General features: G+C 45.4%; 3 protein-coding genes across 5 annotated transcripts in view; 2 read left to right on the top strand and 1 right to left on the bottom strand.

The window, feature by feature from the left end:
* RPN2 (ribophorin II) overlaps positions 1–13366 on the top strand; it is a 50220-nt gene extending 36854 nt beyond the window's left edge. The window contains exons 11-18 of one of the 2 annotated variants that reach the window (XM_012728360.1): positions 550–664; positions 2745–2939; positions 4145–4231; positions 5833–5928; positions 7196–7271; positions 8801–8930; positions 10405–10452; positions 13004–13366. In XM_012728360.1, coding sequence (XP_012583814.1) covers positions 550–664; positions 2745–2939; positions 4145–4231; positions 5833–5928; positions 7196–7271; positions 8801–8930; positions 10405–10452; positions 13004–13016 — 760 coding nt within the window. In that variant the 3' untranslated portion in view covers positions 13017–13366. The remainder of the gene's footprint in view (positions 1–549; positions 665–2744; positions 2940–4144; positions 4232–5832; positions 5929–7195; positions 7272–8800; positions 8931–10404; positions 10453–13003) is intronic. The other variant, XM_004687207.2, reaches the window with a different exon arrangement.
* An 8913-nt stretch (positions 13367–22279) lies between these two features.
* GHRH (growth hormone releasing hormone) lies at positions 22280–24604 on the bottom strand. Its single transcript, XM_012728095.1, has 3 exons — positions 24525–24604; positions 24101–24205; positions 22280–22427 (listed from the first exon to the last, which is right to left on the bottom strand). The coding sequence occupies exons 1-3, from the start codon at positions 24602–24604 to the stop codon at positions 22280–22282; spliced, it is 333 nt and encodes a 110-aa protein (XP_012583549.1).
* Positions 24605–45130: 20526 nt separating this feature from the next.
* On the top strand, positions 45131–68013 carry MANBAL (mannosidase, beta A, lysosomal-like). 2 transcript variants are annotated; one of them, XM_004687206.2, is made up of 3 exons: positions 45131–45170; positions 55080–55287; positions 67104–68013. In XM_004687206.2, exons 2-3 carry the CDS (start codon positions 55138–55140, stop codon positions 67209–67211), a joined length of 258 nt encoding a protein of 85 aa, XP_004687263.1. In that variant the 5' UTR covers positions 45131–45170; positions 55080–55137; the 3' UTR covers positions 67212–68013. The 2 variants fall into 2 exon arrangements, with proteins under 2 accessions (XP_004687263.1, XP_012583528.1); XM_012728074.1 differs by lacking the exon at positions 45131–45170 and adding an exon at positions 45525–45633.
* Positions 68014–70695: the final 2682 nt, after the last annotated feature.

The raw sequence follows: 70695 nt of genomic DNA, 5'->3' as shown, positions 1-70695 counted from the left end.
TTCTTTGAATATTATAAATAATTTAAAACCCAATTTCAGGCAGAAAGAAATGTAAATGGTGTCTAAGAGAAAAAAATAACAGTGTTGGAGAAAGTAAAAGCTCAAGTATCCTTTCCTTTGCATCTTCCACATGCTGTCTCTTGACCTTGCTCATATAGGCCGCTGACATCAGTCCTGAGACTTGGTCTCCTGTGGTCTGCCTCCACTCTACAGGGACACACATGAACCACACTGCTGCCTGATGCCATTGAGTTGATAGCTTTATGAACTTAGGTTCTTGAATTGAAAGCCTGGAGCCTCCACACATTGTATTTTCCCCAGGCCTGGATGAAAGTTTACTCTGTGCTTTCCTCACTTTTATCAGTCCAGTTTGCACCCAGGCTGCAGAGATTGTGCTCTTTTTCTCTCTCCACAATAGGGAAGCTAAAGTAGAGTGCAAGAGAGGAGAGGGAAGATAAGACAATGAAGTGATATTTGTATTTTCTTTGTCCTTGAAGCTCTACAGATACTCTCTGAAAACTTACTGTAAGACTGTCTTTTTCATTTCAGGGTGACCTACCCAGCCAAAGCCAAGGGCACATTCATCGCTGACAGCCACCAGAACTTTGCTTTGTTCTTCCAACTGGTAGACGTGAACACTGGTACTGAACTCACCCCTCACCAGGTCAGAATGAAGTCCAGACTGCTCTGTTTGCCTGAAACATTCATGAGTGTTAGTGTATATAATACTGACTGTAGAAGATTGCAGGTTCCCCATATGGCCCACTGTAATCCTCAACCTGGAACACATTCTTCTTTTTAAAAGATGGGCTGGTGTTGGACAATAAGTAGTTAAAAACAAGTTAGGCCTACTTGAAGCTTTTTTTCTTTCTGACCAAAAAAAACCAAACATGTTGAAGTAATTTGGAAAACAAGGAGAACCTAGGCAGTGGATCCAAAGCATTACTTTGTTTTGTGAGAATCTGAAGAATAGCCCTTTTAAACTTGTACCCGCTTCATACTGTGAAAGAGGCTTCACATTTATTTTCCTTGATTTCCCTGTTCTCAGAGCACTGCTGTCTCTCCTGTCCTGACAGATACCTCCCCCTCCGCTGTCACTCCCCTTGACTGGGGATACTGCTTTCAGCCCTGCGCCACCCACAGTTGTTTTATCCAAGGGGAAAGTCAGAAACTTTGTATGCTGAAAGACAGGAAAGAATGTGGGACCCAGTGGTCTGGTGTAGGTGCTTCATAGTGATACTTAGCAAGAGTCAGCAGATTTATATCCTGCTGAGAGGCAGCTTCAGGGCCCAGCACTGAGGTGAGAGGATTTACTTAGGTACCGTTTTGCTTTCTGATTCTTGCCCAGGCCCCAGAATAGCAGTCTCCACATCCACTTCTCTGCTCTCTCTCTCTTCTACCTGAAAACTCCTTGGCTAACTGATCTTAAGCACTTCTACCTCTTAGCATTCCCATCTCCTTCTCAAAATGACATTTGCTAACCAGACAGCAGAAGGAAAGAAAGAATACAGAGAGAAGAAATTATGAGACTAAATTGGGGTTGGGGTTATTAGCCAGGGCGAATTAGAGGAGAAGTAGAGTACTTTCTCCCTTACTATTAGTAGAAGGATAAACTGAATACTTGTCCCATATTCAAGTTTCTATTTTAGAAACAGTGGTTTAGAACCCAGCTGCCACCTGCACTTCCTGAGGCAAGAGGGGTATCCTAACTCCCATTTTTTGGTCAAGGTGCTTCACATCTCTGGGCCCCTTTCCTAAATACATACTTTGATGGTGGTTCTTTGTTATACAAGTGAGAGTCACAGAGGGGATTTATGTTATTTCCTGTGGATCCAGCACTGGCCATTTGATGGTGGCAACTCATTTAATGCTTGTACCTTATGATTTGTAAAATGGAGCCAACCTTACTGACCCTGTAGAATGCTTTATCTTGAAACACTCGAAAGAAAAGCTCTGAGAGGCCATTAAGTTTTGCTGCAGAAACCTTCATTTCATATGTCATTGGGAGGATAAGGTGATTAGCATCATGTCATTGTGTTGATAATATCAACTACCATTTGCTAATTAGTGAGTATATACCAGGCCCTGTGCTAAAATGCTTTGCATATGTTATTGTGAATCATCTCACTGATATACCACTGGTAGAAGTTAATCTTTCTATCTTAAAGGTGAAAAAAATTGATGCCCAAGGAGGTTAAGGAACCTGCTTAGCTAATAGGTTAGTGGAACCTAATGTATCTTCAGTGCCTGTTCTCCAACACCAGGCTACTCTACTCGATTAGAACTCTGCCTTGTTTTCAATCCCTAAGCTTCCTCTACTAAATCTTTAGCTGGAGGCACTAGGAAATTGAAAACGGGCCTCTTACAGTTCCACCTCATTTCCCTTCTTTTCACCCTCTGGTGAAGAAGTTAATTGGGCAGCAAAGTGGCCAAAAGGCTGGCAGGAAGGAGAAATTGAAGCAAGAGCAAAGGGCTTAAATCATGCACAAACGGGGCATTTCAGCCTCCAAGTAGTTAAGAATTGGCTGGACTCCTAAGTTTCTTTCCCCATCCCGACAAAAAGTTATCTCTTATCTCTGAGCTGGGAACCTGGGTGGGATGGCCACTCCTCATCGCCTAAAGCATGAAAACCCATGTTCTCATGGTGACAGAAGAGTAATAGTCTGCCGCCTCATTGATCTGCCTTTGGACCAGAGGGAGTTTTGAAACTGCCAGCTGAAAAGTTGTATTATTGTTCTCACCAGACATTCGTCCGACTTCATAACCAGAAGACTGGACAGGAAGTGGTGTTTGTTGCTGAGCCGGACAGCAAGAATGTTTACAAGTTTGAGCTGGACACCTCTGAGAGAAAGATCGAATTCGACTCTGCATCTGGCACCTACACTCTCTACTTGATCATTGGGGATGCCACTTTGAAGAATCCAATCCTTTGGAATGTGGTATGTTCCTCAGCACACTTTGATCCAGGCATCAGTGGCTGCACCATAGTCAAGCACAGGCAGCTCCCTTTCAGAGGCATGGGGTGCTTCACCTAGAGTACCTAGCCCTGCCTGTGTTCTCTTTCCCTTAGTGTTAGTAGAGGGATATACTGGTCTGGCCTGTAATAGAGCTGAGTAGTAATTGAGTGAATGAATGAGGTATAAATTTGCCCTAATGGCCTCTGGTAGTCTGGATTTCTATAAAAAATATTCTGGATGAGAATTTTCGTCTTTGAGCAAGGCACATGAGGGATACACAGATGTAGTAACAGTCCTGACTTTTGAGAAATGCAGCTTCACAGGAAGGATAGGATTTTGGATTCTGGTAACAATTCAGGATGGTATAGGATAGTGACTTATAAGATGTGCAAAATGTTAGGCAACTGATAATCAGCATTTATAAATATGTTATAGTTCACATGGTGCTTTTCACCTACATGTCTCATTTTTGATTGGGGTGATAAGAGAAAACTTCATCAATAGATTTGGTGTTTGAGCCTTAGAGTTGAAGAATTGCAAAGATTTATAAAGATAGTCTCTGGGTACTGTGGGATGATGGTTGGGGAGTGGCGCATAGGTGCTTTCAGTGAGGCCTGGGTGGGTCCATGGTACAGAAGCACCTGAATCTGGTCAAGCAGTGGCTGATGAGCTGCACAGGTACCGGAAGCAAAATTGCAAGCTTTGAATGGTGGCTGGTTTCCTCTGCAAGAGAAAGGGCCAGCTGCAGTTCTTGTGCTGCGTTCAAAGTTACTCTACCTTTCTGGTCTTTGGGCTGCTTCTTGTATCAGAGTCCATTTTTCTTTTTTTTTTTTTTCCATTTTTCTTTTTAATGTGACTAAATCATGTTCCCAGGGATACCAGGCAGTTTTTGATTGCAACCGTAACAGCCCAAGTTCCAGCTGGGATTTTTGTATTAAGCAGGTCTGTGGGACTCATCAGACCTGCAGAAAATTGGAACTCTTGCTATATAAAGCATTTTGAACAAATACTTTATTATTGAATTTTTTACTTCCTCAATTTGCGACTAATGGATCAGAAGTAATTGGACTGCTTGGAGCTCTACTCAGTTATGTCCTGAATGTGAGTCAGGGAATACTATACCATGATGATGAGTTTCACCCCCCTTCTCTGCCCTTAGCCTTTAAAGACTGTCCTTATTTTTTTAGGCTGATGTGATCATCAAGTTCCCAGAAGAAGATGCTCCGTCCACTGTCCTGTCCAAGAATCTTTTCACCCCTAAGCAGGAGATTCAGGTATATCCCATGAGTCTTCTTCACTAGACATGAAACTGTGAAATGGGCAAGTGAGAGGGGCAGGACATCCCAGGACCATGGCTCTAGTTCCTGTTTTAACATGTTTGTATATTTCATAGTTTGGTCCTCACTACTCTGTCAGTTTGGCAACACAAATACCAATCTCATTACAGCACTGAAAACACTGGCCCAGAGACCCAGTAACTAGCTCCCTGAAGCAGTTAGACACAGAGTTAGAACCCTAGTCTGTTTTGCCAAAACATCTAGGAGGCGCAGCCCCTCAGACCATTGCTTGACATCTGGCACCAGGTGGGTCTTAACTGCCATCTTCGCTCCTGCGGCAGTCTGGGCTAAAAGGTCCTACAGGTGGAAGCGCAACCAGGAAATCAGGGTGCTCTTTCCCTAGGCAAGCCTTTCATCTCTTTGGAGAGTCTCCTTTCTTGCACATGAATATTAGAATCCTGCCCAGCCCAGCCCAGCTGGATTATTGTGAGTTTCATAATAGGTAATGGAAAAGGAAAGAAAGAAGAGTTTCTGTGAGCATTTTATAAACTAGACACAATTTTTAAATTATTTGGGTACTACTTAGGAAATGGAGGTGGAGCCACCCCGTCATACCTTAGTAATGTGGAAACCTACATAGCAGCTAATGTTGGAATGTTTCAGAGAGGCCACTTAACCTCATTTCACTATTAAAAAAGGACAGGTGCCCAAGAGTAATAGGATTCTTTTAAAAAATCTTCCTGTTAATAGCATTATTTAAGAATGGAAGATTCAGTTAAATAGCTAAAGGTATAACTGTGATGATGAAGGGCACTGGTTGATCTATAGGGTAGAGTAGGTGACAGTGGCTGCTGCAGATGGGGTTAGAAGTCCCTTAGTGGCAGTGGCAGTGGAGAAGAGCTGAGAGCTGAAACTCTGGGGACAGAAGTCTCACATGGGCCTGAACTGCCTCATTGTGGACCTGGGAAGGCTGGACATTGGCCAGCAGGCGAGGGCCACAAGTTTACACATTGGAAGAAAGTCTAAAAAAATGTGAAATTTGTGTGAGTGTGTGTATCTTCTTAAATAATGCTATTACTGACAGTAGAAAGATTTTAAAAATGAATCCTATTACTCTTTGGCACCTGTCCTTTTTTAATTAAGTGGTCTCTAAAACACTCCAACTTACAAAGCAGAGTTGAATGTCCTGTTTCAGCTAGCCCTTGCAGTACCCTAACAAGCCCAGTGAGATGGTCACTACCCTCTCATCCCCAGTTTTCTAGCTAGAAACTGAGGCAAAGAATGGTGAAGCACCTTGTCTCTGGTTTGGATTCAAATAGAAATCTTTGGGGTGAATTATAGTTGGAGCCACCCCTAATGAATTCTGTTAAATTTTATAAGAGTGAGGTTATTATCAGTTAACTTAAATGGGATGACAACATATGACATTGTTACCCTAGCAACACAGAGCATTTTGGAATCCAGATTCCTGTCATTGCGAAGAGGCAGAAGGCTAAGTGGCAAGTCATTGCTAGGTGGTTTCCGCCTCTGGGAGGCATTTCAGCCCTTTCTGGGGAGGGCACATTCTAAAATATTCTTTGTGTGTCTTCTTTTGGCAGCACCTGTTCCGAGAGCCTGAGAAGAGGCCCCCTACAGTGGTGTCCAATACTTTCACTGCTCTCATCCTCTCGCCCTTGCTTCTGCTCTTTGCTCTGGTGAGTAGTTGTAATTAGCATGGGCAGTGTGTGTCTGGCACCAGCCTCAGCAGATGTTGCTATTCCAAAGGAGGCTTTGTGCTCTGACCCCAACACAGCTCCAGAGGGGTCTAGCAGCTGGGACCGGAACTGATGGTCAAAAAAATTTTAGAATAACTAAAATTCCCCACTATGAGGGAGCAGCCAAATAAATTGATCCATTAACTAGAGGCATGAGAAAGTACCTAGTAGCTATTACACATGATAAGTGTATAAATTGTGTTGCTCTTTAGGAGTGTTTAGATGAGGTCAAGTGTGAAAGAAATCAGGCCCAAAGCTGATAGCTGTATAAAAATGAGAGTATAGAGGCTGTACATTTCAGCACGGTTTGATGTATCAAACTAGAAACAGCGTGAAGTCCTCATAGGAGCAGTGTTTGATAAATTATGGCAGATCATTACTGTGGATTAGTATGTGGCTTATTAAGAGAAGAGGTAGATTTAAATGCTGATGTGACAAGATAATCTGCTTGAGTTTAAGAAGACAAAGGGTAGGTTAGTATGTTTTGGATGGAAAACTTTAAAAAGCCATTATCTACTAGCATTGGTTACCTCTAAGGAGAGGGTATTTTGAGTACTGAGGAAGAAATTTTTACCTTTTATACTATATTGTTCGTATTTTTAAAAATAAATTAACATGGTTTATTTTCTTTGTCTCTTAAAATAATAATTATGGATCAGTTGTTAATAAGTTTGGAGAATTTTGAAGAATAGTCATTAGATCTTACTTTGGGGAAGTTTCCTATTAAAAAAAAAAAATGACTGGTCAGCCTGAATCTGGACGGTACAACTCAAGTTTCCAGGATCCAGACCTTTGAGTGATCAGAACTTCAAAAGGCCTAGAATTTGCAGCAGAAGCATGCATCCTACCAGCTGCTCATGGGTTTGTCTTGGCAATGCTTAGGAGAGTCAGTTGGGATGTCAGTGCTGTCATCTGAAGTACTGTTCCTGCCCTGTCAGCTTCTTGGTCTCACCTGTTTAAAATAGAAGAGTTTGCTGTCATTAAAAATGATGTTCAGGTTTGAGTTACCAAAAACATTAAAGAAAACAGGGAACAGTCTCTCTTGTAGGACTTTGGGTGGCTATCACTTGGAAAAATCCCCTGACCTTCAGGTACGTGTGAACTTCTAAACCCGTAGGGCTGTTTATTGGATGAGCATCGACATGGTCTGTGTTGTCTTCCTTTCAAGTTCTAATGTCTTTTTAATTTATTTCTCTGCATCGTTCAGTGGATCCGGATTGGTGCCAATGTCTCCAACTTCACTTTTGCTCCTAGCACAATTATCTTTCACCTGGGACATGCTGGTAAGCGCCCCCGGCTGCTAATTCCATTTAACCTCTTCTGACATTTAGCCTGCCCACGCGAAAGCCCTGTTAAGTAGGCCCACAACCTATTAACTATAATGACTTAATAGCATAACATTTCCCTCTTCCTCCTGGCCTTTTAGGGCAGTTAATATGATGATAAACCTGTTTAGACCATCAGTTTAGAACAGCTGTCATTATATTGGGTTTCATTGTACTCGGCTACTGTTGGCAGGCCATTTACCCTCATTTAATAGCCCTGTTCATTTCCAGAGATTACTCACTTCTCCTATCTTTACATTGAGCCATCTTCCTGGATGAGAGCTTTAATGCAGTTTCCAAAGGTTACCTTTCCCCACCATATCGATCTTCACATTTGCTGGCGGCTGTGTCTGGACAGTAATAGCAAGCAGTCCCTTCCCTAGTCAGACACGCTGTCCTGCATTGTTCTCTTGAGAACTTAGGACCTAAACATAACAACACAGTAAATTCACAAATCACTTAAGCATTCCAGAGACTTTCGACACTATTGGATCAGTGATGCCTTGCACTGTGACCTCAGGATTCTTTTCTAATTTCTTTGGCTCTTTCAGGATTCCCCTCTGTGTGTCCATTGTGTGTGGATTCTGTAGGAGTCCATAGATAAATCTCTTGAAATTCTAAGCAAATGTGTTATTTGTATTTTTCTGGGAAAAGAGAGTCCTTATCTTTGATCAGCTTCACACAGTGGTCTGTGACCTCAAAAATGGTTAAGAACCCCTGCTGGAGTTCATCTGTCATCCTTCTGGGCAGAACTGACAGGATGACCTTTCTCTCCAGTCCAGTTACTGGATTTGAGTGATCGCCCTGCCGGGTCAGCTGAGAACAAAACCTGAATATAAATGTTTAGCGTCATGACTTTTCTTGCCAGGGTGCCTTTTGTTCACATTTTCTCATTCTGTTCTCATCACACCCCTGGTAGGGGTCACTGGGGCAGGAATTATGATCCCCATTTGACAGATGAGAAAATTTAGGCTCAGAAAAATTAAGTGACCTGGAAGGGCAGAGCCTGGACCAGAACGCAGGGCCCTTCTGTGCAGTTCTGAGCCCTTTTTTCCTCAACCTACCACCTTGTTTCCTTCCTAGTTACAGTGGCAAATAATCCAAAAAAATTTTTTAGTAGAAAAGATTTTTCATTTATATCCTACATGCTTTCATTCAGAATTTGAAAAAAAGTGAATCCCAACAATAACATGACAGCAACATTAAAGCAAAACCTAGATTAAAGAAAACAGATGTGAACTGGAACATGGAGCAAGTTAGTCAGAGCAGCCAGGCTCTGGTTTTTACCACTGGATTTCTTGGTAGCCAAAACTGGGAGGCAACCTATATTGAATTATGTTTTCTGGCATCACATAATAGGAATCAGACAAGCTAATCTAGAAAATAGACTTTTTCATGTGATCCGACACTCGCTGCTCTTAGTTCCTATGCCCCCAGCCATTGTCTTGGTTTCATTTAATGAGCTGTCCTGACACCTGTTCTTGTAGCTATGTTGGGGCTCATGTATGTCTACTGGACTCAGCTCAACATGTTCCAGACCTTGAAGTATCTGGCCATCTTGGGCAGTGTGACGTTTCTGGCTGGTAACCGGATGCTGGCCCACCAGGCAGTCAAGAGGTAAGGCTAGGGTGGTTCCGGATCCCAGAGAGGGATTAGAGATAGCTTTCCCAGCTGTTTGCCTAGCTCTTTGAACAAGACTATATGACAAAATGATTCATGTCCGTGGGGGCAAGTGATATACCTAAGTCCAGTCTGATGCAGAAGCCTTTTAAGTTAGAAAAGGGCCTTGTGATTAAATGTATTTAAACTACCATGGCCTTTGTCTCTCCACATTAGAGTGAGAATAGAGACCACTGTTTTGTGAAGATTAAAATGGATTATAACACGGCAGAGATTGTTGTTAATATGCTGGCCATATGAAAATTTTCTTCTCATGTTCTATTCTGCCTTCTTCTTGTGCTCAGGGCATTACTCCTCTGTAACCCCTAACAGACTCCTGCACCTTTTTCTCCTGTGCGTGAGGTCCATGCTGGTCCATGCTGGTCTCAGAAGCTTCTGCAGGTTTTGCAGCAGCCCCATCAGAGCACCGTTCTGTAGCCTGTACCACATGCCCAGATGTGACCAGAGCAACCATAAGTTCACACAAATGGTCAGATCTCTGTGGGATGGCAGCTTGCTGGCAGCTTGACTTCCCAACCTGGGTTACAGACAAATTTAAATGTCACATAGGTGTTTCTCATTGATTGGACTTTATTAGAACTTGGGTGATTTCAGCTGCATAAAGGTCACTAAGAAAAGGTCAGAATTGCTTTTACCTTTGGAAGTTAACATTTTCAGACGTGCCCTGCTTTTCCTTCTCCAGGACTTAGCTTTTTGAATCTAACTTAATAGTCTGTACTCCCATGTGGCTTTCCAAGTTGGTCAGATCAGAGAGGGGCTTTCTCAGACCATTAAGCGGGTGGGAGAGCAACAGGCCTCTTTCCTGCCCAGGTGTCCATCGTGAGCTTTCTGAGGGCCTCACCATGGAGACCTGGCTGCTCGTTGACTTCTTGATAGTAACCCAGGTTCTACCAGAGCTTCCCTTAGCGGCGCAGTGGCAGCTGGCTCATTGTCCTGCCCCTCTAGCAACCTTTACTGGATAGCTGTGCTGTGCATCCAAAAAAGCCCTGGGAACTCAGCTGTTTTTCCTCAACGGAGCCCTGTTTCTCACAGCAGCCAGTAGGCCTCAGGGATCCAGAAGGCAATACTCTGATGAGTTCTTTTTCCAGGAATTTGTTCACACAAGACAAAATCGGGGGAGGTGGGGGAAACGATTTGATTTTGGTGTTGCTTACCAGAAGTTCCTAATTTGGAATCCTCAAATTGTGGACATTTTCTAGGGAGAGCAACCATGGTTGTCACGCCGCTTCCTCCAGTCAGTCCCACACTGAAGGTTAAAGCACACTCTTTGTGAGTCCTGGAGTGAACTCTGCCACTGGGGAAGTCACTGGCCCTAAAGGAAGCTCTGGTTGAGTGTTTGTCATTTCCTTCCTCAGCTTTTTTCTCTTCTCACTGTCCTTTCTTGATTCTCAAATCCTCTTTCCTTTGGCAGGATCGCTGCAGAGCAGAGCAGTAGATTGGCAAAATATAGGACTCTACGGTAAAGATGAAGGGTGGACTCATCCCAGAAGCAGGGCCCCTCTCCCGTCTTGCCCGCCTCATGCATGTTAGCTGTTCTCTCTAGTTTCCAGCTTGCTCATCCCTCCCTACCACACCCACGCTAAAGCCTAATTCTCAAGCTGTTTTCCAGCTTCTTAGACCAGGCTGTGGCTGGGCTGGGGGCAAAAGCTAACGCTCCCCATGTTAGCCCAACCGATGGGGTAACTGCAGCAGAGCAGCTCTCCCTGGCTTTGTGCCACCTTCTGTCCTGCAGCATACTTTACTTATGAGCAGCAGCCCCCCTCTGTGTTCTCAGGAGGGCAGAGCTAAAGCTAAGACAGATCCAGACGTGAACGTCTTAAATGTTCCATTCAGAACATCTAAGTTCAGTAAATGATGATCCCGTGGCAAATCCTGGCACACCCTGTCACTGTTTCTAGGCTTTTTTGTAATACCTGCCTCTGGTTGGACCAAACAGTGTGGCTTGGTTAAGACTAAATTGTGCGGGACTGATGGCCACAGATTCAAGCCAACATCAGAACTGGGCTCCTGGAGTTAAGGATACAGCTCAAGGCTCTACCCTGGGAGACTAAAATGTCAAGTGACTAATCATGTTATTAGCCTAAATAGAGGCAAGAGGAAGGGAGGGAAGGGGAGAGAGTGTCTGATTTTTCACTGACGAGCTCCTCTAACCAGGGAGGAGCATTTTGTAGGAAGTAGCCACAGGTCTTCTGTCACAGTTGCTGGACTCCGCCACCGTAATGTGAAGCACCTATTGACTACATAAGCAAACGCGCGTGGCCGTGTTCCAGGCAAACCTGGTTTACAGAAACAGGTCGTGGGCTAGATCTGGCCTGTGGGTTGTAGTTTGCAGGCCCCTGAACCAGCTCAGTCTAGAGGAGGGAGCAGTTTGAATTTCATGTTGCAGTCCCTCTTGTCCTGTGTCTTGGAAATGGCTTTCTTTGCCAAAGCAATGAAACCGTCTAATTTTTAACCTTCAAAATAGTAACAGTCAACAAAGCACAGAGTGTGGAACCGTTCGTGTGTGTAAGCATAAGCTGGAATAGCTAGTCCTCACATGAAGAAACCAGCACTCTGGTTTTTATTTTGTCAGGTTTAATTTATATACAATACAATTCACCTTTTTGGTTTACATTTCTGTGACCCTTGACAAGCTTATAGTTGTATAAACAAGACAGACCAGCTCTCTCTCCCTGTGGAAGTCCCTGTGCCCTTTGTAGTGAGCCTCTCCTCCCTGCCCCACCCCCTGGCCGTATCCCTTGGGTTTTGTCCTAAAGTACAGTTTTTCTATCCAAGATAGGCTTTCAGGACTAATCTTTTCTGCTTAATGTTGAGCTCCTTAATTCTTTAAGGTAACTCTCGATTGATTTTTTTTCTTGATTTTTAGATATTCCATCTCCACTCTGCTACCCCTAAGTAGTATTACTTGAGGGAGGAAAAGTCACTTGATCATTTGGAAGTTTGGAACTTCGTGAGGACAGACATTGATTTGAGCAGGAATAAAAGAGGGCATAGTGGCCTGGCCACACTAGAGGCTCGTGGCCGACTTCACCTTTCCGCTGTTTCCAGTTCATACCCGTGCCATCCTCATTTTGCAGTGCATACATTTTACTGTACCTGGGAACCTCTGAATGTTGCCAGGGAATTCGGAGCACTCCCTGTGGCCCACAGGCTCAGTGCTGCGCCTGTGCTTGTCCGTGGGAAGTGTTGATTGATTGGTGTGGAGCCTGCCGTTCTGAAAGACGCTGTCAACATACATCAGCCTCACCTCCGGATGCAGCTGCCTGCTGAGGCTGACTGTCAGCACCTTTCTCGGCCCGCCAGAGCCACCCAGACCCTTGCTGCTGTCACCCTCCTGTTGCAGTGCCTGGCTAGATGGTCATTTTTGTTCTTGTGTTTTCCTGTCAGTTTTTCGAGTGTAGGGAAAGGCAGCCATCGGGAAAAAAGGAATAAAGAGATTGAGAAGTATTTATCCCCTCCTCAAGTTTTCTTGTAATCTGAGTCCCAGCTTTGAGAATTAATTTAGACAGAGTCTTACCACTTGGCCCAGTGTGACTGCAGCGCTGGAGTGCAGTGGGGTTTCTGCTCTTGAATGGTCAGAATGTTGTCTTCCTGCCACATGATGGTCATGTATTGGTGGGTGGGCCTGGAGCCTGGAGGATTGAAGATGAACAGTCTATAAGTCTTGCTCTCTGTTCATCTGGTTGAAATTGATGGTCTTTATGGCCTTGCACTGTGAGAGGTGTGCCTGGAATTACCTCATCTCATATTTTCACATACCACTTACTTATTTAGCCTCAGGTTTGTTTCATTTAGTTGACATTGTCATCAGCTTTAGTTTGAACTAGATGTCTCTTGTTCTTTTGTGAAACAGAAATGGGACATAAATCAGTAGAACTAATAGACAAATGATTATTCCCTTATGAATGGGACCTTGTAGTAGGTCTCTTTTGTCACCAGTTAGGAACTGTAACAGTGAATTGAAACCTTTATTAATTTTGTATTTGCCTCCATTTTTTTTTTTTTTTCAGAACAGCACATTAATTCCTGAAGAAGGAAGGAAATTCTGAAAGCTGAAATGAGTATCAAGAAAAGAAGTCAAAACAATTCACAGTTTAAAAAGAGGAATGAAAAAAGAACTTTATTTAAAGAGAAAAAAAAGTCAGAATTGTAGTTATACTTTGACTTGTTGTTTTTCTATTTCCCGAACATGGGGCAGGTAATTGTGAGTGCAGATAGTCTTTTTTTTTTTTTTTTTTTGGCATAGATACCCTAGCAAGATGCTGTGAATATTTCCAACTTAGCCAGATACTGAATTTAAAAAGTTGAACTGTGTATTAATCTGTTTTGGAATAAAGAGAATAATGGGAACAAAGGACTGATTGGACATTTGCTAGAGTGCTTTTAGAAGGACTTTGCTAAAATACCATTAACGCATGGGCCAGCGTATTTCTCCAGGTCTTTTTACAGTGGTTCTTCTAACCTTTCTTAATGGCACTAAGATTGTCTGGAACAGCGCGTCCTCCCTTCTTCTCCAGCAATGGCACCAGCTGTCTACACAGCAGCCCTGTTGGTATCTCAAGGCTTCCTTCTGCTCTTTCCTTGACAAATTGGGGCTTGACATGCCCTGGGGAAGGCCAGGGATGGTCATAAAGGAAGACTGACAACGTGAGTTATTCTAGGCTCTAACAAGGCACATACATCTCAAGAAAGTGTTTCCTTTCGAAATTACCCAGCATCACCGTTACATGGAATTATGTAACATCTTGGAAAGAAATAATATTGAATTGAATAGTTCAGTTAAACATATAGGTATAAGTTTCCCACAAACCTGTACTTACCATTTATTAGGATGAAGGACTTTGGGCAAATGATTTAACTTCTCTGAGCCTTTTTTTATTCCCTTGCTAAAAGAGAGATAATAGCACTTGCCTCATGTGACTAAAGGAGTTTAATGCACCAAAGTGCTAATGTCCTGTGGTTCATTGCTTCTAATTCTAGTAATTGAAACATGATCATTTAGATAACTTTTGAAGCACAGGTAATCTTAACAGTAGTTGTGGAACTTGAGGGTAACAGTTCCTTTAATCATATTGCTTTCCAGTTTAACTGGACTTTGGGATTTTAACTGGGATTCAGGCTAGTTCTGAATGGAATTTGTGCAGGTGAGAGGCGTATGTGGGTGAGAAGGAGACCGCACCTTTTCCAGAGGCTACCAGCTGAAACAGATATGGTTCACTTGATCCATAGTATTTTTTAAAAAGTTAAATTTGTTGCCAGCATTTATAAATCGAGACATTTCATATAAAAATCTAGGTTTGGGGATTTGGATTCTCTTGACGGAGAAGGTCAGCTGGCAGCATGGCGCCCCTATGCCTCCTTGGTGACTCAGCTGGAGCTGATCAGCAGCAGTGCCCTTTGCCCCTTGGGTGAGTCCTAGATTCTGGTTTACCATAACTCTACCCCTCACAGGTGTCAGGCCCATAGCGCATGGCTCATGGGCCCTTCTACATGCCAGCTGCACTCAGCTGACACTTGCCTGGCTCCTGTACACTTAGGACTATAGGAACCTTGCATATAATTAGCTTATCCCAGGCTACAGGGAAGAGATGATGATACCAGTTTCCTATTGCTCTTGGGTAACTCCTAGTGTCTCTACTTAGGTCTGCTGAAACCTCAGCAGCTCAGGGGGTGCCAGTGGGGGTTGAGGGTAGCCAGCATTGTGTGGGATAAGAGTAGAGAGAGCCACCGTGCTAGGACTTGCCCACCTATAACCATATCTTCTAGAAGATAGGCTGGATGAGGCTTGATGGACAGTGATGTAGAGGAGGAACCACAGGGCCTGAGAACAGAAGTACAATGACTAGAGAAAAGGAGGTCAAGAAACAGCTTCCTAGAGAAAGAGCCGTCAAGGCTAAGGGGTGCCAAGGCAGACTTGCAGGCCTGGAGGGCGCAGAATAGAGTGCAGCAGACATTGGCTGTGTGCCAGGCCCTCCTGTGTCTGAAGCTGTGGCCACGAGCAAGAAGATAGAGTTCCTGTCCTTGGGCCACGACAAGTTAGAGGGAGTGGGGGAATGAGAGCAGAGTGATTTTAAGTGTGAGACAGACTTCAAAGGGAGCAATTTTTACTATAGAGGATTGGAAAGGCTTAGCTGACACCTGAAGAAAAAGGAGCCTTTGCAGAACTGGGAAAGAGCACTCCAGGCAAAAAAAATATTTTGCAAAGGCTCTGAAGCAAGAGCTTGGCAATGTTTGAACTGAAAGTGGGCCAGTATAACTAGGGTGCAGTTAGCCGGGAAAATATTCCTAGAAGCCAGAACAAATTCGGCTTTTAAGGGCTGTGGTAAAGAGGATGGATTTTATTTTAGGATTAATGGCAAGTTTCAGGGAACTTGAATTTTGTGTTGGGACATAGCAGAGCCAGAAACTTACATCACCTGCTCTTTCTGGTCTTACCCACTGGGTGCAGCTTCTTGAAAGACACAGCTCTGAAACAGGACACCAGGGGAGGACCTGCTAGCCTGTCGGTCAGTGGGTCTGGAAAGGCCTACTGCCTCATTTATGAAATCCACAAGATTTTTGCTCAAATTATTCATCACGACAAAGATTCTTTGCTTGATCAGACTTTAGTCAGGCTCTCCTTCGGCCCACCTGTGTACTTCCTTATAAAATACAGTTTTTGCAAGAACCTGCTAGGTCAGTTTAATCCCAGTTTAATTTCCCCATTCCATCTACCTGATCATATTGATAACAGATGAGGTCCACCTACCTGTCTTCAGCAAAAATCCAATTAGGTGGGTTTAACCAAGATCCGCTACCCCTGATGTGTCCAGGTAAGTTTCCACACACCCATGCTGAATTTGGAATCAAGCCTATACCTTGGTCTCTTTCCTCCTACAGTAGTGGTTCTAAATAAGGATGGTTGATTTACCATCTTTGGGTTCTCTTTGCTATCACAGTAGTGCCTGTGCCTGGCTTTCTTCACTATGGAATACTAAGCACAGTATTTTTTTTTTTTAATGCATACAAGAACTGGGGTGTAGGCCAGAGGTGCAGGAGGTGAGAAGATTCACTAGAGACAGAGTGGGGATTAAGATACACTGCTAAGGGGAGCAGTGGGTGGGACAGGAGAGGTTTTCTGTGCCATGTGGGTCAGCTCCCTGGCCAGGCTCAGGCTACAGTGGCATGCTGGTAGCTTGGTAGCGCTGAGACTTGCCCTACGCCACCAGGGAGGCCCTGAGCATAGAGTCCAGGTGATCAGCTTTGAATTTTCTGATTAACCGTGTGTCCTTAGGCACCATTCTTTGGGTCTTAGTTTCCCATTAAATGAGGTCACATCAAAAACACATACAGGACCTCCCTGGTGGTGCAGGAGTTAAAGCCACAGTGCTGTCAAGTTGTCACTAGCCACTGCAACACGAGTTCAATCCCTGGCCAGGGAGATAACCCACGTGGTGCAGCAGACCTCTCCTGTCTCCCCACTGCTCCCCTCAGCAGTGTACTTCGTTGATCTGCCTTTACTGCTCCCCACTCTGTCTCTGGTGAATTCTCACCTTCTCCACCTCTGGCCTGTACCCAGGTGTTCTCCCCACTCTGGTGAATCCTCTCACCCCCCCCCCCCCACACACATCTCTGGCCTGTACCCCAGTTCTTATATGCATAAAATAAAAAAAACATACTAGTGTTCCTGGCATTTAGCGTTGACTCATTGTGCTGATATTATAATCACTTTTATTTCCTATATGTCCTTAGCAGGAGCCCAATAAACAGTTTGAACCAGGTCCATATTTGTTCTTTTAATTCAATTGATTCACATTTCCTAAGGGACCCGAAGATTTGAAACTGCATAAGAGGAACATTCTGGAATCACAAGTCAGGAATCAGTTCCAGTTTTGCTCCCTGGAGCTGTAGGACCCTGCAGAGTCATGTGATCCTCACCTCTGTGAGGCTAGCAGTCCTCTGCCAGGTCTGTGGGAGGGAGCAAATGAAGCAAAGGGTGGGAGGCCACCTTGTGAATTTAAATGAATGCAAGCATAAGGAATCATCATTAAAGTGACAAGTCCCCCATTGATTAGAGCATTTTAGGGAAAAGAGTAGTGCTGGATCTTAAGTGGGACCCCCAGGAGAATGGGGAGCTCCTAGCATCTCTGTGGGAAGGGGTCAAGTCTCAAGATGCTGTGTTGTAGTTAGTGGTGATAAAGCCCAGGAATTGTAGGCATCATGCTTTTTTCCTTTGTAATTGCATTCACCTCAAAACCCACAATAGAAACAGGTCCCAGTGATCATTATTTGAAAAACTAATTGGAGATTGAGCGCGCCCTCAGTTTTTGCTTTTGTCCAACAGGCCAAGGGAAGAGATGAGCAGGTGGGTTTGGGGGAGGGGACTGAGCCTGGGTGAGAGTGGGGGGCTAGCCAGGGCAGGCACTCTTCAGCCGTCTCCTCCTTTGTTCTCATTCCTTGGCTTGTTCTCCGCCTGCCTCTCGGTGAAGTGCACTGCCCTGCCGCCAGTGACCAGCCTTCCCCTTTGTCCCTGGTGCTGGTATTGTCTCCTTAGTGCAGCTGCCACAGTAGCCCCCTGCAGAGCCTTTCCCACGCTTCACATTCATACATGGAGGGGAAGCGGGGGGCTCCCAGGAAGAGCAGATGGCCTAAACCCTGTGAAGAACTTAGCTGGCTTTATAGTTGGGGTGTTGCTGGGAGGCCTGCCAGGCCCATGGGATCTGGGTGGGGTACCGTGTGCCAGACTGTAGAGAAGAGTGGGGTTGCCCATCTCTGAGTCCCCATCAACTGGTTCTTCTTTAATCAAAACAGATATCCCCTCATGCAGACTTTTCATGCTTGTTTTTTCAGATCGAATTTACTTTGGTAAAATGCAGATATCTTCCGTGTGCAGCTCAGTGAATCTCTACATCTAACTTCACTGGTACCACCATTACCCAAGTCAAAATACAGAGCATTTTCGCCCACCCAGGAAGTTCCGAGACTAATACGAGGCATGGGGAGGGTAAGGCGCATGGAGAGAAAAATGTGTCATCACTGACATAGGTACCTCAGGCCAGTGGCTTTACCAGAGTTCCTGAGGGAAGGGAGCCCATTTCTCCATTTTCCTCTTGAGACCAGTGGTGGGGGTCCTGGCTTTATGGGGTTGATCACCAGGGTAGCAGAGAAGCCAGGTATTGCCTAATCAGGGTTTTCTGGTTTTCACAACAAACAATAATCGATTAACTCAATAACAGTAAGATAAAGTGACAGACAAGGACTAGATTCCAGGGGCCCTGTAACAGCTTTAGTTCTCAGCTTCCCTTACGGCAGAATTCAAAAGAACCATCTATCAGCTCTGTCCAAGGGAAACACAGGCCACAGCACATCTACAAGTTGATTTAAAGTTTTCTAGTAACCAAAGTAACAACAGGTGAAATTAATTTTAATATGTTTTACCTAATCCAATATACCCAAAATATATTTTTTGTATGTAATCAGTATAAAACATTATTCAGATGTTTTGTGTTTTGCTTTTCATACCATTTTTGAGATCCAATTTTACACCTTAAGCACGTCTTGGTTCATACCAGCCACATTTCAAGTGTTGAGTGACATAACTGGAGGCCACCATTTTGAACAGCCAGGACTATGTAACTTCAGCCCTGGCTACTTTCCTCCCACCTCTCCGTCTGCTTATCAGACTTTTACCTCTGCCACTCTGCCCAGCTTGTTCTTGGCTTCCGTGGTCAGTTTTCCATTGACTTGACCCATCAGCATTTGCTATGGTCCCTAATGGAAACACTTTCTCCAGCTGGCATCTGCAATTCCCTCTAGCTCCTGCTGCTCTTTCTTAGGCTCCTTTGCTGGTTCCTAATCTTTCCTCCAAACTTTACAAATGTGGGTAACCTGGTGATTCCTTGGACCCTTTATTTCTTTGTTGGTGATCTGACCCACTCTCCTGACGTTAAAGGTCATTTGACTGGTGATGGCAGCTAAGCCAGACCGACAGCCCAGATGTCTCTCCTGGCTCCAGACCCTTAGACTCCACATTCTCACTTGGACCTTTCATAGACATCTTAGGTTCAACATGTCCAAACCCAGACTCCTAATTCTCTGCCCATCACCAAAGCTCCTAAATGGAAACTCCATCCTCCCTGTTGTTCAGGCCAAAAACTTGGTAGTAATTTTGACTGCTGTCCAATCCCCACACCCTATCCATCAGCAAACAAGTTTTGTCTTAAGAATGTATCCAGAATCTGACCCTTTCTCGAAGAGAATTTAAATGTAAGTCAGATCATGTCCATCTTCTGCTTAAACTCTGGTAGTTCCCATCTGACCAAGGGTAAGATCCCAAGTCCTGCCTGTGGCCTCCAAAGGTCCCCAGGAGCTGGCCTCCTCCCCCTCCCCCCTCCTTCCCTTCAACTCACACTGCTCCAGCTAGCTCCTCTGACCTCCTTGCTCTTCTTTTTCCTCACTCTTGCCTCAGGGCCACTCTGTTGGGTTTTCACTCTACCTGGAGCAAAGATATTACTAAGACCAACTCCCTCCCTTCCTTTAGGTTCCTACTCAAAAGTCTACTCATCAGTGAGGACTTACCCTGACCATTAGACAGCACATACATGCATTATAGAGAAAACGTCTCTAGCTCGCTGCATCTCATTTTCCTTTACCATTTGCTCCCATGTGACATTTTCTCTATTTACTGGTCTTTATTACTTTCCTCCACCAGGCTTTGTGTGCTTGTGACTATATTCCCCAGTCCTAGAACAGTGCCTGATTCATAGCAAGTGCTCTAAATATTTGCTGAATTAATAAACCGTATTGCTTATAGACCAGCATGTCACCAGTGGATGAAGAACAACTTTGGCCGAGAGAAGAGGAATACAGGTAAGAGTGTGATTCTGGCCAGACTACCTGAGTTTTGAATTCCAGCTCTCTCAATTGTCAGCCGTGGCCTGGGGATCCAGCTATAGTTTCAGTATCTCAGCTCCTTCTCTGTGAAACCAGAGGGGTGACACTAGGTGAGGAGCACAGGGTCACTGCTTGGTAAATGTTAGCGATTTTTTTTTTAATTATACCTTGTAACACCACTTTGGGAAATGTAACTATGTAAAATACATGAAAAAAAATCACACTGAAGATGAAATTGAAATGCAGATGAGTATGGGGATTTTTATTGTATTTATAAAGAAAAAGTAGGTCAGGAATTAAATAGGATTAACTGGGTACCATTGTGTTTTGGCTGCAGGTAATAGAAAACACCATTGGTCTTCATCCTTGGGAATCCTGTTGCAAAAGGAAAGAGCAAACTCAGTGGGGAAGTGAAGTAAGGGCGAGGTAGAGCAGGACACCTGGAGCTGGGTGAAGAATGCCAGGGCAGCACTGGCTGGCTGCGTGTGGGGAGAAGACAAGGGGGGAGGAGGGGCAGCTCTCCCGAGTGTCACAAAGCAGAAGTCCAGTCTCAGCTGACTCTGCCACCTGGGCTCCCACTGAGATCCACCCCCCCACCCCACCCCGCCAGTCACTGCCCCTTGAAGAAGCCGCCTCTAATCCCCAGACAGGGTTAGATGAGGTTATTATCTCTGGCGCCCACATTCACCACACCCCTTACATTTCTTACCATTTCTCACAGATTAAGTCATCCACTGCTCAGCTCTTGTTTACTCTGCCTGTGATGTCCACCAGAGCAGGGCCCCCAGCCCATCGTCAGGGCTCACAGGGAAGGAGGGTGGGTAAAGCCGAGCCTGTTACCTTCAGTGTGGCAGGTGCAAATGTGCCATCTGCCAAGGCCTTCTGCTTCACACTGCCAACGTATCAGAGCTCATTCTGATCTCACGTTTTCTCGGGTCCACCGGTACAGCCTGGTGGCTGCTGCAGCAGCTGCAGAGGGAGCAGACAAAGGCTGCAGCGGCCTCACCCTCCCTGCTGCTCTGTGACTAGTTCTCTGAAGCCTCTGGTTTTTAACCTGCAGGAACAAAACCTGCATTCTTTTAGGCTTGTCCTCCCCACTCCAGAAAGGCCTGATAGGGGCCATAAAGCAGAATGATGACCTAATCCCAGTTGAGAGAGACATAAGAGAGGCATTGTTTTTATAATTCTAGCCTTGGGGACCTCCGAGGTGATCAGCCTACTACCCTCCTTTCAAGAGGAGGAAACCAGAAGCTGACTGCAGAGCTGATTGCTGAACCAGGCCGAGGACCCACCCCACCCCCAGCTTGCATCTCGCCCCTCCTGCAGTCTGCCCATCAGCCTGCAGCTGCTGACAGGTCTGCAGGGCTGTGGTTGGTGAGATCTCTGGGCCCTTGGTATCTACTTAGGTTCGGAGGAAGGTGAGAGAGCATGTGGAAAGCTCTGTTGGGAACTGGATTTGCTAAATAGATGGGCCCAGAAGTGCCGGGTAGAGTCACGTCAGGAAATGCTTGTGCTCACGGTTTAAATTTCGACTCTAAACACAGCAATCTCTTCAGTCATGGCGTTTTGGGGAAACATTGTCTGTGAAATGGAACTCCATATGAAGAAGCTCTGGGGATGTAGAGCAGGTCTGGGGCCTGCTAGGGCCTGACTGAGAATGAGCTTCTGCTCCTTTGATTCAGTTTTCCACTTCTGTAAAATGGGAAATCTCATTCCTCATCTACTCTGGCTTCCAGGGAGAACGAAGTTCGGGGAGATGGAGCATGATGGTCACTCCCTCTCATGAGCGTTGGTCTACCAGGGTTCTGGAAGGGGTCAGCCTTTCTTTAGGTTGATAATTCTGTGAACCTGCAAAGCATACCTCAGATCATCCAAGGCAGAAGACCCTGCGGTATTTGTTGAAATACTGTTTCCTGAGCCCTGTCCTGAAGCTATTGAGCAAGTTACCTTTTTGGACATAGGTGCTAAGTCTGGCCTTTTTTTTTTTTTTTAAGTTTTATTTATGCATACTGAGCTGGGGTACAAGCCAGAGGTGCAGGGGCAGGGAAAGGATTCACCAGAGAGTGGGGAGCAGAACAGGCAGATCGACAAAATACACTGCTAAGGGGAGCAGTGGGTGGGTCAGGAGAGGGCTGCCATGCCATGTGGGCCACCTCTGGGGCCTGGGATTGAACTCGCACTGAAGCGGCTGCAGCCAGCTTGCCATGCTGTGTCCTAAACCATTGCACCACCAGGGAGGGCCCGTCTGGCCTTTTGTTACTCTACGGATCAGCAAAAGATAAGATGTAGTCTCTGTCACACAGTTTCTCCCCAGTTCTTGATGTGTGTAAATAGGGGCTCATTCCCTATTCTCTTGCCAGAGCCCCAGGCCTGTGGAAAAGTAACCTTTATCTAGCAATCCATGCAGTGGGAACTCAGACACGCACACGCACATGCACACACCTGTGTTTCTGCAGCAAGGCCATCAGGATGCTGTCCAATGTTCTCTGCTCTTGGACTGCCCACATGCTGTCCACATCGCGGCCAAGCCGTACCTTTGCAACTTGCTCCTGGTTTCCTTCTCTATTTGGTAAGAAAAAGAGAAACAGCTGAGATTGCTATGTTGGTAGGATGAAGAGAGGCGTGGAAAAGCCCAGGACAAAGGGAGCAGAGCAGGGTGTATCCCTAAGGCTATTCTAATGTCAGAAGTGGACTTTTCCACCCAACTGAATTAGACCCAGCAATGATGGGGAAGGAAATATATGTATAGTGAGGCGTACAGGCTGCAAAATATACATTTGCAAAATATCTCCTCATGGATTACTGATTCAGTACAAAGGGGAAAAAATTCCAGAGGAGAAGCCTGGTAGACACCATAAGAAACAGATGATGAAAGTAACCCTCCCCAACGCTGGGACAAACTGACATCAGGTACCTCCTTAACTGGATACAACACCACTTCTGGGGATGCATGCCCTAAATCTAATTTTGAGGAAGCATCAGGTAAATCGACTTTGAGGCGCATTCTTTAAACAATCGGCCATTACCAATCAAAGGTGTCAATGTCGTGAAAGAATGAAGAGTTATTTCATAGGAAAAGACACTAAAGAGACGTGACAAGTGATTATAACTCATGGGCCTGGACTGGATTCTGGACTGGGAAAAGAAAATTGTTATCAAGGACACTCTGGGACAACTGGTAAAATTAGAATGTGGATTCTGAGTACAAATTATACGGTGATTATGTAAGAGAATGATTTTTTTTAGGGATTAGGAGACACATGCAGAAGTACCTAGAAGTAAAGGGTCATGATGATTGCAATTTATTTTCAAATGACTCTGCAGAATAGTAGTAATAATATATACATGTTTATGTGTGAATACAGACCTATAGCTACAGATAGAGAGCAAGCAAGTATGATAAAATATTAGGGATCGTTGAATATAGTGAAAGGTATGTAGAAATAGATTAACATTCTTATACAGTTGGAATTTTTCAAAATAAAAAAAAAAAGATTAAAAAATGTGCAGGCTGTGAAGTCCGGTGGTCGTCACTGCCATCTCTGGTGGGTGCTTTCCAAACCATCAGAGGCTCTGTACCATGGGGGGACAGTACCTCTTTGTAGGCTTGTGAGAGCAGTCAAAAAGTGAAGAATAGGCCCTCCCTGGTGGCGCAGCGGGTTAAAGCATAGCACTGAGAATCTAAAGCCGCTTCCGCATGAGTTCGATTCCCGCCTGCCCCGGAGGTGACCACATGGCGTGGCAGACCTCTCCTGACCCGCCCGCTGCTCCCCTCAGCAGTGTACTTCGTCGATCTGCCTGTTCTGCTCCCCACTCTGTCTCTGGTGAAGCCTCTCACCGCCCCTGAGCCTCTGGCCTGTACCACAGTTCTGTATGAACAAATAAATAAATCTTTAAAAAAAAAAAAAAGTGAAGAATAATGGCTACCACTACCGAGTGCTCACTGTGTGCCAGCTCTGGGCTACGTCCATGGAATGACCCCTGTTCAGAGCCTTGGCTTCGGGCATAGAGTCCCAGGGGCATGTTTACAGCCATCGGTGTTGCCACTACTGGAGCCTGGCATGGGAGAAGCATGTACCATGTGGTCATTTAATAGAGGAAAGGGAGGTTTGATATCCGGGTCTTCCATGGCTAGTCCAGAAATGACAGCTGCTGTGCAAGGGAAGAGACCAAACGTGTTCCCTTCTAACGCTGATGCATTTGGAAGCACTAAAACAGGAAGAACTTCCACTTACCCCTGCTGCCTGCTCATGATGTCCTGGAGTAGCCTGCGGGCAGACAGTTGGCCCAGCACCTTCCGGTAATTGTTGGTGAAGATGGCATTTGCATACCTTGGCATCCTACGTGGAAGGAGTTAGAGGTCACAGAGCAGGTGGTAGGGCCAGGTGGGGTGTGGGGGAGGTATTGCTGTTTGCTGCATCACCTTGTTGCTCTTTGCCTGGCTCATCCCCAGGAAGGGGGGGACCCCAGAAGGATGACCTCTCTGGAACTTAGATGCCCCCTCCCAGAGATGGCAGTGGGGACTTCTGGAAGAGACAGCTGGGCTCCTGCTGATGGCTTGATTCTGCCTCCCCCCCCCACACACACATACTCAAGACGTCCCCATGGTACAAATGACTTTGGCACAGGAATCCAGGCCCAGCTGGCAGAACTACTTACCTGGGGGGCAGGGAGAGTGGGGAGCAGTGGGAGCCACTGCTAAGGGTGAGGATCACGAGAAAGAACACCCAGAGTAGCATCCTCCTCCCCAAGAGTGGCACCTGGAAAGTGACAGGAGGTGGGGGTCAGGAGGAGCCTAGCCATAGGAATAGACTTTGCTGGCTGCGTCCACCTATGGCCTGGGCTCCATGCAAGCCTTGGTCTTTGTCCTTGGGAAGCTGTAGTTTAGGAAAAAGAACTCAGACTCTGAAAGAAGAGACAAACCTTGACAGACCAGGGATCAAGTCTACCTTTGCCCATTACAAGCTCTGACTTGATTTTCTCCATCTGTAAAATGGACACGATAAAGTTGCCCTGCTGATCTTATAAGGTTGAATGGAAAATTAAGGATAATGATGAAATGTCTTCTTGTAGGGCCACAGGCAGCAAGTGTTGCATAGGAACTGGAGGATTTTCTGTGGGGGGGCTGAAAGGGAGAGTGTACACCTCAAGGAGGGATTGATGAATTCGGGGAGCCCTGGAGGCGTGGAGGGATTCAGGCCGCAGCAAGGGGTGGGTGAGCAGGCACTTTACCTTTGCCTCTGTCACCCCCAGCCTGTGTGGTACCTACTGAGTGGAGCAAACAGCACAGGATAAATCTGACTTCATAGCTGGGCTCTGCTGTGTGTCCCAGGACAGTAGCTTCACCTTTCTGAGCCTCAGTTTCCCCATTCATAAAATGGAGTCTTATTAACTATAGGTTTTGTGAACGGTAGATGAGAAGAGATAACTGAAGTATCTTGGCACATAGGGAATTCTCCAAAAATCTTTGCTTTGATTATCTAATGTTAGACCAACTCTGAGGGCAGGCTTGTCTGTTTTTATTTTGCAGAAAACTGGAAGGAAGGAATAGCTAGATAGAAGAAGGAATAGTTTAGATTTTGCCAGGAAGAGACCAGGGAACCTGAGGAGCGGGTGTGGTAGGCTCACACCAAGGATCACATAATTATCCTTAACTGGGGCTGCTGACACCTGCTCTAATATTAGGGGAAGAACAGTAAGCAGGAAGAAGAGCCCAGCTCCACCAGAGCTGCCAACAGAGATCTGCCTGGGGTGGAAATAGCTGCTGGACTGTGGGTCTTCTGGCTCCTCATCAGCAGGCTAGCACCCCATCGGGCACTGGTGGTCAGACCCATCCAGAGCCCCAGTTAGCCCCAAGATGCATGGATGGCCCCCATCCTTGTTTCCGCCCTGGTCCTGGGGGGAGTGATTTCCAGCAAGCAGAGCCAGCAAGAGTGGAATCCACTTTCCTTTTCTGGGCTCACTTGCCCTTGCAGGGCATCATACCCCTTGCCCCCAGGGAATGCTTTGGGACCCAGGGGAGCTTCCATGGGGACTGCTTAGCACAGCCCAAGTCCCACAAACCTCCAGAGCTCCCCAAAGTCATCAACTCCTTCTTAAGGTGTACCCTCTCCCTTCCCAACCCCCCAGAAAATCCTCCAGTTCCTATGCAAACACTTGCTGCCTGGGGATGACAGAGAGCTCACTGCCTCCAAGCCAGTCTGTTTTATTTGATAGGTGTTTTTCTCGCCACATCCTGCAAATACTTGTTAAGCTGCTTCTATTCTGGTAAGGACTGGGCCAGAGAAAGATGACAACATGGCATCTGCCCCTAGAGCTGCTGTGCCACCAGTTTCTGCACCTCTGTCCGTCCACATGGCAAGCCCTTGAGGTGCATTAGACCAAGGCTCTGCAAGTCCACTGTCCTCATCACACTATCTCACACTGACTCCACTTCAAGCAGCCTGATCCATGCCATGAGATTTCCTAGCAGGGAGATTTTTGGAGGCAAGGCTGGGCCCTTGACACAACCACTGCTTTTGCTATTTCCCAGCTGCAGCCTGGGTTTTCTATGCTGCTCATCTTTTAAAGACCTGGGCACATTTTGGCCACTCTTCATCTCTTTCCCCTACTCAGAAGCCCTGGGAGTGAAACTCAAATTCCTGCTCTTGGGTTAAGCTCTCCCTAGGCCTCATCACCTCCTGCCCCTTCCCTCAAGTAATTCCCCAAAGCCCCTCTGTGCTTTCCTGACCCACACAGCCCACTTTCACACTCGTTCTCCAGAGCAGGTAGCCCGAGCTGCATTTTACAGCCCAGGGTTGAGCCCAGAGAGAAGGGCTTTTTCCATGATGCTCCAGCAAATTCATTTTGGAGTGGGCCCTTCAGAACGGGCCCCCCAGTTCCCAGGCAGCAGACGTCCTCCCTGGACAATACCCTATTCATGGCGTTCCCTATGCATGGGGTGCTCCGGAACTCATCACCTGTAAGTGGTAAGCGATTCTAAAATAGAACTGAAAGCTTTTTCACTTTGTCTTTGGGTCTCTGGGGAAAGGAGAAAAGGGACAAACAGGAACACCTGCTTGGTTGGTGTATCCCTATGCACATCTACTGGTTTAAAGAGTTGAAAATAACGTGATAGGTGGGCAGACTGGAGGGGGAGCAAGGGGAAGTCATAGTAAATAGATAACCCATTTGGGATGAGACTGAGCACCTGTATCATCTGGTCAACCAAGTGGCACAACATTTGCCATAACCTTGTGACTCAGGGATGGGTCATAACCATTGCAATGTCTGGGCTGTGAGAACTTAATCCGTGAGGTCGCAAAATCCAACTTGGTGGATGGGGAGAAAGAGTCATCCAGCTTATGGAATGATAAAACTCAAGTTTGTGTCACCACAGACAAAAGAGCTGTTGACAGACATGGTCCACATGACCACGCAAAGGAGCTAGAATTCACCGAATTAAGTGTGGTGTAAATCCACCTCACCATCAGCTACTCTTCAGGGCTTCCCAAGTCATTTCAGGGCTTATTATCTATCATTACGAGTATCAATTAGCTTTCTGCTGTGCTTACAAACGAATTCTGTGATCAGATGTATTTGAAGTCATCTGGATTCCGGATAAGCAGGTATTTGATTTATGTCAGTTGGTATTTTTGCCAGCTTTGTGGCCAAGAATGATGTCGCCACAAAGGATTCACCCGCCTGTCAACTAACAAGAGGCTAGGTTTCAGGAGCCAAAATTAGCAAGGCCACTTTTGAATACCTGGGAAAAAATTTACCCTTCTTCAATGTTCTGCCTTGTAATTTAAGAGCCCTGAAGCATTAGCATCCTGCTTCGTTTATAAATTGTTTCACTAATAGTGTTTCACGTTGAAAGAGATTTAAGTTTTTAATGAAGAAGCATCTTAAATTGTCATTCAAAAGAATGATACCCCACCTCCTTCCAGAAAAGATTTGAGGCAGCTTATGGGAGAGGGGTAAGGGGCGGGGAGAAGATACCTCAGGATCATTAAAACAAGGATCAAGAGACAAGCATGGAGGTAATGGAGCGCTCCAAAGAGAGATAATTGTGTCGGAAACCTGGAGTAAGAAGCACAGCTGCAATTGAGCAAGAAGGCAAAATGTTATCAATTTCCAGGCAATTATGTTGAATTGGTTCTGAGCGATCAATGAGCGGTATTGATTTGCACAGTCACTTGGCTCCTTCCGATCCATAGCAGAATCCCACGGTCGACAGGAGACTCTCGCCAGCTTATGTCTTCCCCCGGAAGCCTGCCTGCACACCCTCCAAGGAGAATTGAGACCTCATCTGCCTCCAACAGACAGCTGTGGGCCCACCACTTTTCTATGGGCTGAGATCAAGCTCAAAATGGTGCCAACCATCAAAAGCACATTCCAGAGCCCTCAGGGGCCCAAATGTACTCACCAGTCCTTGGGCAAAGAGGGTGTTGTTGAACCTTTTGGTCTTGTTGTCTCTGAGTGGATCAGAAGGTCAGCTTTCCGGCCCCCATCCCACCAAGCCCGCAAGGCCACCCCTCTCACCTCTGATGTGGTGGCCTCTCTGCTGTAAGGCGTTGCTCCACTTCCGCAGACTCCGCTCGCTCTGGCGGCTGCGTGGCTCTCCCATCATTTATACCTTCATTTTCCTAAGCGTTGTGAGCGTCAGAGAATCAATTACCTACAAGTCAACCAAGGGACCATTTTTAGCAGCACGCTGACAGAACCTAATAGGGGAAATTTGCCCCTTGCAAATTAAGATGTGTACTGAGATTTCCCGCTGAAGGAATAGAGCTCAAAGTTACAACATTATTCCAAGAAGAACAGCGACTATAACCCAGCTATGCTAATCCTCGGAGGATTCCTAACAGGTAAAGATCAAGGATTCATTTACTCCCTTTTAGCAAAGTCCATATAATTTTGTTTTGTCCGTGTGCAACTTTATTTAACTTTTGGGTAGACAGTGCAGGTATATGTTTTTGCTGTCTTGTTCATCAATTCCCTTGTCTTCCAATTATCAAGACCTTCCTCTTTCCAATTTGTGCCTTCTGGGGAGGCAGGGTGGTGTAGGTGGTTAGCCAGGAGCATTTGCCAAGGCTGAATGGCCTCAGAGAAGTGTGAAGTGAGAAGAAAGAGATGGAGAACCTTGGGAGGAAAGTTGGGCTTCCAGATTTCTCCAGACAATAGGTAAAGATCCTCAAGAATGGCACAGAAGTGTGTGAGGCAATAGCTCTGGTGTCCACAAGGCTATATTGGACATGTGGAAAGCGCTCCCAGCTCCCTGTCCAGAGCTCTCTGTCCCTCCCGCATCTGTCAGTCAATACCTCTGTGACCCTCAGCTCATTACTTCCACCCTGTGGGCACCAGTTTCTGTACTTGAAAACAAGAATTGGCACAGAACAGCAGCTTTCAAACTTTTCAGAAAGTAACATAGCCTGACCCTTGGAAATCGTCTTTGGATGTGAAGCATATAAAACAGATTTTTAAATTGGGGCTACACCTATTTGAAGAGGAGAAAGCTGAGACTCAATCTATCTGCCCCTAGAACATCTCTGGGGGTCAGAGTTAGAAGCAGTGTTTTCTGAAGGAAACTTCTAGCAGTGATATTTTGTGATCTTGTTTCTCAGCCCACACTGTGCCAGATTCTTAGCACAAAGCAAATATTCCCCATGGTAGCCAGGACTGAGCGGTATGTCATCCTGCGGGCCTGGATATGAAATGGTCAGGTCAAGCCAGATCCCTAAGGATCTGAGATTCCCCAGGGAATGAGAGTGAGCTGAGAGGCCACAGCAGCAGAACAGATGGGCTCTGGTATAGTCAGGAGGTATGGGGTACCTCAGTGAATGCCAGGTGGGGGCCACATAGAGCTGGACCCCTGGAAGGACGCAGGGCCAGAGTGCAGCTGTAGGATACACAGCATAGGCTGGAGAAGGCCTGGGATTAGCATTCAACCCTAGCTGAAGCTCTGACTAAGGACTTCATCCCTCATCTCAGCTTCCTCACCTATAAAATGGGACTAATAAGGCTCAACTCATGAGGCTATTGAGTGAAGGTTAACTATAACAGGTCAAGGCCTGACATAGACTGTATCATAAATTACCCTGTACCATTATTGTTATAAATAATGAAAGGGGTAAAGAGAGGTTGTCCATTTACCCTAAGTCACAGAGTAGGATGGTGATATAGCCAACTGAAAGCGGTTTTCTGACTGCCAAATTCAGTGCCCATACCAAGCTAATGCTTTACTACCGAACTTTGCCTACCAATTTGTTTTCTACTTTTAATATTATTATTTTTAGATATTTAAAAATTCCATTGAAGTGGGCCCTCCCTGGTAGTGCAGTGGGTTAAAGCACAGCACTATGAAGCTGCACCTCCACTGCAGCACCAGTTCGATCCCCGGCCAGGGAGGTGACTCACATGGCACAGCAGATCCCCACTGTCTTACCTGCTGTTCCCTTCAGCAGTGTATTTCAATACATCTACCTGTTCTGCTCCCCACTCTGTCTCTGGTAAATCCTCTCACCGACCCCTGCACCTCTGGCCTGAACCCCAGTTCTATATGCATAAATAAATAAATAAATCTTTAAAAAATTTTTCATTGAAGTATAATTCACACACATGGTAAAAGTCACTTGTTTTCAGTCTATGGTTCAATGTGCTTTCATAAGTTGATAGTTGTTGATATGCTGTCACTTCAATTCTATGTAGGACATTTCTGCCATTTGCCATCAGTTCCACCCAATCACTGATATGATTTCTGACTATAGCTTTTCCTTTGCTAGAAAGTTCATGTAAGTTATAGGCCCTTATGTTATGTACTCTCAGGTATCAAGCTTCTTTCACACAGATTAGTGTTTTTGAGATTCATTCTGATTGAGCTTTGCATCAATCGTCTGTACATTTTTATTTGCTGAGTAGTATTCCATAATGTGGCTTTATGACAGTTTATCCGTTCGCCTTGATGGACATTTAGGTTGATTCCAGTTTGAGGCTATCATGAATAATGGCTGCTATTAATATTCGTGTGCAATGTAAATGTAGGCACTCATTGCTTTTGTGTGGGGACCCAGAAGTGGAATTGCTGGAACATATGATAAATGAACATTTCAAGTTTTAACTGTCAAACTGTTTTTCACAGCAGCATTCCCACCAGCGGTGAGGGAAAGCTCTGTCAATTCCTAAGTGGGGGTTTATTTCATCTTCCCACAAACACCTAGTCAGCATCTAAGGTCAACACAGAGCTTGCTGGATTAGCTGTCTTTTTTGAATGAGCTAAGGGAGCAGGGTGGGCTTCCTCCTCCCACCCACTTGGCCTTTTCTTGCATGTTAAGAGGAAAGCAGTGTGTAGAGACTTCAGAGCGCTTCAGAAGTACTTAAGAAGACAGATAGGTAGAAGCTGTGTATTTACCCGGGGGGAGGGGGTACATCCAGAGAGAGGGACACACTGTCAATACTCCAAGAATTAGAGTCACAGGAAAATTGGGTGAGCATCAGACTGGAGCAGAGAGAGAGGCCTGAGTTTGGGTGGCAGAGGGATTTGGATTTGAAGCTCTTCTCTGCCACTTGTAAGCTGTGTGCTTCTGGCCAAGGTATTTAACCTCTCTGAACCTCGGTTACCCCATCTTTCCAAAGGGGATTATTAAAACCTACCTCCCGAGGTTGTGAAGATCAGAAATATGCTTTTACAGTATCTGGTATGCTTGGCAGGTGTTACTGTCCTTAGGACAGGTTGCCAGCTGAGAAACTCTGGCAGGGTGGTGGCAGCTGGGAGCCATTTGGGTGACAGGCTTTCTTTGCAGTAAATTCTCAAACCCACTGAGGAAGAAGATGGAGGGAGGAAGCCAGACAGCCTGAGAATGAGGCCCGCCACCCCACCCCACCTTGTCCCTGGAATGGTGGTGGGAACACTGTGCTCCCACCAGCTAGCTTCCCAGGAGGGATTTTAACCCAGCCTTAATTAGCGTTAGAGGCTGGGGGCTTGAGCTGCATGGAAAAGAAAGCACCCCAGAGAAAGGCAGACTTTAAAGGGCCCCAAAGGCTGGGGCAAAGAGGCTCCAGGAAGACAGACAAGCAGCGCATTTGTGTTGCAGATTTCCAGTGTGTTGGAGCCAGCCATTCAGAGAGGGTGCTGCTGAGGGCGGTGGGCTTGGGGGTGGGGAGGGCAGAGGAAGTCGACAAAGGGGGCCTGTCTGAGGGCCTCAGACCCTGCTTTGTAAAAGCTGCTTTCATAGCCCTCCCTGGATGATGGCAGCTTTCCCAGCCCCAGGCCACTCGGCAAGGAAGGGGAGGCCCAGACCCCAGATTCTCAGAATTTCTTGACACCCTCCCACCCTCTTCCTCGCTCCCTGTTTTTTATGCGGTCAGGAGCAGCAGAGGTCCTCTCAGTGCACCTGACTGCTATGGCAGAGTAAGGGGATCGGTTGTCCCCATGTGGCCTCAGGCTAACTCACTTGACCCCCGTCCCTGAGACTCAGTTTCCTGTGCTGTAAAATGGAGACAGCGGGCCCCCATTTCTTCCTTCGCTATGGTCTTAGCCAAGCAAAAGTGATTGCGGTTGGATGGTGACTGAGATTTCACTTCTTTTGGGGACCTTCTACCCTTGGGAAGGTCCTTCAAAGAGTTTCTTTTCAGAGGTAAAGTTGTTATACTTAGCGAATCAATTGACTCTGCGTTGCTAGGTTGCTTGGAAATGTCACTCCTGTGAATACTGTAAACATTCACCCGGCTTGCTATTTTCAGAACTGCCCCAAGTTAACCATGCTGATTTTCTGGGTTGGTAGAGGAGCCAGTCTCTGGGAGCGGGGCTGATCCTTTATACATCCTTGCAGGGGAGGATCTGATCAATCTGCGAAGCCCCCTTGCATCCACCTCTCCACGAAGCATTCCCACCCACACCGAGCCTCCTTCCTGGCCTGTAGCTGACTGCCCCAGCTTTGTGATTTGTAATTGACATATATAAAGCTTTCTATTGAAGCGTGGTCCCTGGACCAGCAGAATTGGTATGATGTGGGGACTTGTTAGAAATGCAGACTCTCAGGTTCCATCCCAGACCAAATGAATCGGAGGCCAAAGCCTCTTTGTTCCAAGATTCTAAAGGCCTGGATTCTAAAGGCCTTTGTAGTTAGCTCTCTAACCCGGGAGGAGGGCCATGGCCACAGGCAGCCAGGAGATGTCGCTGTACCCCAGTCGTTGGTGATGTCTGCCTTGCTAGGCTTGCCAGAAGCCCCAGATGCAGGACTTTGTCCACAGCGAAATCCATACAGCACTGGGTCCAGTTGCATCTGTCAGGCCATCTGGGGCCCCTCCCCCTGATTTTTCTCTGCTCAGTTCCTGTGCTGGTTTCTCTGTTGTTTCCACTTAGTGGAGGCTAGGCGATTCCCACTTCAGCTTCTGCCCCAGGATCTCCCAGGAGAAAGCCAACAGGAGAAATTTCAGTTTATGGGAGCTTCCCCCAGCCTGACTCATCAGGGAAGAGCATGACCCAGTGAGGAGGCAGCAGCTGTTGGGAGGACTCTTCTCACTTGGAGTCTGAGTTGGAGGATCTTAGTGACACTAGGACCTTGCAGGCACAGCTAGAGGAAGTTCCTATTATTCGAGCATCTAAGACAAAACCCAAAGCCTACATACAGGTTCCCAGTCTCCCCTCCAAAATGGGTGACCAGTGTCAGGGGCTGGGTTACAGTGCACTTCCCCTCTGCAGTTACAATGCAGTTATAGGAACTCAGCTCTGGATGCAGAAAACCTGGGCTCTGGAGTCAGCCCAAAGAGCCTTCATTCTAGCCTGGAAGCAGTCCCTAGAGTTTCTCACCGGCGCTGAAGCTCCCAAGCTGGCCAGCCTCTGACTAGACCCCAACCTACGTTATCTGGTTCCTGCATACCCAGACCTCAGAGAATGAAGATTTGTTCCATGCCTAGCCCTACCTTGGGAGCTGGAACTCTGATAAACCCCAGAATCCATCCCTAATCCATGGCTGAGAGCTGGCATACAGCTAATTCCTGTTACCCTGGGTCAGCCCACTCACTGCCACCCAGCCCCTTATAGGAATCCAGGTGCCCTAGAAAGGAGCAGTAGGCTAGAGACAACTCTCCATTCTTGCTAAGTGTCAGTCATGTAACATGCATGGTCTCATTCAGGAACCTTGAGGATTAGGAATACACAACCATCTCATTTTATGGTGGAAGAAGCTGAGGCGTGAAGCCATTAGGTGGTTTGTCCAACCTCACACAGACAGTCAGCGGGGAAGTCAGCGGGCTGGATGGGGCACTGGTCTGCCTCCTGACAAAGTCACTGGCCTGAGGCAGAACTACCCCTGACAGCTCCTCACCACAAATATCATATTTCCCTTTGAGCAGCAGCAATGGGATCTCTGTGGACCCTGTCAGGTTGCAGTGAGGATTTCCTGGGGCTGATTGGGAGGTTGTGCTGGAAGACAGCACCATATTTTTTTATATGCTCTCGTCACAGTGACATGGTATTAGTGACATTTCTGATAAACCTCCGAATTCTGATCTGGTGATTTTACCAGCGAACCTGGTATCAAGGGCCCAAGATTCACCTCTGACCCAATTCTCACATCCTTCAGTTTAGAGATGGTGCCAGGGACACACAGAATATTAATCAAAGATGAAAGTTAAAACCTCATTTATTTGCATCATTCATTCAGGTTTTCACCCATCCTTTGATAATTCATCCATTTGACATCAAAATACTAATACCAGCCAGCGTGCTGTTTAGTGTCTAGAAGCTAAGAAATAGTAAGATAGGATTCAAATTAATTGATATTTATCAAGTGTTTGCTGTGTTCTATTCAGTACTGGGAGCTCCAAGTATTCTGTGGACTTGCTATAGTAGATATTTCATTCTAGCTAGGCAGGCAGGCAAGCAGATAATTACACGCAGACAGATCTACCGGGTCTATAATAGAGGTGTGTGTCAGGTGCCATAGGAACGGAGCAGGAAGGGGAATTCAGAAAAGGCTTTGCAGAGCAAATGACATTTAGCTGGGCTTGAAGAAAGAAGAAACATTAATACAGCAGGAACAGAAGCCACACATCTAAGGAAATTTCTGGCAGATAACCGTACATAGAGGTTCTGAAGCTGGCCCCAGAAAGTTAAGAGAACAGGAGATACCACATCAAGATAACAGCCACCATTGTCAGCCTCCCCGAGTGTGTCTCATCCACGAGTCTCTTCCAAGTGTCTCTACATATCTCCTCTGCGTCTTCCTCTAGCAGCACCAGGTGCAAGTCAGGCCCCAGAAACAAGAGCTTGACCCTTGAGCCCACCTGCCTTACCTCTGGTATAGCTTCCATTGGCTACTCAGCTTCTCCCCTCGGTCCCAGCAGCATGGACCTGGAGCCCCCGCGGCTGTATGGAGGTGGGGTGGGGAACACCATACTTCCCCTAACACTGGGATTTTGAACCTAAGCCTCTTTGGATCCAGCATCCATATTCTCTTTTCTGTTGGATCTCCAGGCAAATCCAATTGCCAGGACCAATGAACAGATTCACAGACTGCGGAAAGATGCAACAAGAAGAACTTGTAAGAGAAAGGCAGAGGAGAAGCATATTTTTCTTTACCCTTCCCTGCTATAATGTTTTGAGGCAAATCTCAGACTTCGTATCATCTCATCCAGAAATATTTCAGTTTTTAATCTCAAAAAGATAAAGGCTCTCTTTTAACACAGTGGCAATACTGTTGTAACACTGACAAAAATCTAGCAACAATTCCTATTCAGTGAACCTATTGAGGCAATTCGACAAGACATCAGAATGGAAACCCAGCTTGCTTAGCTTGAGCTGGTATTTTATTAAAGTCATGATAAGGAATTTAAACTTTCCCCAAATAATTACAGTGAAGGTGAACAGGGGATTGAAAACACAGGCGCTTTGAGAAGCTACTTGGTGCCCTGGAAAGGAAACATTATAAGGAAAGAAAAATTCTGGAAAGACTTTTGCAGAGTACGAAAGAATCTTCTTCCTGATTTTCCTTTTCATCACCCAAGGGCCTTTAGTCATCAATGTGAAATAGAAACCAGGGCTAAAATGAAATTAAATGGATAAAAATAACACAACGAGTGGTCACTGACTGCAGTGAGACAGATTTCCTGAACTCCCTTCCCATGGAGACTCCAGACTGCTCCCTGCACAGGAAAACTGTTACTCAGCTGGTTTTCAGAATGTCAGCTTCTTTGGAAGCTATATATTGTATATTAACTGGTTTACTAATTGAATCCTGTGCTTCCACTAGGCCTCAGGAAACCTCGAGTTTCTAGGCCCAGCACCCCTAGGAACTTGTTCTGTGATGGTGGACAAGTGATTCCAGCTCTTTGAGCTGATCTGTAAAAGGATGGAGGTCGACAATTTCAAAGTTCCCTCTAAGTCTGAATCCTCTAATACAGTGAATACTTTGCAAACTGGCTCTTCTCCACGGTTATCACGTTCCAAGTTACTGTCTGTCTGTAAAATGCTTGGGTAGCCCAGAAGAAGGGTGTGTGGAGATATCACCTATTTACCATGCAGGATCATGTTTTAAAATCACCCAGGGCTGCACTTGGCTGAAGCCCCAAAGGAAATCCATGGGTATTTCTGTGTGAGCTTGCAGAGAAACCCACCGTGGATGCAAAATACACGGAACTGCGCAGAACCATTTCCAGATGGAAGCGGCCGCCTGAGGCCCAGGAAGCAAAGTGCAGAAATAAGTTTAAATGACAACCCATGGTCTTTTATGGCAGGTAAAGGGTTGATGGATGGCACACAGGGAGTTGGCACTGAGCTGGAGCAAAAGCGAAGGGGCTGTGTGAAGCTGTTAGATTACATTGCCATGTGTTGCTGGGTTTCAGGGCCTTGGCCTGGGGTGCTGCACTGGAGGAGAGTGAAGAACTAAGGCTGGAGGGGAGCCAAAGGAAGACGCACAAGACTGTGGAATGGGATGGGGAGGGGAGAAACAAAACAGACTCCATCCTGGGCCAGAAGAGCAGCCCTTTCCAGAAACCCTGCCTCTGACCAGCCTCACCATCATGTAGGGGAGCAGCTCCAGCTGCTGTGATTTCTTTGTTTCAGTTCCTCTCCTATTTCTTCTGCTCTTTCCACAATAGGGCTTTTGCCTGAGCTGTGGCCTCTGACAGGAAGTCAACATTCTTTCTTTGGTCAACTTCTGCTCAGAACTTGGCCCAACCTGCTGTCTCCTGGGCCTAAGATAAATGCCTCCGTTTTTAGTTCCTGCCATCATTTTACACTTAAAAAAAAAAAAAAAATTGCACTCACCACTTACAATTTTCATATATTTATGTGATTCTTTCTAAATGTCTAATTCACTTACATAACCACAGCATAATTAAATTGTATGATTCTTTGAGTGACGTCTGTCTCCTTTTATTTAAACCTGGGCTCCAAGAGGTCGGAGGCCACTCTGGCTCAACATCCATGAGAGCATTGTGCTGACAGTGTCTCGCACATTGTTGGAGCTCTACAAAGTTTTTTTGAAAGTAGAAGACATCCCAAATTCAGGAGGTCTCTAATGTTGCATTCTATCCCACTAACTTCCTCACTCAGCCTGCTGCTGCGTGTGCTGCAGGGGCTGGGTGTTTGGATTTGTCTGCCTGTCTTATTTCCATGGGGAATCAGAACCCCACTGTGTTCAATTATAATGACAGAAGATTTGGCTTCTGGCATTTGCAAATCCACACCAGCCAGCGCTGGCCCTTGCTCCCACAGTCCTGACTGGCAGCTGCCTTTCCTCTGGCCCAGAGGCACCTGTGGACCACCACACCTGGTTAATTGATCCCACAAAAGAGTCTGGCAAAGCAAGCAGGAAAGTCAGCCAATCTTCCCGTGCAGTGACTTGCTAGGAGGTACTGGCCTCTGCTTGGGAATCTGCTTTCTGAGCCTAGTATCCCCAAGTGCCTTGGGCGCCCGTACAACCGCCATCAGGAAACTGTAGTGGTTTAGTTAACAGGAGCAGATGGAAGAGATGCATGTGCTCAGGGGCAGTGGGAGCTGGAGTCCATGGGTCACAGGAATCTGAGTTGGAGAAGTCTTTCAGATATTTAGAATGGTGCTTCTCCAGATAGGGACTCCAAAGCACAGTGTCCCCATCTCCTAGGGACTCATTGGAAATGCCATACCTGCTGAGTCTGAACTCTGGGCACAGACACAGCAATCTGTACTTCAGCCCTCCAGGTGACTTGGACACACGCCTGTTTTCAAGAGGGGAGCTCAAGTCCCAAGAAAGTCACCCTGATACTTCCTTTCACATGGTGCCACCTCTGTTTATTATTGCCCATCTACAGCTTCTGGTGGGTTTAAAAAAAAAAAGTTTTCGGGCCCTCCCTGGTGGCGCAGCGGGTTAAAGCACAGCACTGAGAATCTGAAGCCACTTCCGCATGAGTTCGATTCCCGCCTGCCTGGGAGGAGACCACATGGCGAGCCAGACCTCTCCTGACCCGCCCGCTGCTCCCCTCAGCAGTGTACTTCGTGGATCTGCCTGTTCTGCTCCCCACTCTGTCTCTGGTGAAGCCTCTCACCGCCCCTGAGCCTCTGGCCTGTACCCCAGTTCTGTATGCACAAATAAATAAATAAATCTTTAAAAAAAAAAAAAAGTTTTCAAATCATAAATAAGCTCATCACATTACCATGGCAACCTGGCAGGTGGCTAGAAAGAAGCAGGTAGCACAACTGCCTTAGGGTCTCAATGGCGCCGAAGTAATTGTGGATTTTCTCTCTGGTGGCCATCCTCTCTATGCACGGCCTCTTTGTCTCTCTTATCCGCTTCCTTTCTCTTCTTCTCTTCTTGGTTCTTATTCTTCCCTTGTCTCATGAGGAGCGACATGTGTCCTCATTGTTCTAGATTTCTGAAGGTGTTCAAATCTGACCTCTCCTTTGAAATGAACAATAAATAACACCACGAAGTGGTATGAGCAGGACTATTTGGCTGCATTCTTATTCCCATCAAAATAGTTTACAAGAGTCTTCTTGATTAATTTATCTTTTGAGGAAGTTATGTACACAGTGCAAAATTCAGAGTGGTACACACTAAAAATAAGCCTCCTCATCATGCCTGCTGTCATGTCCCCTCCTTGGGGGTGTGCTGGGGGTCCTATTGGTTGTTTCTTGGGCATCCTTGCTGACATAGTCTTTGCACATATAAATATATACCTTTACCTCTTCTCTCCTTTCTTATTTACACAAATACCAGCATTTCATATCATGCTCTGAAACTTGATATATCTTAAGAGTATTTCTCCAGTGTTTAGGGTTGCTAAATGCTTTTTAAATTTTTAAAAAATTATTTATGCATATAGAACTGGGGTATGGGCCAAAAGTGTGGGGGATGAGAGGATTCATCAGAGACAAAGTGGGGAGCAGAACAGGCAGATTGATGAAATACACTGCTGAGGGGAGCAGCGGGTGAGACAGGAGGGGTCTGCCACCACGCCATGGATCAAACTCATGCTGTGTGGCTATGGATGACTTCATACTATTGAGTCTTAATCCTTTGTACCACCAGGGAGGCCCCAAAAGCTATAATTTAGAGGGCAGGGATTTGAGGAAATTCCTAAAGCAAATGTTAGCATTCTCAGGCATTGCTTGGTACAGCAAGCAAGCAAGGAAGAGTTGACTGACCTCTAGTAACAGAAAATAGAGAGCCATTCAAAACCTTTATTTCTTTTCTTGCCCTACTGTCTTATCTAGTTCAATTAATCTCTGCAACCACTGCCTGATATGCAATTCAATCATCCTGTGAGGAAGTACCTGAAATCTGTCTTTTCTGCTAGATGATCATCTTTATTAGACCATGTTTTCCTCACCTCCGCGCCCTTACTATTCACTAAGCAATGCTACATAGTAGGTGCTCAGTAAGTACTTGTTGAATGAATGAATGGACCAGAAACTATGTGTGGTTAAGACAAAGGGCTTGGGTTTGAATCCTGACTCTAACACTTACTAGCTGTGTAATGCAAAACTCCTCACTCAGCTTCCTTATGCCTCAGGTTCCTCAGCTGTGAAATGAAAAAACTGGGTGGATCACGTGACTGCATGTAGATCAAGTATCCATCACAGGGTCCTGTGCATGGTGAGGGCTCAGTCATTTCTCCTAGATTCTTTTAGGGAAATTGTCATGGGAAATTCTGAGGGGGGGACTGAAAAATCTTCAACTAGAAGGTAATTTGAACTGGGTCTTGAAGTTTTAATCTTATGCGCTAGGGACAGAGCTCTTCACAGGGTTCACTCAACTACAGAATGGAGATGACGACACCCAGTTTCTATTTCTCTCTGGGGAGATGGTCTGGCTTAAAGTCTCTCAAGAGGAAAATATCACACAATTAGGAGGCACCATTATCATTCGGCTGGAAAAGTGCCTTCACAGGACAAGTGAACAAATCCCTGCCAAGTATGACTCTGCCTGTGCTGTGTGTAATTGAATCTTTAGTGTGGATTTAACCAAGGAGCCAACTGTGATGTTGGTTAGAGTCAAAGTTAATGGGGCACTTAATAAACATAGAGGTAATTAATACCATACAGATGCTGGATGTGTATGAAGTTTCGCCAAATCTGTTACAGGGCAGAGAGAGGGGCACCACTGAACCCCTAAACCTGCCTGCTCTAAATAGGTTCTGCCATCGGCTGCATCAAGACAAAATATATAAGACTTTAATGAAAAGGGACTTTAATACAGTGAATATACAATACAGAAAACAAAGAATATAACTTCTAAGTCAAACACCTGAAGTTACCCATCCCCTCGTGGACAAAAGTCCACCCAAAAGGGGTTGGTCTAAAACGAGGCCTGAAAGCCGCCACAAGACTAAAGCACCTCTGGCCGGGACCCATGGGAAAGGGTCTGAAATGGCAGACAAGTCTGGGAGGAAAAGAGCAAAATAAAAATCAAGATAAACACTGCCATAGTCACCTCCCCACAGGTCTCTCACCCACATCTCTTTCAACCAGCCCAGGGCCAAGCAATAAACACGGTTTCCTCACATGGCTCCCTTTGCTCCATGTGGCTTCCTCAGGTCTCCTTCTGGCTCTCCATCCTGCATCCTTCTTCTTCTCAGCTCCACCCTACCTCTGGATGGGGCAGGGAACCTGGAACTTCCCCTTTGCCTAGGGACCACCTTGTTACACTTCCATCAGAGAGATGAAGTTCTGGACTCTCTTGAGGGGACCTGAAAGTGTGAGCCCTGGGCCTTTGCTTCCTCTGTAATCTCCTGGAGACTGAACATCACCTACTCTGCCAAAGGGAGAGTCTGATGCTTTTCCTGAGTTCTTCTTCTTCTTTTTTTTGAGAAAAAAAAAGTATAGGCAAATTTATTGAATGCATGGCTAAGAGAAGCAGCAGGCAGGAGAGGAAAGGTATGCTTCTCTTCTCCAGTTCTTATGTCATTCTGCACATACCTCTTTCATAAAACTCAAACTATCCAATTGTATTTGTTTCTATGTCTGTCTAACCCTACAGTCCAAGATCTTGAGCCCAGTATTACCTGACAAGCAGTTGACACTCAATGAATGTCAGTTTATGAATAAAACATTTCAAGTTTCAGAACTGTGGGAGATCTTGGGTTTTAAGAAGTTAAGGAGTCTGGATTTTCCTGGGAGAGGTAGACCCTTGCGGTGTTGACATGTAATCCATCTTCTGGTGGAAATTCTGTTTGATGACCTCTTTAATGAACCCACCATTGGCACATGGGCCTCTCCTTGGTACAGAGCTTTGGCAGGTCCTTGAACACAGGATGAGGACCTGGTACTATGTGTTCAGAGACAGATGAGTGTGAAGTCCACACCTGCATCCATACCTTGTAGAAAGCAAGAAATGAACAGGCCTTGGACAATCAAAGTTGGTTATCTGTGGTGAGACTCCTGGAGGCCCAGAGAAACAGCTCAGATAATGATGTGCCACTGCTGCTTGGGCCCTGCAGACTCTAAGACAAAGGTGCCCCTGGACTTTCTAGCATGTAGAAGATGACCTGTTACCTGGAGGAGGTAGCCTCTTGCCTTGGTTCTTCATTCTGCCATGCTCAGTGTTCTTGGTATCACTTGGGGCCCAGCCCGAGGCAGGGAAGGAGCTGATGGAATACTGTAGAGCTGGGCTCAGCCAGTAGCCTCTAATACAGGTGGTCAAGATCCTTCTCTGAGTAACCTGCTCTGAACAAGGCCCCTGACTCGACTTACCACAGTATCTGACATGTGTGGCTGGCTTTTCTGCCTCCAGAGTCAGAATCTGGGGAGGGAGCTCTGACTGGTCTTGGTTAGATTGTTAAAATATGAAAGTGCTGAGTCCAGTAACGACTCCTGCGTGCCTGATTGTGGACACCTGGAATATGGTATGGGCATGTGTAAGTGGGCACACCTGGCATGGAGGTTGCGGCTATAAGGGTGATGTCACTCAAAGACAACTATGGCAGAATGGCTACAAGAATAGTGACGGTTGTGAGAGGAAGAGACCGTACCAGAAAAGTCCACAGGAAAGCACATATAGAAATTTGCAGGAGGCCCAGGTTGCTGTCTCTCTGTTGGCTTGTTTGCCCTGTGTACTATTAAAAAACCTGTGGGAATAATGCCAAGGGTTGTAAGTTTCTCTTTAAGTTGCCTGAACCAATGGTGAACCTATCCAGCCTGGGATGGTTGTAAAACAGGTGTCATGCTGGAACTGATAGGGCGTCTCTTCACAGTATTCTCTTGGTCAAAGAGCATATAGGACGAACAATATTTTTGGAGCTGTCATTAGAAAAATATAACCAGCTAGAAAGGATAAGCAGAGAAGCTCTTACTCAAAGGGTAGTAAGAACAAATCTGTCTTTTGAAGAGCCAGGAGAAGTGAGCATTTCAGGCAAGAGACCAAAAATGGCAAAGGGTCAGAGGTAGAAAGGAAGTTTTGCACCTCTAACTTCCTTTTCCCAAACACAAATACAGGAGCCACATCTACCTGCCTCCCTCACAAAGCCTTCTGGGATACCGCAGTCTTGGCTGATCCTTCTCTTCTAGGGAGCCCAAGCCTGGTGCTCATCTGGCATGCACAGGCTGGCCAAGTAGTGCAGTGGTTCCGCACCCAGTCTGTGACACCTTGGGGAAGTTGCTTTATTACTCCAGTCCTAGGTTTTTTCACTTGGAAACGGGAATCATACCTACTAATAGGGTTGCTGGGAGAGAATATGGGTACATGTAAAGTGCTTAGCACCTAGTGAACACTCAACAAATGGCAGCTGTGTGTAATTATTACAAACCAGTTCACCCTGTCCTATGTTCATCTGCTGTAGAATTATTTTTCAGAGCACAGACCTTGCCTTTTTCAACTTTTTGCTGTCATAGTGCAAGCGAGCGCCTCATACAGCTAGAAACAACATGCCATAGTGCTCCCCATCATGCCATGGTGCCAGTGGAGCCATATGGGACACAGAGGTGAGAAAGACTCAGTTGGAGCTCTCCAGAAATTTCCAGAGAATGAGATAGTAACTATGGCTGTATGGTGCTAGGTGCCTACACTAGGGTTCTTGTATATTTGAACTCAGAGAATAACAGCTTTCAAAGCACCTTCACATCCGTATTAGTTTTGTAGGGATTTCACAACATAATACCACAAACTAGGTGACTTAAACAATATAGAAATTAAAGATATTTATTTTCTCACCATTTTGGAGGCTAGGAATCTGTCAGTACATTCTGAGGACTGGAAGAGAGAATTTATTCTATGGGTCTCTCCTTGTTTCTAGGAGTTTGCAGGCAATCTTTGGTATTTCTTGACTTGTAAAAACATTACTCTGATCTCTTTGCTCTTTCTTGACCCTTAATGGGGAATTCATGTTTTGAGGACACTCAAGCACTTCCAGAAAGAGGTTCTCATGGATAGTAAGTGAAAACTCTTGTTAAAACCAACAACTTGTCACCAGCGTTGTGTGAGCCATCTTGAGAGTGGGTCCTCCAGCCCCAGTCACCTTCATGTGAGTGCTGCTCCAGTCAAAATCTTTACTATGGGCCCTCCCTGGTGGCGCAGCGGGTTAAAGCACTGCACTAAGAAGCTTAAGCCACTTCCGCATGAGTTCGATCCCTGCCTGCCCCGGAGGAGATCCACATGGCAAGGCAGACCTCTCCTGCCAGCCCGCTGCTCCCCTCAGCAGTGTACTTCGTCGATCTGCCTGTTCTGCTCCCAACTCTGTTTCTGGTGAATCCTCTCACCCTCCACATCTCTGGCCTGTACCCCAGTTCTGTATGAATAAGTAAATAAATCTTTAAAAAAAATTAAAAAAAAAAACTTTACTATGATCTCATGAGATACCATGAACCAAAAACACTCAGCAAAGTCACTCTTGAATTCCTGACCCACAGAAATTGTGAAGTAATGTGTTGTTGTTTTAAGTTCATAAATTTCAGGGTAATTTTTTAGGGGCACAGATAACTAATACAAAGAAGATCAAAGAGGAGGAGGTAAGTGTTGGAGATTGAAAAAAGAATGAGACTTAATTTTACCCGCATGGAGCTCACTCTTGGAGAACAAACAAATAATTATAATTTACTCAGCAGCCACTAATTCCATACTATGTGAGGTAATATGGAGAGTCTAAAGACGTAGCATTCATTTAACAAATATTTATGGAATTTCCACTCTCGATAATGTGCTATGAAACTAGAAAGACAATGATGAGTTGTCCCTACCCTTTCTGCGCTTACAGACTAAGAGCTAATGTCTGGCACCTTTATTAATCAATCACACAGAATACAGAAGTAATGTTACCTCTTTATTTTTAACTAATGCTTCATCGTATAACCTCCTGTTACATAGTCCGTCTTAGCCATTGTGAGAGGGGCTAACCAAATGCACGGACACCACACCAGGAATCCTGGAGGTTCCCTCTCCCAAACTAGACTGTAAGCACCATGAAGGCACAGACCGCTTCTGTCTGGTTCAGCACTGTAGCTCCAGAAATCAGCCCAAGGCATAGAACAGATGCTAAGCGAAAGCTCTGAACTCATCGTAATAATTTGCTTCTGTAAACGGTAAGAACGTGCTTGTCACTCCTCTGGATTTTAAGCTCAAAGCTCAAGTTTTTGCATAGAACTAAGGCTTCTACAAATACTTGCTGAGAAACGCTGAGTAATACAGGATCTTGGAGAATCGAGGGGTTCTGGCTGTCGCTTCCCCAGGGCTGTCCCTCCGCTTATATCCACAAAAAGCGGAGAAAGCTCCGAAAACACTCAGCGCCCACACGCAACCAAACTAGCAACGCGGGCGGAGCTAAGCGAGCTGGTTGCTCGGTAGCGTCACTTCCGGGATCCAGATTCGTGGGGAACCATTTCCGGGGTCGTGACGCGGTGCGGCGGCGCGGGAGGTGAGTGTGGCGCCGGCGGCCTGACCGGACCGCGGCGCAGGGCGGAGTCGCGGAGGTGGCGGGAACCGAGAGGGGCTTAGGCTCGAGCGCCGCGGCCCGGCTGGCCCCGGCTGGCCCCGGCTGGCCCCGGGTGTCGCCGCTGGTCTCCCGTAGGCAGTTACTTGCGGAGGGGAATTTGGGACTCCGGGAAGTGAGGGCCCTGCGTGGCGCCTTCCTGCGCTTCAGTCGGAGCCGGGGCCAGGAGCTGGTGCACATCAGTCCCTGAGCTGCCTGTCCCTACGCGGGTGGAGCCCTGAGAGGAGCCAGAGGCGTTCTGACCCGGGTTTGAATCCTTTGTGTACCGTGTGGCCTCCTAACTGGGGGCGCTGTCTACTTGCCTCTAGTTCTCAGTTTCCTCCTCTGTGGAATGGGCACAAGGACTTGATCTGAGGATTACACGAGATGGTGAATGCAGAAACACTTAGTATGTGCGCACTGCGTGTTGCTGCAGGGATTCATTCTTTTTAACAATTGGAAAACGAGGGCCTGCTTTCGTCATTTTGCCTGTTCTGCGCCCCACTCTGTCTCTGGTGAATCCTCTCACTTCCCCCATATCCTTGGCCTACACCTAGTTCTTGTATGCATAAAAAAAAAAATCGGGAAATGAATATGTGAAGCCCCCAACTTTAAAAAAATGGTGGCAACAGATTCCCATTATGAATATTTTACAGTACATTTGCGTGTCTGTTTCAGCCCTCTGACTGCCACTTAGGAATTACCTTCGTTTTCCATAGGACAATATTCAAGCCCAGTTTTGAGCTGTTCTTGGAAGTTTGTTGTAACGGGACGAGTTTGGGTATAGACAGACCAATGCGCTAAGACAGTAGTTCCTGTCACTGATTTTTTTGTTCTGGTGCCTGTTTCAGTTGAATTCTCAGAATTTTTCAGTTAGTCCATTATAAGCCAAGAATCTCATTTTCCAACCTTAAAGAAGATTTCGTTACTGTTTGTTAAGTCTGGAGAGCTAGACTTAACCTTTCAGGGCTTACCTTGAAAGCCCTGCTGACGTTTAAAAAATAAACTTTACTTTAGATTTACAAAATTATTACCAAAATGTTGCAATGACTTCCCACATAACCCACACCCAATTTCTCCTATTTTTGATATTTTACATTTGCATGGTTACATTTATCATCATTGATGAACTAGTATTGGTAAGTCACATTAGCTCAGTTTTTCCTTGATGTCGTTTTTCTGTTACAGGAGATCACATTACATTTAGTAGACATGTCTCCTTGGGTTCCTCTTGGCTGTGATAGTTTCTCACACTAATTTTAGATAAACTTGACAACTTTGAGTAGTACTGGGCACATATTTTGTAAAATAACTCTAAGTTGGGATTTGTCTGAAGTTTTTCTTATGATTACACTGAGGTTATGGTTTCTTGGAAAAAGACCTCAGAGGTAAGGTGCTAGTCTCATCACATTACATCAGTGGTGCACGCTAACCATGTTATTACTCTTAATGCTAATCCAGTGGCTGACTTGAAGCCCTCAAGTTTTTCTACTGTAAAGTTACAGTAGAAACTTTTCCATATTCTCTTGGGAGAGAGTGTGGGCTATTATGAGGAGTGTGGCATTATGCCTCACTTACAGGCAGATACTTAACATATATTATTTGGAGTTCTTTTCCGTGGGAAATGTATTACTCCCACCTGCCCACCTCCCACTTAATTCTCAGTCATTTATTTATATTGGTATTGCCTCATGGATATTTCTTTTCCTACTTTGAGTTAAAATCCAGTACTTTGTCTCTCAATTTGTTATAACTTTGGCCCTTAGGGAGGTCTTCCAGTTGACTCCTATCTCCCTTTGACATATCCCAGTGAACGTGTTACTTGTTTTGGGTTTTTGGAACACTTTTACCTCCAACTGTAGGCTCATCTTGTATGTATCCTTCAGTCCTAGAATTAATCGTTTTTCTAAGGAGCTCTGGTTCCTTTTAGTGGAGAATGGTATTAGAAAGATCTGGGTGCTACTGGGAGGCCCTTGGTTCTAGGCTTTCTCAGTGGGCAGAACAAGAGCTGTATGTGTGTATTCTAACCTGTGTGTGTGCACACATGTAAATATTTCTATATGTAGCCATCTCTGTGTATGGTAAGCTAGAGTCTATACTGATGTCTACAGTTCTCATCCATTTCACATGCATCATTCTAGCCTCCTTTCTGACTTAACTCTAGCCTCCCATCCCAACTGTACCAAACCTAGACCATACCATCTAACATCCGTTTACTTAGTTTTTAAATTCCAGTATATGTGATGTCAGAATTAACAACTTTACCAGTCTGAAAACAGTGCACACGTCCAGTTCCTTTTGCTGGTTTCCTGGCCTCTGCTCATTTACATAGTTACTTAGGTCAGCACCTGATTTCCCCCACCCCTTCAGTGAAGCTGTTTAATACATTTGTGATATACTTAGATTTAGAATGTCACAATTCTACATTCTGGCAGAATCTGACCTCCTAAATAATTTTGGGGGGACATAAAGTTTCTTCTTTGTGTTACAAAGTTCTGTGGATTTTGACAAATGCTTAGTGCATTTGTTCACCATTACAGTATCATACAGAATAGTTCCATCTCCTTCAAGGATAATTTTCAGATTCTTTTCCGATTTCCCTTCAACAATTCTGTTGATGTTTCAAAATATCTATAACCTGAGACTACCATCTAAAGTCACTACCCTGGTCACTGCCGGTGTGGTGTTTTTTTTTTTCCTTATTGTTATAAATAATCTCCTAACTGGACTCCCTGTTTCCTGTCTCATGCACCTACATTTTGTTCTCAACATAGCAGCCAGGGAATCATTTTAAAATGAGTCATACCATGTCAGTTCTTTGTTAAGCATCTTCCAGTGTCTTCTCTTTGAAAAGGAAGGCCAATCCTATCTTACTTACAATCCTTGTTTTCCTTGATCATGAAGTTCATTCCTGCCTTGGGTCCTTGTTCTTTACTATTCCTTCATCCTGGTAGTTTCTAGTGAATATTTATGACTTGTTCTTACTTTCTTCTTGCCTTTGCTGCAAGCATTTTCAGAGAACACCCCTACCTTTACCACCTCACATAAAATAGCACTGCTTTCCTCTCTTCCTATTTTCTCATAATACTCACCTCCGACATTTATCATGTGTGTATGTGTGTGGTTGAATGCCTCCAATTGGATGAAAACTCCATGGAAGGAACTAGACTAATATCCCATACATGGGAGATAAATCTATCAATAAATCTGCCCAAAGAAGGAATATCTCTGACTGCTAGCATCTAGTATTCAGGGATGAACTCCAAGGGATCTAGTAACCTTAAGAAATGACTTCCCATGTTTGGTAATAAATATGTATGCACTTTTAATTAAAATCTGGTAGGCATATGGGATTTGCCTGGTATATAAGAATGTCTGGAGCAACACGTAGGACTAAAGATATTGCAGGATATTCAGTTCTGTCCAGACTCATTGGCAGAGCATAACCCAGCCCTCTGTCCTTCCTCATTGGTAAATGAGATGGTTGAGATATCTGCTCTTGCTTTAAACATGAGAAGCAGAGGTACAGGTTTTATCATTTACCAGGTATTTGAATTGGACCCTAGAACAACCTCAGGATCTGTGCTGTTCAAGGGCTTACAGTAGAACTAGGTAAAAAAAGCAAAAACAAGGGGCCTTCCTGGTAGCGCAGGGGTTAAAGTCTTAGGACTATCAAGCTGTTGCCAGACACTGCAACATGAGTTCGATCCCTTGCCAGGGAGCTGACACACATGGCGCAGCAGACCTCTCCTGTCGCCTTAGCAGTGTATTTCAGTAGATCTGCCTGTTCTATTCCCCACTCTGTCTCTGGTGAATCCTCTAAACCCTGCCTCATCTCTGGCCTCCACTCCTATTCTTGTATGCATAAACAAATAAAAATCTTAAAAAAAAAAACCCAAACTTTACGACCCCAAATGTAGTATTTCTTAATAAGGAATACATTTTGAAACTAACTCGGAACATATGTAGATGGTATAACTACAAAAAAAGAGAGAGAAAACTTTGGGCTACAATACTGACCTTTATCAATGTGATGTTTTCTGTTGTCCTTTATTAAGGACATAACCATAATGTTATGGTAATAAAGTGTTAGCTATAACTCTCTACATGGTTTTCATGTCTCAGTAATGAGTCAGAACCTGCAGTCAGAAAACCATTGATTTAGTGAGTAAGAGGTCCAGGCTCTGGAGGTGCCAGTCAGTTTGAATCTGGGGGTAGGCCATGTAACTTCTCCAAACCTCAGTTTCCTCATCCTCATTAGTAAGCCCTGCCTACCATAATGATTGTGAAGACCTCGTCACAGTTTGCAAATGATTCACTGCTACTACTGTGACAGTGGAGGGGGGATAAAGCCTTTTATAGGTTGTTGCAGGATGAGTAGGATTCGTCTGATTTCTATAATCAGGAAAGGAAAACCCAGAAATCCTGGCAGACAGACTGGGAAGTGAATGATGGGGGTGCACTAAAAACTAAAGCACACACGGTATATACAGAGCATGTGATGTTTACCACCACCTTCCCTTTATACCTGTATAAGGTATTGTCCAACATGGGATTCCTTTAGGCACATGTAATTATATTTAATTCAAATTAAATAAAATTTCAGTTCCTCAGTAGCTGCATGTGGCCACCATATTGGAGAGCACAAACAGAATATTCTTGTCATTGCAGAATGTTCTATTGGACAGCATTTCATTTGATCATAACAGAAATCTTGTTAAGGAAGTAGATGGCACATGGATTTTTCTTTTAAATTACATTCTTTGGTTAGTTCTTCTCCTTTATCCCCACCCTCCAGAAAAACCCTGTTCATTTTCCTATGGTCTCTTCTTGATCAGTTTATACATGACCACAATCACAGCGTTTATTTATTTATTTTTTTTACTGGTTTATCTTGTACTTTGTATGACTTTTTTACCCATGCATGACCTGTAACATCTTTGTTGCAGGGAGCCAGAGGTGCAGAGGTGAAAGAGTCTACCAGAGACAGTAGAGAACATAAAAGGCAGATGTACTGAGATGTACTACTAAGATGAACAGCAGACCAATAGGAGAGGCATATACTTGGTTTCTTTTTTCAGTCAATATCATTTTGCAAACACTTTCTGCTGTCCTGATACATGTTTCTGTTTGCCATTTTAGTGAATGGGGTATATGCCATGATATACTTTAGTTGGCTTAAATTAAATTGTGACTTCATTGTTGGACACATAAATTTCTTTCTGTTATTATAGTATTATGAATAGCCCTACTATGAACTTTTTTGTACCTGCAGTCTTTTTCTTCTTTTGAATTATTTCCTTACTGTAAATTCTAGGAAGTGAGTTATTCAATCAAAGGATATAATCACTTTTATGACTATTGTTACATACTGCTTAATTGCCATTAAAAAAAAATCCTGAAGGCATGATAGGTTTTTTAGATATTATTGTTGTTTGACTCATGAGAACATCAAGTCTCTTAAGAGGTAAGAGAAAGAACCAAAGTGTAACTAATTGCTGATAGATTCAGGTTTGTAGCCCCTCCCATCTCATCCTTTCCGCCTGACTCCTGGCCCCATCTTTATATTATACTACACATGCTCATAAAAATGTTGCTGTTAGTAACATTAATAAATCTAAGTATTGACAAGCCCAGTAGGCTTGTTACAACCTTAAGCATAAAACTTGGGGCTGATTTTAAAGAAGTGTAATTATGAAGAACAACTGAAGAAATCAGAGAACTTTCTTCACTTTGGGATTTGTCTGTTGGAGCTGGGGAATGTATGTTTTTTCCAGTGAGGCTGTTCACACAACCCCCTTGGAATTCACTTCAGGGCCAGCTTATGAGCCACCCAAACAATCTGCCTGGTGTCAGAGCATTATACCTTGTATTTGACCAAAAATGGTATTCCTGAGCTTCAGGCCCCACCTGATTCACCACACTTGGATCCAACTAGATTGGATCCTTTCCAGAAGTCAAATCCTTCCTGAGAGGATGAATAACTGCCAGCTCTGGGGATTTTGAGAAGATAAAAAAAGACTGCAGACTTTGAAGTCCACTCCCAAAGAAGACAGAAGTGGTGCTAAAAGTAGCCACCCAGTAGGTACTGGCACAGCCTTCCTAGGTGACTAGGTTGAAAGGGACACATTCATTTGTATACGGTACATATGCATTTGTGTAAGGCCTTCTCTGTTTACTTAGAAGGTCATTTTTGTGGTCCTACATGTAGTCATTTCTTCATTATGGAAAAATGGTACAAAGCCCTTGAAGCCACAGAGCCAGTGTGAAGGAAGCTTGTTTAACCAGGGTCATGCCAGAGCAATCTAATGCAGGCCATGGGTGAAACTTAAAATTTTCTAGTTGTCACATTAAAAAAATAAAAAGAAAAAGGTAAATTTTTTTCACTGTCGTAAAATATACATAAATATGTCATTCTAACCCCTTGAACATATACACAGTGTAATTCCTCCTTTGACATTGTTGATAAGTTCTTGGTAACTGCAACTTTAAGTGAAATAATATATAATGAAACCGGATGCTCCACTAACATTTCATTGTAATGAAACAAAAGAAAAGGTGTTGGAAAGAGATTATTTGAGAACCTGTGGCATTCACAATGTTATATAATCGTTGCCACTTTCTATTTGTAGAAATTTTCCATCATCCCAAGCTGAAACTGTACCTATAACAGTAACTCCTCAGTCTTTTCCCCAGTTCCTGGTAACCTAGTCTAGTTTCTATTTCTATGAATTTGCCTATTCTAGGTACTTCATATAAGTAGGATCATAAAATGTTTGTCCTTTTGTGTCTGGCCTATTTCCCTTAGCATAATGTTTTCAATGTTCATCCATGTTGTAGCTTGCATCTGCATTTCATTAATTTTAACAGTCGGATAATACTCCTTTATATGTGTGTACAGTCATGGATAGTTTAAGGCCATTTTGGTCAGTGATGGACTGCATGTGATGGTGACTGCAGTAGGCTGTATCATACCACCGAACGTAGGTGTGTAGTAGGTTGTACCTTCTAGGTTTGTGTAATTATACTCTGTGATGTTTGAACATTGCTGAAATTATCTAACAACTCATTTTTCAGAACCATCCTGGTCATTAAGCAATGCATAACTGTATATGCATTTTCTTTATTCATTCATCTGTTGATGGACTCTTTAGTGTTTCCATCTTTGAGCTACTGAAAATAATGCTGTTGTGAACACTGGTGTACAAGTATCTGCTTGGCGTTCTTGCTTTTAAGTTCTTTTGTTATATACCTAGGAGTGGGACTGCTGGGTCATATGTAATTCTGTGTTTAATTGGTTTTAAAAAGATTTATGCATACATGGACTGGGGTACAAACCGGAGGTGCAGGAGATTCACCAGAGAAGGGGGGGTGGGTGGGCAGAGCAGATAGATGCTCTGAAATACACTGCTGAGGGGAGCAGCAGGCGAGACAGGAGAGGTCTGCTGTGCCATGTGGGTCAGCTCCCTGGCTGAGCATGGAACTCATGCTACAGCGGCTGCAGGTACCCTCATAGCCACCAGGGAGACCCTGTTTAAATTTTTGAGAAACTGCCAAACTGTTTTTCATTTTATCTTTCCACTTATTGATGCACAAAAGTACCAAGTTCTTTTGGTCTTTTGTTGTCTGTGCTTTGGGTATCATATCCAAAAAATCATTGCTAAGTTTGATGTCATGAAGATTTCCCCCAAGTTTTCTTCTGATGGGTTTTATATTTTAACACTGGGGGCCAAGACCTGTTTATCAGGAGTGACGGTTCTTGAACTTTGTAAAGACAGAAACCAGACATGAGTCTTAGAAAAAAACAAAGCTGTTTATTAAGCCAAACAGACAGGACACAGGCTACCCCATTAGCAGGGTACCCCCCTTGTTTACAGTGTTGGGCATGTTTATGGGGTGTTTGTATTGTAGGGGCAGGATATTCAATTATTTTCTGGGGAAGAATAGGGGTTTTTCCTGGAATTGGGATGCCATTCCTTTCCCCCTTTTATATGATCTGGGCTTTCCTGTCATGGCTACCTGAAAGTGTGTCCTTTAGTATTATAATGTCATTCTTTTTAAGTCAGATTAAGTGCACTACTATCTCCAACCAGCTCAAACTGGTTTGGGATTCGTTACAGTTCCAGTGTGTTGCACACATACTCTTGTGCATACAACTGTTAACTGAAAACTGTCTGTCTCACCTACCTATCTCAGTTTTAGCTCTTGAATTTTGTGGTATAAGGTAAGGATCAATCTTTGTTCTTCCACATGCATGCAGATACTCAGTTTTCCTAGCATTATTTGTTGAAAAGACTATTCTCTGTTTCATCCCTGTTCAGAAACTAATTGAATATATATATTCAATTCATATATATATATATATATTTATGTATCTATATCTATATATCTATATATATTTATGTATCTATTTCTATATATCTATAAAAGTTTATGTCTGGACTCTTTGTCTAGTCCATTGACCTATATCCTTAGGCTGGTAAGCTGGTATCATACTGTTTCGATTATTGTAGTTTTGTATTAAGTTTTGAAACCAAAAAATGTACCCTTCAATCTTGTTCTTTTTCAAGACCAGGTGAAATTAATAACATAACTTATTTACATAAAAATAACATAACATAAAAATCCCAGTACTCTAGAGAACTACAGGCAATTTTTTCTGTTGGACCAGTGTTAAGAGTAAGGGACCTAGTACAAGGAGAGGCTGGAGAAGTGGTCTAGGTCCCATCCCACCATTGGTCACTAGGCCCCTCTGTCCATGTTCCAGCTTCTCTTATTTGGGTTACTACCTGTAGCCCCCTCAATTGCTCTCGCTGTGTCTACTCTGGTGCCTCTCCTTATGTCATTTAAATTGTATACCAGCTTATGACATTTCTCCGCTCAGGACTTCCAAAGCTTTATGTTTTACTCAAATGGGAATTGTCAGGTCCTACGACACCCTGATCATCCTTCCTTCCTCTGCCCTTCTAGTATTCCTCTTGGCCATTTTTGGTGTCATCTCCTGCCCTGGGACTATACTTGCTTTCCTCTCTGCTGAAATATGCTTCCCTTAGATGTTCAAATGCTCACTCACACTTCATATCACTTTCACTTCAGAGAGGCCCTTCCTATCACCCTATACAAAATAAAATGATACCCATAGTTTTTTTTTCTTCAAAACATTTGTCACTGCTTAGCAATCATATCTGGATGTGTGCATTGCCTGTCTCTGTCCTGAGGTGTATGTCAAGTGAGCAGGGATTTGTCTGTTTTGCTCATTCTGTTCAGTGCTTGGTATTGGATATTTGTTGAGTGAATGGATAACAATGAAACCTTTAGTAAATGTATGTTGACTTGAAATTTTTTTTTTTTAAGATTTATTTATTTGTACATACAGAACTGGGGTACAGGCCAGAGGCTCAGGGGTGGTGAGAGGCTTCACCAGAGACAGAGTGGGGAGCAGAACAGGCAGATCGCTGAAGTACACTGCTGAGGAGAGCAGCGGGCGGGTCAGGAGAGGTCTGCCACGCCATGTGGTCTCCTCCAGGGCAGGCGGGAATCGAACTCATGCGGAAGTGGCTTTAGCTTCTCAGTGCAGTGCTTTAACCTGCTGCGCCACCAGGGAGGGCCGACTTGAAATTTTTATTGAAATGTTTGTCTTCACTTACTTATTTTTCCTAAGTTTGTATTTGGAAAAGTTTCAAACACTCATAGGAATGGTCCAGTGATGATCCATATGTCCTTCACTGAGATTCCAGAATTGTTAACATTTCACTTTACAGTCTCTTTATATATTCTTTTATGTATGTGTATGTTTGTGCAAATAGAGCCATTAAAAACTCAATTATTAATATAGCACTCACCCTTTGTATGTAGCATTTACTCTGGAGAGTGGTAAACCAGAGGAGACCTCAGGCAACAGGCACCTGGGACCATGGCCTCCGACCTAGACTTCTCACCTCCTGAGGTGCCCGAGCCCACTTTCCTGGAGAACCTGCTGCGGTATGGACTATTCCTGGGGGCCATCTTCCAGCTCATCTGTGTGCTGGCCATTATTGTACCTCTTCCCAAGTCCCACGAGACGGTGAGTCCATCCCTGTGAACCTCAGCTCCTCTGACTTCCTGGCTGGGTACTACCAGAGCAGTGAAGATCAGCAGGGACTTGGCTGGGCTTTAATGATTTAGCGTAACCCATATTCCCACTTGGTGGCATTGAAACACATGGCTAATACTTTAAATTTCTATTTATTGTTTATTGCATGTTTGGACAGCCAAAACATCTGTCCTCAAGGAACTTCTAGTCCTTTGATGAAGGCCAGGGATGAGGCAAATGTTTCTTTGAAAAGGTATTGTAAGATCTTACCCTGGTGTAGAGCCTGAGCTGTTTTCCCTCCCCCAGAGAAAGGGGGCTGCCTGTGCAAGGGGCTAAGGGAAAGGACTCATTCCAGGAACTGAATGAAGGTAACTGTGGCCATGAGAAATGCAGGCAGGTCCCAGAGGGCTTTACACAAGAGTGATCAAACTGTTGTTGTTGTTGTTTGCTATTTTTACTCTTGATTTCTATAGGTCTCTTCATTCACCTTCTACCACCCAACCTTTCTCGTGACATTGATTTGTTAGAAAAAGCAAAAGCAAGTCATCCAGGATTTGGCTGATTGCTTCTCTGTGGTGTCATTTAACATATTTCTCTTACCTATATTTTCTGCCAACAGGAGATTTGATCTAGCAGCTAGATTCAATTCAGATGGGATTATTTGGTGGGGACTTGCAGCAGGTGCTATGTAATTCCTGTTGTATCTCCTCAACATGCGCATGGTGTCTGGGTATCACACATTTAGACATTCCAGGATTGCTTGTTGGACTCCGGTGGTATTAGGTGATTCCTCCATTCTAAATTCCCATCAGTCTTTTACAAAACTACATGGTTTCAGAATTCATTTTTACTTAGACCCATTATTTCCTTCTCCAGTGAAGACTCCTTATCATCTGCATGGTTACTCTGAAATGTTGTTCATACTAAAAGACAGGATAAATGTTTGGGTCTCTCTCCTTATTGATTAATTTTTAGAGTAAGAAGTTTAGACTCCAACAAACTCTAGTCGGGATCAACAAAGCTTTGATTTTCATAGCATTTGGAACATGTACTTTTTGTATTTGGTAGGTATTAATCAATTTTAATTTTTTGTAATGCTCAAATGATCTCAATGATAGTTACACTGCGTTGTGTGAGAGATTGTCTACTAGGGAAGCTCATTAGAGAGACTCATTCCTACCATTTTTATTGGGGACATTTATATAACCCCTACTTAGCTCAGACCTTCCAGACTTCCAGAAGAAAAGCAGGTATTCCACATTAGTCATATTGTTGCACAAACAGTTTAAGCACAGTAATACATTTTTATCAATTCTGGGAATTGTGGGAACCACCCAAAATCCAGTTTCCCAGATGCTGGCCAAAGGCCAATCTTGTAAGCAGGACTTTTCTAAGAATATCTTAGAAAACTCTGTGCACCTACAATAGACTTATTATAATTTAAAAATAGTTATATTGATCTTTACTACTAACAGTACAACTCAGAATAAAATGTGGCATTTCTTTGTGGTGTTAGAATATTTCTCAGTAGGGGTGTTTTTCAAAGTGCTGCATTTAGTAATTCTTTTCTTCATATAGGTATACTCTTACTGGACAAATAGTTAATTTGCTTCAGCTTGTTTTTAATTTTTAGAGTTTTTTTTTTCCTTTTGGATTTAATTGGAAATTTATGTAAAACATTTAAGTACATTTCCCAAATTCAAAACCATGTAACAGTAGTCACAGAAGATGCCTTTAATCTCAGTATTTTCTTTTCCCCTTCTTATAGGTAATCATTTTTATCACTTTGATTTATTCTTTTTTTGTTTCTTTATGAGACATTAGGAAATACATATGTGGGTGTTGTGTGCATGTACATATATATTCCTGTTCACCTAGTGATGCACAAAACAAACGTAGCATGCTAGTCCGCGTGGTCTCACTCACATCTTTCTCTCTTTCCTAAACAGTATACTTCTGACGAGCCATAGATCTTTGACGTGACTGTCCCAGAGATGCTCTTTTAGCTGTGTACTGGGAAGGTGGCTAGGGATTTACTAGTCCAGTGGGAAACCCTGATCTAAAAGGAGAAGTCTTTGGGCATGAAGAAAGAGCGTGCTGTATTCACTTTTAAATAAGTGCTTTTAAAATATTCAGGTAATTCTATCAAATAAGCAGTTGGGTATTTAAGTCTATCGCAGGAGAAGGGTCTGCACTGAGTGTTGGTCAGCATTTGGGATATACTTGAAATGGGGAGATGAAGTCTTCTAAGAAGGTATTTTAGAGAAAAATGAGATGAGGAAAAATAAAGAGAAGAGGGCATAGACTGAAGCTTTGCGCGGCACTAGCGTTTAGGAAACAGTGGCAGGGCAGGGGGTGCAGTGGACAGCCAGTGAGGGCAGAGGAAACCTTTGTGAACATGGACAGGCTTGTGCCCCTAGGTTGTACTGTCTGCCTCTCTATCTTATTCTGATATTTTGAGGATACCGTGATTGGAGTTTTCCTACCCCACAGTTATATCACACTCTAAAAATATAATCCCTGTGCTCTTGAGCTTTGTCCACACAAACACAGTATGCTGTTGGACATTATAAATAACAAATAATGTTTACTGTCATTGGCTGCTTACTGATGAAGCCTCCTGAGTTGGAAGAGGGGGAGATGAGAATGTTTTTTTTATAAGCAGAGATGTCGTCAGAGGTGTGTGGCCTTGTAGAGAGTTCTGCTTACCTCCTGTTTGTTCTTAATTCTTTTAGGATAGCTTCAGAGGCCTGGTTCACTATATCAAACTTTAAGAAAAATGGGTACCCTTTATTGATCTCTTTGAGGTTTTTGGTGACACAAGGGTTAGAGTCTTTTGAAGCAAGGAATTGACAAAGGGCTTAATAATATAACTCCTCTCCCACCCACCTGCTATTTAGAGGTTAACACGAGATAACACCCTTATCTTTTAAAATGTAAATAATAGCTCATTTTAATTTATCTTGCCATTTGGAATAATTATGAATGATCAGTTATGAATTGTCTTCATAATTGAAGTTTACCATTTTGGCTTTTTTGAGTTTTTTTTTGTTTGTTTGCCTTTTTTGTTTTGTTGTTTGTTTGTTCACTGATTCAGTGAATCAGTAGCAAAAAAATATAGTGCTGATAACTTGACTTTTTATTGGTGCATCAGTCCAGCAAATGCCCTAATTACTGCCAGCTTTCCTCTTTTTGCCCCCATCGGGCAGCCTTTTCTTACTCTCTAGATTCCTAAATAAATGGAAAGGAAACAGTCTCCTGTTGATAAATAACCTACAGAGAGCAAGTGAGTGCAGGGCCTGTGCTTTTAGAGGTTGTGCCTAGCATCTAGTTGGGATTGGGAATTTGGATGGGGTAGGGAGGAGAGGATTTTATCTTGGGTTAAGGAAGCCTGTGGGGACAACTCTGGGAATTGTAGGCCACCCAACTGGAGGTGGGAGTACCTAGAAGAGGAAGGTGGCAAAGGTAGGAAAGGGAGATGCGAGAGTGGAAAGAACAAGTCTGTCCTCATTGCTGGTTTCCTTAGGGCAAGAATCATCCATCTTGTTTGGCCTATAGGAACAAGGTTTATTAGTGACTTTTTGGGTCAGAAGATAGTATTTTTGGCTCCCAATGTGGGAAAGCCTTTGAAAAGCAAAGGAATGTCTTTCCTGTCACTCTAGTAAGCCGATTTTTTGCAATTAGTTTATGACTTTTGTACTTAAATACTTAACAGATCATTTGAAAGCTCTTTTGGGGGTAATCAGAGAAGAAAAAAGGAACACACAGAAATGCTTCCCACCCTACCCCCTTCCTTTTCATACTAGGAGCAAGAACTGGTTTGCAAAATGAAAACCAAAGTCCCTAGAATCCTAAGCCAAATGAGAACATTTTTCTCCTTGACACCTCATTAAACCAAGACTCGAGAAAACAAACATTTATTTGAGCCTGATTGAGTCTTGGGTCACACTTAGTCCAATCATTATCTTGTAGGCTGGATTCTAAAGTATAAGATAATAGATCCTTCTGCTGTTTCCTACTAGTACAAGGTGGCAGATATGTTTCTTCTCTCAAGCCAGGTCTGAGTGATTTCATGGTGGACGAGGTGAAGGCTACTGGGGCGCTTCTAGCCCCAGGGTAAAGAAAGTGATTGGTGGTGTCCGCCATGAGCAGAGGGCTTGGGAGTAGTAGTTCAGCTTGCTTGCCTTAGGCTGCTCCATGATTCTCCATCTGGCTGCACCCACCTGGGGAATTTTCAAAGGCTTGGGCTATACCCATAGAGATTCCAGTTCAGTTCTCTAAAGCCTCAGATCAGTATTTTCTTAGAGTACTGAGGCAATTCCATTATGCAGCCACTGTTCTAGTTCTTAGACCATTTCCCTGAAGCACAAACCAATTTTGGGAGGACAGGAGGTATTCAATTCTACACATGTTAAGTTTGAAATAATAGCACGGCATCCAAGTGGGAAAGGATGAGCGAGCCAGAAGTTGGGGACCTGGGATTATTTTATCAACATAACTTCATTACTTGAAACCCAAGAATGAGTTGCTGAGCTTTTCAAGGGAAATTAAGATTCAGGAAAGGCCTTAATGTGAGGCATGCTTCTGTGCACTATAGGCAAACTGAAAAAATGCAGGTGCTCTCTCAAAGCAGGGCTGCAGCTGGGCCTCCAGAGAGCTGGGGCTGGGGACCCCCATCCATCACCATCTGTTTTCCCTCTGTCTCCCCCCCCCCCGTCCCCCATGTTAGTCTCCTGCCTTTCACTTCTCTTGCCAAGGCCCTGCTTCCTCTGCCTGCTATCCCTGTGGTAAGATGAAACATGGCCACTGTGTTTATGTCTTTCAGCTGCAGCATCCCCAAGGGAGACTACCTTCCGGCTGGGTCCCCGTTCCAAAATCCCCAGGGAAGAAAAATCTACAGCTGGGAACAGCCGTGACCAGTGTCTGGAAGGGCGAGTCCTGTAGAATGACCACTGAGGGGCAGGAGGGTTCCCAAAGGCTCAGGAGTGCTGTGCAGACAAAATTGAGGTCGCCATTTCTTTCACTTTCTCAGGAGACAGGCAGAGCAGTGGGCAGAGGGCTGGGGACTGCAGCCTACTTGAAAACCCCCTTACTACTGGGAGCACATGCAAAACCCGGTCCCCCAGAGACTGGGCAGCACAGATGTTGAGGAAGAACTGCTCAGTTTCACCACTATGCTGGGTACAGCCTGCTCTTCTTCAGTTTGGTTTCAGTAGAACAGAATTCTTTATAGGGAGTTCCTGAGATTCTTGGGAGCCCCCTCGGTAGGCTTCAGAAGTCTGTGAATGCCCTGAAGTTGTGTACAAAAATGTGATGGATTATGTTCTGGCACATTTTCTGGAATGATAGTGTATAGCTTTTCTCAAAGTGGAATGCAGTCATTTAATGAGGTGGGAGCCAAATCGTAGGAGTTAAGGAGTGGGTAACGCGGAAATAAAGGTAGGGAGCCCTTCTCCCCTCCCTTCCCTAAAGCCTGTCTGAGCTTACTCCTAAGCCTGTTGTGGATCAGTTTCTACACAGCATGTTGATCCAGTCACCCCTAAGGCAAGTGGGTGTTGACTTTTAGTTGAGTGACTCATGTAGCAGATAGTAATAGTTAATCTGACAATTAACCATCAACTCTCCTAGTAGTTTAAATGCCGACTTTCCAGGCTCTTTTTAAAAGATTTATTTATTTACACATACAGAACTGGGGTACAGGCCAGAGGTGCAGGGGGGTGAGAGGATTCACCAGAGACAGGGTAGGGAACAGAACAGGCAGATCGCTGAAGTACACTGCTGAGGAGAGCAGCAGCGAGACAGGAGAGGTCTGCTGTGCCATGTGGGTCACCTCCGGGGCGGGGATTGAACTTGTGCTGAAGTGGCTGCGACCAGCTTGCTGTGTCCTAATCCGTTGCACCATCAAGGAGGGCCCTTTCCAGTCTCTTCATATGTTTATTTCATTTCTTCCCTAGCCAGCTCCCCACTCCCTGTGCAGGGACCTTTACTTCCACTCTGCTGACTGTGAATTGTATTAATGGGGAGTCTTTCCACTGAAAGGTCAGAAATATAGCTCCTGCAATTTCTCCAGAAAGAAACCATAGTGGCTGTTAGAACTGGGAATTTCAAGACATGGCTGAATTCAGAGGTGGAAAAGGTCTTCAGGTCTTTGTCTTGCCATCTCCTGACTTTCCTGTGACCTCATTCGTAGGTCCTTGTGATGTTTCTGGAAAATGGTTGCCATAGACCTGGTCTGTATCCTTTTCACTCGTGATTTACTAGTAAGAAAAGCCATTTCTTTTCCCAAATTTCACGGAAAGCATCTGCTTAGCTTTATCTCTGCTACATGTTCACATCTTGCCACAACAGGAAGGACAGCAGATGCCCTTTCAGGCCAGGCCATATTTAACTAGTCATTCCTGTGGCCACCATAACTGAGCATCCTCCCAGAACCACTGTAGGCGAAGAGCAGGGCCCCAGTTGTAAGGAGACGCTGGGCAAACAAAGGCAGCTAACTGTTGTCCAGCATTATGGTCTTGTAGGAAACTCACCAGAATTGATGGCAAGAGTGGGGGCTTTCCAGTGTGATGCCACGTAGACTTCACTGTCACCAGAAAGTTGTGCAGTTAGATCCCTGACAGAGATGAAGCCTTTGTGGGGGCTGTGGGGTAGTAACCTAGAAGTTCAGGACCCTGTTAGAAAATTTTGCAAGAGGGTCTTGATTTTAAACTTGACCCCTGAAAAGTAACTAATTAACTTGGGCACTTGGGCATGTGTATACCCATTCTCAACACCTTAAGAGACATACTCGCAGAACCAACTTTGTAATTTTGCATTGTATTTTTTTTAAGCTGGGAGGAATTTGCAGTTGAATTGGTTGGCAGGGTGTTTTTTATTTAATGAGCTGTTGCTGAGAGATTGCTGTGTTAGGAAGGGTGAAGGTATAAACATGGTCTCGGCTTGTGGGGGAGATGGCTGGTCATGAGGAGCCACAGGCCAGCCAGGGGTGGGGCCTGCCCCCTGGCCTGCCGTCAGACTGCATTGTGTCTGGAATGAGTCCCCAAGGCTGTTCTCTCTAATCACAGTTCTTGCCTGCCAAGCGCATCCTGGACTCTATGTCTCCGTTCGCCTGTTGAGCCCACATGGACAGCCTCCCCCGCTCTTGGTTCTAGCTAGTCCTCTCAAGGCTGGTGCTCGTTCCACTTCTACAATGTCTCCTCTGCCCCAGCTCTGCCCAGGTTCTGGGGAGGAGTATATATAGCAGGACAAACAGGAGCTTCAGCATACCTGGCCCAGGTGCTGCCTACCCTGTGTCCCCAAGCCCAGGGCCATGGTCTTTCATGCCCAGCCCAGAGTTCTTGGAGAATCAAGTGAGAAAAGGTGTGTGAGACAGCTGGAGTAGAGTGACTTGCTTTCTCTGGACCATTTTTAGAGGGAAAAATAGTCTTAGTCTGTATGGAATGATATTTGGTTCGGATTTATTGGACTAAATCCACACTGAAATGTATAGTGGAAATCACAAAATTCTTTGTGCTTTCCCTGCTGGAAGGGATTTGGTGCATTGTGGCACAGATTCGATTATTTGAGTCTGATGAATAGCAGCAATTTTCTGGCCCGTAAGTGGCGGTGGAGCTGCGTCTTTATTGATGAGGTCTGTGTCCACAGAGGACGCCTCCGCAAGCCCAGGAACCACCTGGCGGGGGTGGTTTTCTTTTTTCCATCAGTGAGTCGTAACTGGCTTCAGAGGAGGCAAGATATCCTCAGGTCTAAAGGTGTAGGGTTTGGAGTCTGTTGTCTGCCTGACGTATTGGCAATGTGCATGGGAGGAGAAATGAAATGTCAGCCATTCATTCATTCAGTCATTCTTGCCAAGAATTTGGGACTCCAGCTCTTTGTTACTAGGACCCCAGTGTCCAAATCACATGCAAAACAGCTGTCTGTTTCTCTTCCCACAGCTTGGGAAGGTGGCTGTGCCCCACGGGCCAGTCACCAAGTCTCACTGAACCTCAATTTCCTCACCTCAGATGGGTTCGCAGTGGCTGGCTCAGGGGAAGGGGACACTCAGTGAACTGATGCTACGATGCACCCACATGGCGCCCCTCCCTGAGGGTGGTTTCCCCCATGGTGCCAGCACAGTACCTGCACCTTGGGTGCAGGAGGTGTTGCAGGCTGAGCACATGGGCAGAGCTTGAAAGGAAAGAGACGCTGGCCAGAATGACAGAGTCGCCTGCTGAGGGACAGGGCCAAGGCTGAAGCAGAGGCCATGCTGTGGCTCCAGGAACTTGTCTTATAGGAAGAGGAAGCTTGCTGTACTTTTAAGGGAGAAAACAGACAGGGTCAGGGTTATTGTTTCAGGAGATTAAGCTCTGAAAGCATTGTGGCAGGTAGTGAGGAGTATCTGTGGGAGGCCAATAGATGAAGGGGCAGGAGGAGAGCATGAGGCCTGGACTGGTACAGTGGGGAGTCTGGAGCCCCTTCGGAAGTAGAATGGACAAGACCTGGGCACAGATTGGATGTGGGGGTTTGAGGGGATGGTGAGAACTCAGAAATGACTCGCAGGCTTCTAGCTTGGGTAATTAGGTGGGTGACGATGCCAAAAACTGTGACGGGAAGGAGAGGAGGAGGTCTGGGCTGAAGAGGAGACAATACAGTCATATGACTTGATGACTGTAATGTGTCCACACCCACAGAGAGCTGCTTGCAACTGTAAAAAATAAAGTATGACTCGAGGAGCACGAACCCACTTCCCTGACTCCCTTAGGAACTTTAATCACAAATAAGGTTCTGAATGACCTGTCGTCAGATAACGCTAAACAAACTGCTTTGTCATTCTGGCTGCTAAATGGAGAGAGTAGGGTAACTCTGTTGGGTTCCAGCATCCCCAGGTTCCCTGGAAATTTGGGGAGGTCTAGAGCGCACCACCAGCGAGAGCTTAGGTTTAGATCCTGGCCCTGCCACTCACTGAGACTTTATGCAAGTCACAAACCTTCTTGAATGTCTCTCCTTCTAGCCATTAAATAGGCCTCACTACCTCACTTTGTGAGGCTAAAATCTGTCAGACCATTCAACACAGCCCGGCATATTGTAAATAATAAAGATCAGCCACTGTGGTGATAGCGGCCGCTTTGTCTAGCCATACTTCAGGGTAGGTGTACTGGGTTTAAAAATCTGCTTATGGCTTCTGTGCCCATGGAAAAAGTGAAGCCTTGTCTTAATAACTGCTACATCTTTGTGGTGATAAGAATAAAGTTTCCATTGTTGTGATAGATTTTACCTCTTAATATATGTCTGTCTTTCATTCATTCAGCAACAATGGAAGCTGTCCCAAAGAACTCATGATTAGTAGGGGAACCAGCCAGAAAACATACAACTCCATGTGAGGTAACAGTGACATTACATGGCTCCTGGGCAGCTAGGGCTCAAGGCACAGGGGAGAGGAGGCAGCCTAGACTGCGAAGGAGTGTGTTCTGGGGCTGGATCAGATGCTGGGGAGAGGTTGCTGGTGGCCAAGGACAGAAGGTTGGTTCTTCATAGAAGGAACCTGCAGGTACTCTGGGACCTGACCCAGTGTGGTGGGTAGAGGCTGGCGAGACAGCCACCCTAGATGACATCCCAGGGTGGCCCTCTGGGCTGTGAGTGATGGAAAACCGTGGCAGAACCTAAGGTGGGAAGTGTAGAGATCAGCTCTCCACATAGGAACATTCTTCTGCCAGGTGCATGAGGAATGGCATGGAGAGAGCAGGCCGGCCTCAGCAGTGGGAAAACTAACGTAGGAACATTGATGCCTGATGGCAGGCTCAAGAGTTTGAGGAGGTTAAATGAGCCAGGCTTGGTGACCATTGGAGGGTGAGAGGAATCTCCAGGTCTCTGCTCGGCCCCCAGGTGGAAAAGGAGCACAGCTTTTCAGGGACCCTTGGCATGAGTCCCAGTCATCTGACAGGCCAGAGAGGTCTGGGAGATGCCAGAAAAGATGAGGTGCCTGAGAGAGCCTATGAAGCGAGGGGAGCAAAGGGGTGGAGCTGGGGCCATCTGAAATGGGGGGTGGCACCCAGCTTTGAGCTCAGGGGCTCCATCCCTGGAGATCCTGACAGGCCTGAGTGAGTTCCCTATCAATAAGCCATTGCCCTAGCCAGGGTTATTTTGCCACAGGTCTTCAGGGACTTTTTGGTTCCTTCTGGCCTCACGGGGACTCCACTGGGGACATTTTTGCCCCTAGGTCACCAAAGGTACTGTGCCTGTGGGGTTTGCCTTAACTAGTAGCCTTCCCACTGGGCTCTGCTCTGCAGTTCTCAGCGTGCACTTAACACACTGACTCCTCTGAGATACTGTTTTGTTTGTTTGCTTTTCTAATGGGCGGACTTTTTTCTTTTGCCTATTTATACAAACAGTATCAGTTAAAGGTGGGGGGGGGAGGAGAGCAGTGCTGCAGTCAGAGATCTGGTCAGCAGAGGGGCAGGCCCCACTGTATCTTGGGGAGATCATCCATGCTACCTGGTGTCTCAGCTCGCCTCTACATCTGGTGTCGCAGCTGGCAGGCAGCAGGGAAGAGAGGAGACAATGATAAGAGGAAGTTGACAGGCCTCTGCGCTGGGCCTCCTGTCCCACTGCCCTTCCCCAGCCATGGTCCCTGTGAGCAGGGAAGGATAGAAAGTAACACAAGCTGGAAACTGGGAGCTGGCCAGTTAAACTAAACATGGAGAAGTATTTTTCTCTTCTAGGAAAAGTATGCTTCCTCTAAAAAGCCTTAGGGTACTTGTTTTCCTATTTTAAATAAGAGGAACATTTCCCTAGTGGCCTTGGGGGTAGCCGCTGTCGGCCTGTTTCTTCCACAGAGGGATGTGGGGCCAGTGTCACCAGATGTTTAAAATTTTCAGGAAAAACACAGAATTCTGACTGAATGAGGGCTCTACCATTGGCGCACATTCTTAAAAATAAACACTGCAGGCCAAGTGAAGTCTGCCTGGGGCTTTGGTTGATGTTCTCTGGGCTGCTGGGCCTCGCTGTCTGGCCATGACACCCTGTGATTTATCATCCAGGGAGGAGGGATCATTACACAGGATGGAGTCCTCTCCACATTCTGAGTGGTGGGGGCAGTCCAAGGCCCTTCCCCAGTGTCCACTTCTTTGTCAGGATTAAGCCAAATCTTTCGAGTGGCAAATCACAATGTACACAGCTGACAAAAACCAGAGCTGCCCTGGTTGTAGGGAGAGGCTGCAGTTCTGCCTTGAGGCTGCCCTCTCTCCGCCCCCACAGGGCACTACTGCCAGGCTTCACACCTGCTGGCAGGCACTCTCACCCCTCCCAGCCCTGGCATTCTGTGGGTTTCATGGGAGGAGGGGGATGGCAGGGCCAGAAGGCAAGCAAGCCACAGTAGGGCCACCCCACAGCCAGCTCCTGGCCGAATCCTGCCCCGTCTCCCACACAGCAGTTGGCTTTCCAGTGGGTGCCACCACGCTTTCTGGGTGTGTCCCATGCATTTTTACCTCCTCACATGAAGTCTGCAGGGGCATTTCCATCTCACAGGTGGATAAACCAAAACAAAAAGAGCAAGTGAGTTGCCCACAGAGTCACTTGGCTAGAATGTGGAGGTCCCAAATTCCGTACAGGCCTGTGAGACTCGTCAGGCTGCCTCCTCCACTTGGGGCTTTCGTTAATCTTCACTGAGAATTGCCCTGCTCTGGGCGGCAGTTCTGGTCTGTGTGGATGCTGGGTCCTGTAGTGATGGTTTTTATCCCCGTGTTTCTGTGACACACTTCAGTTTGCAAATCCTTTCAGACGTGAGCACATTTATGGGGCAAGGCTTGATTCATCTTTTTATCACCATGCAGGAGGCAGAACCATCTGAGTCCAGAAGTGCTGAGGTGACAAGAAAGCCCAAGGCTACTCCTCCTTCAGCGAATAAGAGGCCCAAGAAAGAGACCAAGAAGAAGCGGTAGAAGAGGAGCCTACAGAGCCAGGCAGGTGGGGTGAGGGCCTTGGGACAGCCCTCCTGGGACTCAGCCTTCTCTTCCTCAGCCTGTCCCACGCCCAGGGTCTGAGTGCTGGAACACCCTCTGACCACAGAGATGTGGCTGATCATGACAGTGTCTTGGCCCCAGCTGGGCAGGCTACCACTTCCTCTTCCTTCTGCTTCCATGACGGTTTGGAGCCACGGAGACTGAAATGCCACTTGAGCAGAGACTGACTTAGTAGGGGCAGACGTCAAGTCAGCTCATAGGATTACACTTTTTTTACTTAATCATCATATCCAGACTCAGTCACCCCTCTGGTAGATTTACACTACATTTTAGAGTTATGTCTAAGGCCGCCAGGCACCGCCCTCTCCCGTTATTTGTGTACAACTCATCTCCTCCTATTCAGTCAGCTTTGTCTCTGCTTATGCAGATGGAACCAGGCAGGCCTCACTTGTTTGTTTAGATCGAGATACCATGACCACTGCTATGTGAGTGGTCCCACTAGAGCCACAGCCAGGTCTGGCAGGGGCCTGGTATGAGAGCCAGAGGTAGGCCTGGGCCAGGGATTTGGCTGGATGAGTGCATGTTCCTTGGGTCCAAACTCCCCAAGCCTCCAGTGGGGAGCTTATCAGTCTCTCTTCCCCACCTATCATAGCACATTCAAGGTGTGCCTTTGGCTTCCATATGTTACTCTTCCCCTCTACCCCCCAAATTCTTTCATCCTTTGACCTGACCTGAGGAAATGTTATTTGAGTAAATGTAAATAAATGGCCCATATGCTGTAACTCCAGTGTTGTCTCCTGTGTGATTCTGAGGGACTCTGTCCTGGGGGCTTAGAGCAGTAGGACAGGGGCCAGAGTGGGGTGGGTGGGGAAGTGACTCTGGGACAAGTTTTCAGAAGGGTTCAGACAACTACTTACGTGGCTTTTAGTCACTGGAAATACTTGTTGAAGCTGATGCCTGTGTTAGAGTTTCCACTGAGGCCAGGCCCCACTCATTCCCTGGTTCCTGTTGCCTGAGGAAGACCCTACTTGATCTCAAGAGTAGCTTGAGAAAAACCAAAGAAGCCTCATGTGACCTGGGGCCACCCGGATACAGTCATATGACCTGAATCAGCTACCAGGGAAATGCCTCCTCGCTGTGGTAACTCAGATTTGCACGACTTATTTTCAGTTTGCCAAACACTTTCCCAAATGTTGTCACAATTGCCAAGGAGGGACTTAAGGAATGAGCATGTACCAGTTCCATTTTAAAGATAGAGGCTGAGGGCCCTCCCTGGTGGTACAACAGGTTAAAGCGCAACACTATGAAGCTGTCAGCAGCCACTGCAGCACGAGTTCGGTCCCCAGCCAGGGGTGTGATCCACGTGGTGCAGCAGACCTCTCCTGACCCGCCCACTGCTCCCCTCAGCAGTGTACTTCATTGATCTGCCTTTTCTGATCCCCACTCTGTCTGGTGAATCCTCTCAACTCTGGCCTGTACCCCAGTTCTTGTGTGTGTGTATAAATAAATAAATCTTCAAAAAAAAAAAAAAAGATGGGGGAGCTGAAGTACAAACTACTGGGTGCTGACCACATCCAGTGCCCTTTCCTTGGTGTTTAACATCTACCAAGTGAACATGAGCCTGGGGCTCTGAGGGTCCCGCCATGCTGTGGCGGGCAAAGGGTTTCCAATACCTTAGGTTTCAGAGGTGATAGTACCTAGAGTTTCTGCAAAACAGATGGCCTGCCAGATACTAACATGAGAAGGGGCGTCTGCCAAGTATTTCAGTTCACATAGGCTGAGAAATAAGGAAAAACATTTCGAAAAACCCCAAGAGCCTAACTTTGTAGGAGACTCAGCCAGGTATATAAGCTTCGTTTGGGGGGTTCCCCAGTGGGAGAGCAGTGAGTGCCCTCACTGGGCAGAGGAACCCCCAACTCAGCCTGGGGTATAAGCACTGCCCCTGGGAGGAAAGGAAGTGGCCAAGTGAATCTGGAGGCCCAGCTGACATGGAGACCAGAGTGAAAGTGCTGGAAGAGTAAGGATCAGACTTCTAGAATGTACCTATTCTAGTTTTCTGGAGGGAAAACAGCTTCTGACTCAGGAGTGGGTCTGCCTCAGTAGGTCTGACTCTTAAATTGTTTCCCATATAGACTCTTGCCAGAGAACAGCTCTAGGAAAGAAAGGGTGGGTGTTCATTCCACTGACCTCTCATTGCACAGCTACTAGAACAGTTTGTAACATTTAACTATCTTGGCTTCTAGAAACACCTGCCCACCCCCCCACCCCACCCCCGCCCACACACGCCTAATTTTCCTCCTACATTACTGGTTCTTCCTCAACAATGGGGTCTCTGTTCTTGGTCCTCTTATCTCTATATACACTCTCTCAGAGATCCCATTCAGGCGCATGGCTTTAAGTGCCAGACTTAAATATTTGGCTTTCTACTCAATGTCTCCATTGGGATACCAAACAGACATCTCAAAGCAAATTCCTTATTTCTCACCCTCTCTGGTCAAGCCAGAGAGGGAAGTTATCTCTCTTGTGTTTGGCCATAGCCTCCTTATAGTCCATTCTGGACACAGCAACCAGTGGAATTCTCCTAAAACCTGAGAGATCATCTCACTCCCATCTCGCCCAGGTAAAGGCTAAGGTCCTCACCAGGACCCTCAAAGGTCTGCCTCTCTGACCTTGTGATGGACCACTTCCCCCCTTGCCCCTTCTACTGCATCCTTACTGGCTTCCATCTTCCTCAGACATGCCAGGCAGACCCTGCCTTGGGCCTTTGAACTTGCCATTTCCACTTCTTTAGGCACTATGCCACATGTGGTAGACAGAATAATGCCCCACCCCCAAGATGTCTATGGCCTCATTTCCAAGACCTCTAACTACATTTGTCACCTGATGTGATAAAAGTGACTCTGCATGGTTGTGATTAAATTAAAGGGAGAGATTATTGTGGATTTTCTGTAAGGAAAAGATGGAAGCAGGAAAGTGAAAGGAAATGTGATCACGGAAGCAGAAGTTGGAGTAATGTGGAGCCATGAGCCAAGGAATGCAGGCAGCCTCTGGAAGCTGGAAAAGGCAAGGAAGTGGATTCTCCCCTAGAGCCTATGGGAGGAGCAAAGCTTTGCCAATGACTTGATTTTAGACCAGTGAATCCCATTTTTTACTTGATCTGAAGAACTGAAAAATATTACATTTGTGTTATTGTAAGCCTTGAAGTTTGTGGTAAATTGTTAGACCAACATAACCAAACAGATACACTTCCCTCAGGTCATCACTGGGAAAGTCTTCTCTGGCCACAATTTAAAATTGTGACCCTTCCCTGAGCTTCCAATCCCCTCACCCCCTCTCTTTTTTTTTTCCTCCTTTGCACATATACTAACATACTTTGTACTTTATTTCTTTTGTATCATGTTGTATCCCAGTTAAAACATGAGTTCTTGGCCCTCCCTGGTGGCGCAGCGGGTTAAAGCACAGC

This window comes from Condylura cristata, unplaced genomic scaffold (assembly GCF_000260355.1).
Source record: "Condylura cristata isolate star-nosed mole 26May11 unplaced genomic scaffold, ConCri1.0 scaffold00022, whole genome shotgun sequence".
Classification (NCBI taxonomy): Eukaryota; Metazoa; Chordata; class Mammalia; order Eulipotyphla; family Talpidae; genus Condylura; species Condylura cristata.
The sequence above is the reverse complement of the archived record's forward strand: the minus strand, read 5'-3'. Positions and strand labels throughout refer to the sequence as shown.

Coding starts and splice junctions, on each gene's coding strand:
- GHRH (XM_012728095.1), bottom strand. CDS start 24,604: ATGCTACTCTGGGTGTTCTTTCTCGTGATCCTCACCCTTAGCAGTGGC. Junction 24,206..24,524: donor CCACTCTCCCTGCCCCCCAG/GTAAGTAGTTCT, acceptor CCTTCCACGTAG/GATGCCAAGGTATGCAAATG. Junction 22,428..24,100: donor ATCATGAGCAGGCAGCAGGG/GTAAGTGGAAGT, acceptor CTTACCAAATAG/AGAAGGAAACCAGGAGCAAG.
- MANBAL (XM_004687206.2), top strand. CDS start 55,138: ATGGCCTCCGACCTAGACTTCTCACCTCCTGAGGTGCCCGAGCCCACT. Junction 55,288..67,103: donor TTCCCAAGTCCCACGAGACG/GTGAGTCCATCC, acceptor ATCACCATGCAG/GAGGCAGAACCATCTGAGTC.